At 38.0% G+C, this 71,369-nt stretch overlaps 1 protein-coding gene across 2 annotated transcripts; it reads right to left on the reverse strand.

Moving 5' to 3' along the window:
• Positions 1-14,069: 14,069 nt before the first annotated feature.
• EMC2 (ER membrane protein complex subunit 2) lies at positions 14,070-58,684 on the reverse strand. 2 transcript variants are annotated; one of them, XM_071553984.1, is made up of 12 exons: positions 58,444-58,494; positions 53,159-53,201; positions 51,714-51,827; positions 50,983-51,047; positions 46,676-46,761; positions 43,801-43,858; positions 33,204-33,289; positions 32,982-33,041; positions 30,510-30,591; positions 29,286-29,396; positions 28,313-28,417; positions 14,070-22,158 (listed from the first exon to the last, which is right to left on the reverse strand). In XM_071553984.1, exons 2-12 carry the CDS (start codon positions 53,163-53,165, stop codon positions 22,072-22,074), a joined length of 861 nt encoding a protein of 286 aa, XP_071410085.1. In that variant the 5' UTR covers positions 53,166-53,201; positions 58,444-58,494; the 3' UTR covers positions 14,070-22,071. The 2 variants fall into 2 exon arrangements, with proteins under 2 accessions (XP_071410085.1, XP_071410084.1); XM_071553983.1 differs by lacking the exon at positions 53,159-53,201 and having other exon boundaries at positions 58,444-58,684.
• Between the last annotated feature and the right edge of the window lie 12,685 nt (positions 58,685-71,369).

Raw genomic sequence — 71,369 nt, forward strand, 5'->3', positions numbered from 1 at the left:
TAAAGTAGAAACATTGGATCTGTGAGATGCTTTTGCTGTCTGTGAATACTGTATGTGATGTGATAGTTAATGATGCAAATGTGTCTAGGTGTGCCCTCTGGCACTGAGACACTCCTACCTGCCCCATAAAATTCCTGTGTCCTCATCCCAAACAGGCTGCATCTGTGTTGCACACTGTGGGGGGATATGCAGCCTGTGATATCTCCTGCATCAGCTGAAGGGGCGCTCCAAAATTTCCCAAGGCACCCAGAGCCCTGGCTACTGCTTGCTTCACTTGCATAGAAATACACATGATATGCTGCTCCAAAAATGTAGTGTGCTTCCCCTTTGCAGGTGATTGCGGTGAGCACACAGGCATTCGGTGCTGAGCAGCCAAACATCCTTGCTCACTTGTCAGCTCCCTCACAGACATACCTGGGATCAGGGCAAATGAAGGCAGGATTTAAGCCAGCATCACATCAGGACTCAGCATCACACCACAGTCTGGGTGCCTGCATGCTCCACCTAAGCCAACAAGTGTAATATGATTAAGATATGTAAAGATCATTTCAAACCATGAGTGTCAGAAGACTTGGGGTTAGCCAAGGAGCAACAGAAAGCAGGTGCATCACTCCCACTGCTCACTCCTCAGTTCCAAGCCCTGTCTCTAGTGGGACCCAATGGAGCAACACTCTCTACAGCTATTTGGGGAAATCAAGCCAGTCCAGGAACAAGGCTCCAGCTCCAGCAGGAAGTTGTCCATGCCATTTACTTGTTAGGCTGCTCCTATCCCATGTAGCACTTGCCCAGGCAATGCTGGATCACACTACATGGGTAACCTATGCCAAGGACTTGTCCCAGGAGGCAGAAGTCTGTGGGATGAAAAGGTTTGAGCCACAAAGGCACAACCTGGGCTGTGGTGCCTGCCCTAGGGTTGTTTGATTCATGGATGCCAGCCAAGGGCGTGAGCATGTTGTGAGCATGGGAGTGCAATGTGCAAGGCACTGTTACAGACCCAGAACCCTCCTGCCACTGGGCTCTGAGCCTCTTGTGAGTCCAACCCAAAGAAGAGAAAACACTCATCTCAACACTTACAAGGAAGCCAGCTAAGTATTTTCAACTTTTTAATGCACTTCAGCTTGGCTTTTTTAGTTATCTGGTGCTGACACAAGGCACATTTTAAAAAAGAATCTTTGTTTTAAAAAATAGCATTAACCTTATCCTAACTAGTCTTCTTACATTTATTAAAGCCACTTTCTGAATAAATTGTATTCTAAGCATGACAGAATGTCAGAGTTTGGGTGAAAAACTTTAACTGAGCCAAATACCTTGGAAAACTCAGTGATGGCTTTTATGAGTCTTAGGGAGTAAACATGACTAAAACCTTTTTTCCCCCTGTTATAAGCCAAAGTTCAAAAACTGGAGCAAGGTCACTTTTAAATAGACACATTCCACCCAATCATCATTTAGGTGAAACAAAATGTGAAAGTCATTGTAGATTTATGCAGTAGCCACCAATGAAATTCTATTCGATATAAATCAATGAAATTGGATCTATTCAGATTGATGGGGATAGGGGTCAGGGAAGCATGCCCGTTCCTCAGCAGTCAAAGTGACAGATTGTGTAGGTTTTCCACAAATCTGACGTGGTTTCTTAATTAGAAACATAAAGGAAGCGGATATACAAATCCCACTGGTATCCGGTGGAAATGAGAGGAGAATGCCAAATGATAACCCAGTATTTATAGGGGATTGTTTCCAAGAATTTATTACATTGTTTTTCCATTTAATTACCTTGAGCTGGTCCTATAGAAATACTATAAAAAATATAAATGTGCTCTTCTTTTAACAAAATACCAAAGTCCTGTTTAAAATGAGCTAATTAGTCTTACTAAATACATTTGAGATCTGCTGTGAAATCCCAAGGCTTAGTCTGCTCACAGCATAATCACCTCAGCTGACATCTCTCTGTGGAAAAGTCTAACCTTTATGGGGCACTGGGAAAGAAGATCTCATATATTATTCCCACATTTGCAAATCTCTAAGGCAGCTGGTTCCATTCTTAGCATAAAATCATATATGTTGCATGATTTGTGTCATTCATTATTTGCATCAAAGAAATTAGTTGTGTGTTTGTATAAGAGCAAAGCAAGTAGCAAGAAAACCATTTGCCACAAGAATCACCTTGGGTTGTTTTTTTTTTCTTTTGAGGAGACTGGCTTGAGATTTTTTTCCCTATCAGCATTCAGAAGTAAACAGCACCATTTCCTCTCAGTCATATCCTTGAACTAGATTCTGTTTTGATTTCAACTTTAAAAAAAAGCCATCTTGGGGAATTGCTGGAATCTACACCTACTTTGAAATCAGAAATAGTAGTCAGGTGCTACTATTCCAGACCAACAAAAGTGTAACAGTACATATGAAAACAGGCAAACACTATGAGGCAGCAGAAGATAGGGTATATTTCCTGCAGAATTATGTAGGAAGAGGTATTTTTCCAGGTACTATTATTTAAAAAAAAAAAGTCTGTTCTACAACAACACCTAAGAGTTTATTACTAGACCTGTCTCATTTAAATAACATACCAACCTTCCTCCAGAAGAATTTATACCCAAATTCAGAAAAAACATGAAGCTTCATAAGTCCTAGTAAAATTCATAGGTCTGACAAGCTTAAACATATTTGCAAACCTCATCTTTGCAATCAAATTTAAAGCAAAAGGCAATGACTAGGTATAGATTGGCAAGATAGTATATATATGAGGTATCAATAGTCAGTGACACTTCACATTTGTCTAGTCTTCCATAGGCAGCAGGTAAAATGTAGATCTGCATATGGCTGTAAGGAATGGGGATGTGGACAGAGCCCTGCCCATGCTGCAGGACAGCAAAGTAGTGAGCTAGGCTATGTCTGACTGAAAACCTACCATGTGGGTAATGGAAGCTGGAGTTGATCCTTTATACTGAACAATGGTGAGCATGAAGATTAAGATTGAAAAGGTTTTAAGAACTGAGAGAAAGGAGCTTATTTTTGAAGTTATAAAGAGGGACTAGGGAAGGATTGCAATAAGAAGTGTCATGGTCAAAGCAACAAGGCTGAAGAATAGTCCATGTAGCAATATGCTCTATGGAAGCAAAGGGCAAGGCTGCACGTATCATACCTAGAAAAAGTGTGCAAAGAAATCAAGACTTGAGCCAATGAAAACTACACGGCGAGCTTTAGCAGTGCAGACAGATAGTAAATGTCATGTCTTAGAGAGGATGTACAGTCTTCAACCCTTTTTTCTCTCTGACAACCCACTCCTCTTTCCAGGTGTGAAAACTTAGAAAGATGTGAAGAGGTCATTCGATGGTTAGGTGGGGTGACAGCCCACTGCCGTCTGCAGAACTGATGGTGCAGGGGAGTCTCAGAACCTGAGAGGCTGCTTCTTGGTAGAAAGGGTACAAGATATCCCAGCTACATACAAAGTCTCAGTGATCAGATCTGGGTTGCCACCAGAGGACAATTTTTTGTCCCCAGATGCACCTTTATCTGTTACCATTTTATTACATAAAATGTGCTGGAGTGTTCTCTGGCTTTGCACAGCACAGCTCGTGTCAACGCAGCTGTACCCTGCCCTTCTCCAAGATGGTGCTGTCATCTATGCTTGCCTTTGGAACAGTTCCTCAGCTATACTCTTCCCCAGCCTATTGAGGACATCCTTTTCATGGCCATCCTTTCATGGAAAAATGATGGTTGTCATGGCCCAAATCATGCTAGAAAATGTGCTACCAGTTACACAATATGACTGCACAGCATTGCTCTGTCTTGTTTAGTTTACTAGAAGTTGTTCAGACTAATTTAGTTTACCAGACTTGTGCTACTTTGCTAGAGCTAACCTGAAAGCTTCCCTGTTGCTGGGGAGAGTGGAGAGCATGGAAGGAAACATGTAGAGGGACAGCTTTGCAAAAGAAATATTCTGACCAAATCCCAAGCTTAACTAACTCACATAATCTCAAAAAAAGCCTTCCCTATGGTATATTTGCTAATAGTTGGAAATATTCTGCATTAATCTGTGGGCCTGGTTTTCCACACACTGCAGGCTGTGGGGCTGACCAGATCCTTTTAATGTGTCCTATAACACTTCATACATATTAATCAATCACCTTAGTACTTGGGAGATATATGCAAGCCCATGACCCATTTTGCCAGGCAAATTAGGGCCAGGTTGTTCCACAAAGCTGTATGCTCATTGCAGAAGTCCCACCTTAGAGCTCTCCTGATGATTAGTATTTATTATCTGCACCACAGTACAGCCTATGGAGTCTGAGCCTCAGTGTATGAGGTGCTACATACAAAGCCAGCACAAAAAGATGTTCTCATGCTCCAATGAGCTTATTCTGATCTGGCTGCTTAGCAATATTGAAATGTTTTGTTGAATATTAAGATTGAATAAACAGACAAGGTATGTGGCATGTACTCAAATATTTTTTAATGAAAATTTGTAACCCAAATGACCCTTGAAAGGTAGAAGCTGTCATTCCAAGAAATACATCGGGGCAGACGTCATCTTTTACGGTGAAGAATCTGACGCTTTCAAAAAGCTGGCACCAAAGAGAAACTTGGGGACAATTTTAGGTGTAAACATAAAGGAAGAGTGCCTAAACCCTGGAAAAAACAGAAAAGTTTACACCTTTTTGAGAATTTAAACTGTGATGCTTCAGGGTTTTTTCCTTTAGAATAAGTATTTATTCTGTCTTCTATGGTGCTCTTGAGTACGTACAGCAGGGAATACCACTTTTGAGAAGCAAAATAAGCCTCATGACACAAATCCTGCTCACCGCACTTAAGCAAACATTCTTCATACTGAATCCAATAAGACGACTTATTGAAAAGTAGAGAAGAGAATTTGGTCCATTATGTGGCTATCAGATTTAAATTACACCAATAACTGAGACTCATGGGGTATCAGTGACAGGAATACTGGACCCAGAGTGTATGATTACTCAATTACTCCAATGTCTCTTGGATGCTTAACGGCTAAAACAATTTTGGGTTCCTTCCAGTCAGTGCATATCACTGTCAGCTCTTCAGACAGTTTACCTTTCCCAAGAAGCTTTTGCTCACCTTATCACCTTCCCAGATCTGCTGCCTGCATTCTCCAATTACTGCACTTAACTGCAAGCCACGTTACATATACTTTACACTTCATCTTTATCTGTTCCATTTTGGTGATGTGATATTAAGCAAACATCTTAAACTTACAGCACTGGGCTTTAAGTCACTGACATCTTAGATTTATTTTCCCCAAAGCTTACAGTTTTAGCAGGAGCTCAAATGGAACACTGAGAAAGTGGAGCAGGGAGCCATAGCCACAAATGTGAAGGCGGTTTGGTAAATGAATGTATTCTTAAAGTGCAGGGCAAAAAGGGGCAATAGTCTTCAGTACTCTGTAGTTCTGGCTCATGAAGGAGATCACAAAATTGAAAGTTGAAAAGAAAGCTGAAACAAAATAATCTGAAACAAAAAGGAGAAACATGTGAAACAAGGGGTCTAATTAATGTAAGTTAAAAGATCTACAAAAGATACCACATTAGCTGGAAATATTTATTATTACTGGTTTTATTTATATTTAAAAATCTTAAAGGAAAGCAAGTATTCACAGAATGAGATAGAAATATCTTTTTATCTTTTAAAAAATCTTTTATCTGATTTAGGTTTGCCCTGCAATACTACTACTTGAAATGTAATGCATCATTCAGGGAAATAACCGCCATAGACTGATCATAAAAGGAATGTGCTTAATACTTAATATCAAAATCAAATGTGTTTGTTCATTCTAATTTGTCCCATGGGTCTTAAATCTGCTTCTGTGTGCTGATAAAATAAATCCATAACCAAGTGGTCTCCGTGTCCATCAATTACACATTTTGAGCATCTCACTAATATTTTCCCTGGTTTGTTGTTCCTCTGAACTCTTCTCTGCTACAAAACTAAAGGAGCAGTTTTGTAATACAAATAAAAAAAATAAGCAAAGATAAATGAGACAAATGAGTTGATATATGCAGAAAACTCATATACAAAAGGAGTGAAATACTAAGAAAATCAGCAATGACTACAAAATAACCAGAGTATTAAACTTCTTTTCTAATTTTTTTTCATATTAAAATGTAATATGAGATAATATGGATACATTGAAAATAACGTCTAAAGAAAATGGGACTCTCCGCATAACTTCAGAATATTTCTTATCCTTTTGCTTCCAGGGCAAGGACTGAGGCCTACAAAGCACACAGACTCCACAAAGGAGGACTAGAAACCTGAATATCTCTTCAGAGCCAGACTACAGTCAGAACCAGAGCTCTGAAAGAAACTTTACAGGCACTGAAGGTCCTGATTTAAAAGCATCTTTGGGTTACTGACGCCTTCTTCAGGGTGGATGCTTAAGTATCCACTTGATCACAAGCAAATGCTTAAACTGTGCTGACTCAAAAATCATGAGAACCTTTTATTCTTGAGAGGGTACCATTGGCACTGCTGCTTACTTAGCAGCTCTGTAAATCAGACTTTTGCTGAAGGTGACCCTATTTAAAATTAAAGGCATGAAATTTTAAAATATCATGTCCAAGGCATGCATACCTACCCAATCCATCTGTACATAAAACAAAGTCATATAAATTCATGAAGTGCCTTTCTCAGTAAGGTCATATAAACACACTCTATTATTCATAATTTAAGAAAAAAGCCCCTCTCTAGATAATTACATTAATCACTGATTTGAATTTTGCATAATTCAGAGCTAGTAACCCAAACCCTGCCTCAAATTAGAAAAAAAAATAGATGTGGTAGTAGTTAACATTAAGATGGAATTCTTCTGATTGAACTATATATCTGGTAGTGTTTCAGATAATTAAACTGAGCTCTAAGTAATATGAAAGGGTACAGTTATGGTCAGTTTTTTTATCTTTTAGCACTGCAGGGCTGTTGGGACTTGAAAATTATATGCAGGCACGTTTGGAATGGGTCCAAGGTAGACCACACCGGACTAAGTAACATCTGGTGTATACGGCTTAGGTTTTTTTAAAGTGTGTCTGGACAGCTGTAAAATAGAAATGACATATGTCTCTGACTACAGGCTGTATGTGAAGTTGGCAGTGACTTAACTGTATGTTACTTGCAAAGGCACTGTTCTCATCTCAAAGCTGGGTACAACCATCCTAGAACATGTGCAAAGACATTCCAGTTACTCTGTAAAGAATTTATTTTACATCAAGTGAATGAGAAATACTTGTAAAACCTTCCTCTTTGACTAACGTTTCTCCTACTTCTCTTTCATGTTTAGCAACTTGAAAATAAAACAAACACTTCTAAGACCTTGGTCCAGCCCCAGGACGTTACGAACACAGACAATATATAGATTACTTCAGAAACTGGTAACATGGTATAAAGAGCTCCACATAGCACCTCAGTGATCTGATCCAGTGCCTTGAATATTTCTGCAATGATACTGCATAGGCAAGAAAGAGCATCTTACTTAGCATAAGGAAAATTCCCTAAAAAGGCTTCTCCATTTAAAAAGAGGTAGAAGGAAGAAAAGAGATGCATCTAAGGAATTAAAGAATTAAAGTATTTGAGCACAAGTGAGGCTTTTTTTTTTAAAGAAACAACTAAATAGCATTTTGTGATATAACAAAAACACCAAGAACAATTTTCTATCAGTTGCCATGCATAATTTTGTTGGGGGGTAAAAAAAAGATTTGGGCAGAAAAAATGTAATTGATGTTTAGTGAAACAAGTAGAAGGCAGAAAAGCAGCCATATCACTAAACTCATAGGCTGTCTTTAAAATAACTTACATATTTGAGTCACTTCAGTTGTATGTACATCCTGAAGGATGGTTGTTTCTGGGAGCAAAACATATGCAGTGGTAAGGGATAGCCTACACGTCAGCTTTCCAAGATAATTTCCACCTTGCAGCTACATGTGCTGAAACCTCTAACTTCACAACCAAGTGGTAGGTTGGGTTTGTTTTTTAATTGAAGCCGTTTTGAAATTCCTGTTGATCAAATTTGCCTTGTCTGTACCAGGATGGGGACCCTCCCTGCTTTGCAGTAACTGTAAGAACTCTGCTGGTCTTTGATGCAGAAGCTTTCACTACACTAAATTTCAGTGTTTCAGTCATTTTGTTGCTTTGACTTGAAGAGTGAACACAGTGTGGGATCAGGCTCTCCAGAAGGGGGAGGTAAGGCAATGTGGCTCACACTGAGGGCTCTGCTTCTTCATTTGTAGGAAAAGAGAAAAATTCCCTCTCAATTAGAATCACCATGAAAAAGATACTTTTCCTTTATCATTAAGCTCATAGCATGACCCAAATGCATGCCTGAAACAGTAAGAATAATACATTGTTATATATAAACAAATAAAATTGTGTGAGATGATGATGCCCATGGGGAGCTCCTGCCGAGTGCAAGCCTCTTCTACTAGTTTGGGTGCCCAGCAAAGTTCCAGCTCTGGTAACAAAGTCCAGTCAATACTACAGTTAAGATTGGGTTACTTATCTGCAACATGCCAAGCCATTATTAGTCCTTGAGACTATAAGACCTGAATCTTTTTTCTTCTGCTTCGTATGCAATACCACAATTTTTTTTCCAAAAGCATGACTGCATGCTATCCCCTGCTGCACCTCGCACCTGGCAGGGCAAAATGCTGGGCTGGTCAGGCTGGTTACAGCCCACAAGGGCAGCTGCACACCAGCAACCTCAGCTGTCACTTCTGGCTGGCTGGAAGCCACTTTATGAAGGTTTGTGACCTTTTGTTTTCATAAAGACTCATACTGTAAAACTTCGAGAGACACCCCAACAAAAAGCACCTGCAAAATTCACTAACTCCAGAAATATTTTTTTTTCATTTAACAGCATCTGAAACCATTAAGTCAGAAAACAATAGTGTTCCTGAAAGTGAAAAAAAAGCCAAACCATCTTCCTTCCAAATTCTGAAACATAATTCCTAGACTGTGAGTACTGCCAATTTTTATCCTGCGATTACATTTTTGCTCATTTTAAATCTAAATTTGATGCAAACTGCAACTGAGATTTACAGTGTATCAGCTCCATATTTAAAACTCAGTCACTAATTCCAGTATGACAGATTTCTTACAATAGGCAAAATGGACTTTAAAAGCAATGGCTTATAATAAAAAAGTGCTTAAAGGGCTAAGGAACTCTTTACAATAGGAATGTTCATTGTAAAGGTAAAGCAGAGAGAAAAAACACAAGAGCTAGAAATAGTGTGATTTTGTCTTCAGAGCAGTAGATTGCCAGTGAAAAAACACCATGGGCCAGCAATGCATTTCAAGCGACCAGGGTAAAAAGGATGAGCAGAATTTGGCTATCAAGAAATGGTCTGGCAGATGCTGAAATAACAGCTGGGCAGCACCACCTTAGAACCCCTGTCTGCCTGAAAGAAGAAATGCAGAGAGGTGTAGGACTGAATGGATGAAAGACTGGGCACACAAAACTTCCTATGCAACAGTGTCACTTCAAGTTTTCCTCTCAAAACTCTGCCTCACTCACTTGAGGCAACGCTCCCACTTTATAAAATGGTTTGCAGCCATTTTGGTGTGGGAGATATTAACACCACAGCCACACAGCAGTGTATACTGCCTTGCTGAGCCACAAGTTCTTTGCTGGCATTATACTTTTGCTTCACCATCTTGCACTGTGCACTTACGCTGGGTATTCTAAGTTCAGTCTCAGATTCAAGGCTTTCATCAAAGACAGAAACCTCTGCCATGCTTCAGAGCTGCCCATCTGTCTGTTTCTGCAGTGCCAGTGCCATAAACTGCTTCCCTCCAAGCATCCTTGGTGATCGCAACTAATCTGAGGGGGAAAATTAATCCCATATACACCATCTAAAAGAAGGTCATGCTTTAAAATAATAACAGCTTATTTTTTCACCACTTTTCCACTTTATATGGAAAATACTTTTACTTGCAAAGTACTCACAGCTTTTCTTCTGCATTTGAAAATATTCTTTCTAATTTGAAATACAGGGAACATAGAAGAGGTCCAGCTACAGAGTGAAATTCAGACAAGCTTCTGAGTAACACCAGAGCCAAGGGTGGCTTCATACTGACCTGTAATTCTATAACAGATTTTCATAAGGCTCAAATACCTACAAGGTCAAGAAAAAGGCAAGCACACTTTCTATAATAAATTTTGGAAGGAGTAAAAGTAATGACGTAAACCCACATCCCTGGGCGACCAATCAGTAGATTCACTCAGGAGCTTTACAGTGCAGCTGTGGGCTACTGGAGGTAAAAGCATACCCCTGCAGTGCAGGTCCAAGGCAAGCCTGAATCCACTCACTCACCTGAACTTGCCTCACATCCATGCTGGGTGGACACAGGCTAGGAGGCAACATTAATTTTCTTTGTGACAGAACATCAGGAGTAAAGTCCTGGGCTCTCAGTAGCATCAATCAAAGTGTACACCACAAGTACGGACTGCACATGGAGAGAGGGTTACAGACAGGAGGTTGTCCTGCACTTCCAGGAGCCCTTTATTTGCTGTCTGTGGAAAGACCTGTTTTAGATCATATCTCTAATCAGCTTGCATGGAGTAAATATTTCTCTGTCTTAATGTTTTTCTAGTTTCTTCCTTGCAGTGCTTATCCCAGCACTGCCATTGCTCTGCCTGAGCACACCTTCGCTCTTCTCACCATCCCACAAAGAAGGCAGCCAAATGTGTCCCTCCTGGCTGGTATCCTGGCCAGAGCAGTACAGGGCAGGGTTCCTCCCATTACAAATTTGCTCCCCTTCCCAGGAATGGCTGTTGCTACTCCCTAGAAGAAGGACTGTACCTTTACCGCAGAAAGTTACACTTACACATAACATGTCACAGCTGAACAGCTACCGCTGCAGCACATACTTTCAGCCATACTATAAGCTTATCCAAAACCTGTTTCAAGTCAACATAAACTGAACTGAAACCCATGCAATAGTTTACCCAATGTTATTAGAGCAGATTAGGTTTAATTTTCCATTTAGCTTACCAAGCTGAGTGCTCAGCACCACCAATACAGTCCCCTCCACTCATGAACGAAGCATCTCGTGCTGATTGTTTTTCCAGATGTAGTTGGTGATTTCCTTGGCTGACCTGGCTGCTATATGACAATCTGACCAGATTACCAGGGTAGCTAATGTCATTGCTTCATCTCTTTCAACATCTGTACTGACAGTGTTTAATAATTGCATTTAAATAGAAGCCTTGCATATGAGTTTGCAAAAACCTTTTACTGCCTGCAAACCTGAATGCTATGTTTTCAAACTAGGCACATGGAAAAACCATGCAGCAGGTTACACAATGAGAACCCAGCAACATCTCTGACTTTTGCAGAAAGACTCTCATTAGAATCGAAGCTTGCTATTCAAATTCTGCTAAAACAATATTCCCAATAAAAAAGCACGGGACAGGAGGAGGAAGGTAATACAACACCAGAAATAACACATTGTAGTTTATGGTTGCAGCAATAACTACACAACGTTCACAAAGGTGATGAGGCTTAGCCCAATTTCTGCCTAAGAGCTATACTCCCGTTGAACCCCTCCAGTTCCCATGCAATCATCTGAAACACCATGGGCTGGCACAGAGAAACATCTCCAGCCCAGTGTGCAGTGTATGGGCCACCACATGTTCCACATACTCTGCCAAGCTCCTCTGGGGCATGTTCCCCACTAGGTTTGCTTTGGAGTGTAGCAGAGGGCTGGTAGTCAAAAGTATCCTGGGTCTCTGAGCTTCACGAGTGCATGTGGGATTTTTCCCCCAGACAAAAGTCTTCTATGCAGCCCCACTCTGGGGAGGGCTCTCTCACAACAAACAAGCACAGCAAGTTTGGTTATACTATACCTCATCAGGTAGATAGTTTATCATGACTTAAACCTGACTATACCTCATAAACATGTCCTTTCAAAGACTCACTCATAAACTGGAAAGAGCACATCCTGCAAAGGGGAAAGTGTGGCTTACAGTTAACTTATTTATTCCTACCTAACATACCACAGACGTCCTGATTTTTACAGCATTACATGTTTTGAACCTTTTCAGTAAAGGGGAGGTTTCTAATTTCACCCTAACTGTTGTTAATCTGTTCCAAATGTTAACATTGCAAATAAGGTCTGGTTACCATCTCTGCCCCAAGTCGATAATAGAAACAGAGCTGATCAGCATCTGGTTTAGTTCAGGTACAACTTGCTGCCTAATGCTGCAGAATCTGGGTTGGAAAATTGCTGCATTTCATGAACACCACAAAAAAAAATTAACTAACAACGCTCATATGCAGTCATGTGTCATTATTTATTGCTCTATAGGCTTACTAAAGATGGAATATCGCATTACTAATTTTGGCAAATTCCAGCACACATAAACAGGCCAAAACCTCTTAACATAAATTATACTAGAGCTGCCTAATGACAATTTTTTTTAAAAAGTCAGTCACTTACTTTCCAGACTTGTGATGGAAAAATAGTTTAAAAATATGAGAAATTTTTTTATCAGTTTCTTATTTTATCATGCACTTTTACCACTTGACTTGTTATGTGTCCCATTCATTGCAAGGTACTTGACAATGCAGCACTTTCAATAAAGAGAAAACTATGATTATAAATTCAAATGGTCTGATTTACTAAATATAAATTAGTATTTTAATGGAATATAATATTTGATCTAAAACTCACAACACCAAATTCACATGTTCAGATCAAAATAAAAACTCCTGCTGAGTTTCAGAGTTGAATTCAACTCTCAGTATACAGAATAAGTAATCTCAGGATTAGTTGTGACCCCTCTAACATTCAGAACCACTTCTCGTTTTTGCCTTCAAGCCCTTTTTATACTTCATTCCAAATTCCTTTGCTATGTGATCTGTCATTTTGCAGCAGATCATATAAAAATTCTGCATACAACATATTTGAAATACATTTCTCTTGTTAATCTAAATGGCAGATTACCTTTTATAAACTCAGGGAAGGTTACAGGATCAAAAGCTCTTGACATGTATAGAAAATAAACCACAGATAATTAATAAAACTTTTAGATTAGCAAGACATGCTAATTTATATCCAACTACTAAAGTTCAGTTTGAATAGAAAAATTAATAACCACCTCAACTATTAAAAGATCATTTTTAAAATGAGTGTGTAGAATGCTTAAAACATCTGGAGATGGTATAAAATGTACATGAATTGTGCCAAATTTACCCTACACTTTCCTGTCACTTGAAGCACTGACTGGAATGACCCACATGACATAAATTTCTTGTTACCTGTGAGAAATTACTAGACACAGAAATTACTTCTTTCCCCAGACAAATTTAGCTGGTTGATAAGACAACTAGTAATATAATATTTATGAAGTTAAGCAGAATAAAACTGATAAGGGCTGTTATTAATTTCATAGTAACACCTATGAGCAGTGGTTTTTTGGGCAGAAGAGATTCCATTGATTGTTACTTTACATTTGAGAAATCTGAAGCAGAAAAATTCTAAATTACTGGATTACATCATATTGCAGAGCCAAGTTGGTAACAAAACTCAGGGAGTGGGAGGCTGCTTCATGCCTCACAGAACTATACCATTGCCCACATTTTAGCAAGATTTTGTCATTACAGCAGATTGAGTAACTCCCCTTCAGTTGCACAAAGGAAAAATAACTAATCATAGATGATTTCCAGCAAATTTACCTATTTTCTGCATATAGATTTCAACTGAGAGATTTTAAACTACTTAGGGGGACAGGAAAAAAGGAATAATCCCACAGACTGACCCTGTAGATAAGATATGTTACTAATAAAAGAACAGCATTTACAGGTGTCTTTTACAGAAAGATCAGCATAATAAGGAAACTTACCTTCTCAATCCTGCTAAAATCATATAAAAACTCAAAACCCACCAACCTTAAGGAAGTAAGAAAAAAGAAGTTATGTTTTAAGATTCGTCTTTGCTGCAATGGCATGCACCTTCCCTACCAGCACCAGTTACATAATTTGACCTCTGAGCCAAGCAACATGCTAAGTTAATTGATCAAGAACTGAAGATGCATCTCTATGTCTGAAAGACAGTTCACTTTATTCAAACTCAATTAACACTTCAGTAGTTTGCTGATATATGAAGTCCACCATGAAAAAAGGCAAAGTGTCTAAGCATAGTTTCTTGTCCTTTTAAGCTGCCAAGAAAAGCTCTCTTCTGTTGAGTTCTGTTTTTCCAATCGACTGTGGGCCGGAGACTTGACTCTGCAGCATGATGGTTAGGTCACTTGCTGGGAACACAAAAACCTCAAGTTTAAAGTCTCTCTCAATCTGGTAGACAACATAAAACCCTACCTCCTACCACCCAGGGAAATGACTGTCATTAGGCTACTGGTAATCCAGTGTAGAGTAAACCTTGTGGGTATGGCTAAATCAGCAGTGAAAAGGTTTTTGTTTCTCCTTTCTATTGTGGTACAAAAGCAGCAGTCAAACCTCAATTTCATTGTATAACAAAATCCTTGTATTCTAGCCAGTCCTCAGTAATATCACTTCCCATTTAAATAGTCTTCTTCATTCAGGGTGTTTGTGCTCTCCTCCTTCCCACCCCCATGGTGGCACTGAAGTGTTGGTCCTCCAGATCCCTGGGGACCTGACAGTAGAAAGACATCCTCCTGATGTTTTCGATTCTTTTGGCTCATTTACCTGAAGTGATCAGGAGCAAGTGAACACAGCCAGTACATGGCAGTCTTCTGGTATTTCTCATTCACTGCCAAAGAACACACCCTCAGGTCTCACCCATCACTGAAAAGGCAACAGGACAAAACAACAGAAAACCCAACACCCAGATGTCATGCCTTCATCCTCATATGTGTCATGGTTGGCCACAGCACACAGGCAGGAACCATGACCCAAAGAACCACCACAAAAGATGTAACTGGTGGGAGGCAACAGGCAAGAGACTGTGGGAATGGACAAGGCATGACGAAAAGAGATCACATGGCTCCTCCAAGGCCCAGCAGAGCACAGGCTTTGTTACACCTTTTCTAATCCAAGCAGATCTTTAACCTCACTAACTCTTATTATTTCCAGTCTCTACAGCCTTTCTTGCATTGATTTTGTTTACAATTTTGATCTTCCTGCATTAGTCAGCAGTCACTTTTATTGCTTTCTTCCTATGACTTTAGGCATAGATGGCCATATATTAAAAGTCACTCTTCAGCTGCTAACACAGAGCCAGGGCAATTCAAACAATTATCTGTTCTGCTTCCACTTAGGAGTCTCACAAATAAAGAACACAAAATAAATTAAAAAAAAAAAAGGTGCCCAGATATAAGAATCAAATCCATGTCTAAGCACTTAAGCACTTAAATATGTGGTCTGATTTTCAAAAAAATTTGGAATCAAAAAGGTGCCAGCAAGGCCAACTGGGAGCTGATGACTTGGGTAATTCCGTCTCTTATTTTGTTGCCTAAATAGCAATTCAGGAATAGGGCCCAGGAGCTCATTTTGAACAAAATATTTGTATGTATGCTGCCTAGAGCTGAAAGGAATAACTTGGATCATTGATCCCATCTGAACTGGGAAATCACTGGAATATTTTTGAAAAGCACTGTTCATGTTATGCAGGCATTCAGAAGATTGAACAGTTGGGCAATGAAAAGACATGAGAAAGGCTGTTCTCATCCTGAAGACAAATGTTAAGAGTGGGTTACAAGGCCCTGTCACCTTGGCACAGAAGGCCCAGGTGCTCTCAACCTGGAACCAGTGTAAGATGCTGCTCCTTGCACTGACCTCACCCAGCCAACAGCCAGTCAGCCTCATACTCGACAAAATTCACATTCTGTTATGTAGTTAAGACAGCTGAAACACTGAACTTCCTTCACAGAGGGCTTTTTCTTCAGCAAACTTCAAATTTAAAAAAAAAAAGGTCTAAGGAAAAACAGACATACATTTCTTTGTAGGCTTCTCCATCTAATTCTCTCTCAAAGTGATGCTATCATATATTGATTTGATCTCAGTTGCTCCCAAATGGCCCCATCTACATCTCTGCTTTACTGAGAAGATGGTTTGAATATGGAAAAGCCTTGATGTTCCTTGAAACGATTCTGATAATAGGGGTAGCGGTTTCTTTCATATGGCTAATCAGGCTCAGAATTACCTGAATATTGGACCTTCCCAAAAGGAGCAAATTTTCTGTATTAGCAAAGGCTCCTTTCTAAGTCTGGGCAGTACCTACACTTAACTAAATCAAAGTTTACTTAAAAAGCTCAATACAGACATCACATTTCTGGGAAGTTTTGATCAAAAAGCTTGGCATGCCTACAATTACAATATTGTTACAAGTCACTAAATGTTATTGATATGCTTAGAACAGAAATTCTGTGTTCATTTTATATACAATTTATCTCAATTACAGTCAGCAAGACCAAGGTATTTATAGATTTCTCAGCGATTTCATCCTCCCTTTGAGTCTTTCCAAGATATTTCCAGCTTACAAAAAGCCTGCTAATAATGGCCAAGCACCCCATTGAACAAACATTCAATTAAAAAAAGTAAAGCAATAACATTAATTTCAGAATAAAACAGACACAGCAGCTATTGACTTTGAATAGACCTATTAATAATTTTTCATGGTTTTCATTCTTGATTCTAACTTGAACAGAATAAACTGCAGCAGCTGTCCAGGATAAGAGCTACCCCAGTTCTTCTGGGTAGTTTTCTTATACCACTACCCACCTCATGATCTATCCACACTGTTTTCAAAATCTAAATGGAAACAAATACTCTCAGATGGGCACTGACAGTTTTGAGTGTTGTATCTGTATTTAATGGAATAAAAAAGAGAGCAACTTGTCAGACACACCACTGTGTCAAGCTCAATTACCTAAATAAACAGAGGCAATGGTTAATTTTACTTGCTGCTCATTTTTTTTGAAACTGCTTCAGTGTTGATTTTTGCAGTCTGTTCCCGGGAGGATTACATCTGCCTGGTTTAAAGTTTCACTTCCAAACATCACATCCAAAACCTAAAAGCTTGCTACAGAAAAACTGTATAAATCTGGGAAAAGATCCCTCATTCTTTGGGGAAAATTAGCATTGATCCTAAGAGGAACCTTATTTAAGGAAGCTCCGTCTGCGGGACAAGCCGTGCTACTATTGCCAATGCAAACAGGTCGTGACCTGCCATGATGGAAGCTCATCAAGAACTTTTCCCAAGTGAGCAGTCCCCCTAAATGTGTCTTTCTCCACTGGCAGCCTTGAGGTAGATGCCTACATGCCACCCAATTGGTCTGAGAAACTCTAACATCAACAAGGTCGCATTGAAAGCAGTTAAAATACACAGGCATGAGGAGAGAAACATTTTTGCACTACATTTTATTTTTTAGCACAACCTTAGACTTCTTATTATTTAGGCAATGCATAAGCGCAGTATATTTCCCCACCTTCTACACTGGACCTCTGCTGACTCAGGCTGAAAAGTAGGTTCTTCCTCCCTCCAGCCATCCCTTTGACCTTGGGTAACAGGCCTCCCATCTGGAAGTGTTTTCCTGGAGTTATTCACTTCATGCTGTTTCTCACACACACACACACACACACACACACACACACACACACACACACACACAGGCCCAGTGACTGTGGGACTGAAAATGCAGTCACGATGTCACACAATTACAGGTCATTCAGCACAGATCACATTCTTTGTCAAGCCTCCACGAAGGAGCTGAGCAGACTCCAGATATTTGACAGATCTGAGATCCTTTCAGTTCGAGGCAAAGGCTTACATGCTGACCTTTAGGTGTGCACTGAAGCCAATAATGTGCAAAACGTTTGGAGCCAGGATCAATCCAGCAAACTGATCCCTCACAAATCTGCACCTAAACCCACAATGAAAATGAGAGAGTATCACGTGAGCATGGATCTTCCACAAGACTCCAGCTGTGACGAGGCCAAGAGGAGAGAAGTAAAACAGAGGACAGGACTGTCTTTAGAAGGAGGAAAAACCTGCAGACAATGTGCAGCCCTACTGGTGGCTGGATGGAGCTCAGGTACTCTGTGGGTCTCCGAGCACGGGCACCTGAGCTCCTACTCTGTAGGCTCTGGCTGTGCTGGTCCAGTGTTTAGTTCTTATCACCTTCAGTGCTCACCTCTGGGATCCCAAGTGCAGGTGAATGGCTTTACAACTTGCCAGAAGCTCTACTATTGCATGTGGGTTAAACAGGCCTGTATGCTGCTCTCCAGCCTTCCTTCCTTCCTGATAAGCACTGGAAGGATTGCACTGCTTTGTACAGGGGATTTCCTCATCACAGAGCACAATAAATTCCCCTATGAAGTGCAATGACAAAGGTTTTCCCATTTCACATCCAGCATCTGAAAAAACAACTTTACCAAACATGACTTCCAGGGGGTTGTTTTTGAGTTTGGTGTTTTATTTTTGGCTTGCTGTTTATTTTTAGAGGCAGGTAGACTACTAAACCATTTATTTCTGCAAAAACAGTCTCTGGCAGAATCTAACCTCCAATTGGTGCCTATCAAAAGGATACAGATCTCTAATGGTCCACAGTCATTCCAGAGAAGACTTATGACTATTTCGAGTAACTTACTCTCCACGTAGACTCAAGTCATCTGTAGTTAAGCAATAGTTAGTCCTAAAATTCTATTCATGTGCTGAACAATAGAAGTACTAAGCAATATTTTAAGACATATTAAGCAGTATTAATTTCTAGACAAAACTATATTCCGGAATTGTTCTAATGCTCCTCTACTCTGACACTAACTTCAGGGAGGGTGGGAATAGTCCTTTCCCGCATACAGGGCTACGTGCACATCACATAGCACCGTTTCACTGGAATCTGTATGGTTTACGTTTTAATGGAGTGTTGGTTTTAGAGATGAATATATAGAAGCTCTTGAGTTACAAGAAGAATTATTATTGCAAACCTGACTGCAGCTATAGTTGGTGTTCTTGGAAGATGAGAGTGTAAGTAACAAGAAGCTAACAAATTCATGCCAGTAAGTCAAGTTTAATTTGCATTCCTTTTCCCCTCCCTTCTAAAGCTGGCTGAAATACAAGTTCCACTGTAAATGCAGTGAGTAGCAAAGATGGATGCCATTACAAATACAGCACTGCCAAGAGGAAGTCCTCCGTTGACTAATAACAGAGTTTCCAATAGCAACTGCAAGATATTCTGGGCACTGAACTGAAGAGATTTAGGGATATGTTCTATGCAAGATGTGCTTTTTGCAGCTACATAATATGAATTGTATAACATTTGGTCAAAATAGTTTTAAGAATCCACCAGTCACTTGTATCACAAAGGCAGAATTTGAGGTTTTGGTGACTCTTCAGTGACCTTTACTTCACTGGGTAACACTAAGCTCTCGCTATCAAGCCATTATCAAAGTATGGTTGAAAAAAATAAGAGAGACAAGTCCTTGTTAAACAGTCTGGCATTACAGAGGTACCAAGTTTTTGCTGTCAACTGAAACAATATGAAAACATAGCCTTTTATTTTGGAATGAGACTGCATGCTTGATAATATTTTTTTTGTGTGTAGAATTTGTCACTGTCAGAGCACAATACAAAGCATAATCAAGTTCATTTGTTAATTATGTAACCCATTCTTTGAAAATCTACTTTTTAATGCAACACAGTGTCAGTGACATTACAAAATCATTTACTAGAACTGGAAAATTACTTTTATGAAGATCATATTATCTCACAACTTCCCTTCTCGGCAAGCTCCTTGCTTGCTTAGAGTGCAGGGCATTTCATACAGTTACTTCCTGTGCAGACAGGATATTTACCTTTTTTATTATTTATTTTTTAATTTGATTATGGAAAAGACCCTCAATTTCCCTTGCTCCAATTCAATAGTTCTATCAGAGACTACCCATGCATTTTCATAGAAGTAATTTATTTTACCTTTGAAGTAAACGTGAATTTGTCCAAAATATTTGCAAGGTCAACTTGTAAGCTCTACTATATGGAAATTATGTCAAAACTACAAGCATAAATCAGAGTGCTAAAGAGTAATTTCAAAAAGATGATAAGCAGCAAGTGAAATGAAAAGGTACTAAGCAGCCAAATGACATGAATTTTTTCATCAAATCACTGAAAATAGGAAACACAACAAATTTTCTTACAGAGAAACTGATATACTATATAATCAAGTCATTATGTTAAAAGTTGCCTCTGAATAAAGAATATACAACACATTTCAGCTGCATAGATGACTGCTACAAAAAAATACTGCACTGCTGGTTTTTAATACCTTGGAGGTTAAATGTTATGCACTGCTAAGTAATTTTAGTCTTCAGTACAGCTCCACACCACTTTTAATTTATAATGCAACCAAGTTATATGAGAGGTAGGCAAAAGAGAAAAAAAAACACCAGTGAGGGTCTAAAACTCTAGATGGCACACTCCTACAGTCAAAGACTACAAGTCTGAACAGAAATACACCAGCTCACCTGTGATACTTTCCTGGTTTTCCACCCAAAACATATACAATCTAGCCACAGTGTTCTGAGGCCGGTTTGTGAATTATTATTATAGAAGGATCAGCACTATTCCCCCAAGTTAGAATTGGATGACTTAATATAATACTATGGAGTATTTGCAGTTTTGTATTTCAACAATACTGAAATAAGTTAAAATTCCACATACAATTCTCATGGTGTAGCACCCATCTTGTCACACTATCACACTCCAACCTACTTCATAGGTAACAGGAGCGAGATCATACACATTTCCTAAAAGCCCAGTCCGTGCAACAACCAGCTCAGTTATACACATTTTCAAGTTTTCAACTTACAAAGGAAGTTTTTGTTCCTGTATTGTTTCACTACATCAAGTCCAGGATCATAAAAAGGACACTTTGGTATATGGCCTTTAACCTACTCATTATGTAGAGTAGGCAGTATAAAATCTAAAAGTCAAATCCTGATGATAACAGTCATAAAAACATCGCAATAGTTTTATTAGAATTTGCCAAGGGTCTGTTGCTGCTGTTATGCAATCTTACTGAAGCTGTAATAAATGAAATGATAGCTGTGCAACTGAATTGCCACAGTACACACCTGAACAACATCCAGAATGATCAGAACTGCTAAAAACACGATATAGGGTGTTTGACTAAACAAGTTGTAGTAACTTTGAGTAAGTAAGTGCCCAAAGACAAATACAGTACAGATTTACTGCATGCTAGATGCTTCATGCTGATGGTGAAACAAACATTATCCTCCAGTCAGTACAAGGCAGTTCAACAAGCTGTCTCATCTTATCCTTACAGAGCAGTAACCCTTGGTTATCATGGAGAAGATAACGCACTAGTCACACCACAGTGAAGGGGTGCCCAGACCACAGGCACAGAATCAGTACAGACCAGCACAGGCAGCCTTGCATTCAGGTGGCTTTCAAAGTCATGATGTGGAACACATGTGCAACAAAGGACACAGAGAAGGATTAAAAAAAGTGAATATGCATATACTGATTGGAGAATTATGTGGACATGGAAGCATTTGCCCACAAAGCCACAAAGAAGAATGCCTTTGGCCATAAGCCAGTACACAAGCACCTCTGAAGTCAAGTACACAAGCAAGTTTTCTCCATTTCTACAGTACTGAATATCAACTCATTGTCATATTTTTTCTCTAATATAGTGTATTCATAATCCCTCCGTGCTGTATGGTAAACATTTTCTAGAAAATGTACATCTGGAGCATGTTTTTACATATATAAATTCATCATTTCCATTTGCAAGTCCAATAAATCACTATTTTTTAAACTCATTTAACAAGTTTATTTCTACAAATTATGGCTTAGAAGCAGGTACTGTAAATACAAAAATCTGAAGAAAATGAAGTGCAGCAAGTCATTTCCTTATGTTGTCTATGTGGATAAGTTATTAATTTCAGGGGGTATTCATCACATTTCTTATAGCAGCAATAAATAGGCAATTTACTTTTCATAAAATATTTTATATAGCACATTAATCAATACAAAATTAACTTTTAACAGCACTAGAGTAACATAACCCACAGGTTGAGCATGGTATTGAAAACTTTCATATTGGATCTTTGTGCCAAACTAAGACTGAGTGATTTGCAGGGTCTCCAACATGTCTTCCACTGCCTTCAAAGAGTATTTAGTTTCTTTCTTACTGCGACCTGCAAACTAAACAAGAAAGATTGTTATTTGTCAAATATCAGAAATTCTGCACATAGATCCTGTGAAAATAACAGTTCTAAACATAACATATCAAAAATGAACTCTACTTGCTACAAACTTAAAAGTACAGCACTAAAACTAAGAATTTTTACCAGAATACAAGCTGTATCACCCTTCTTTTATGAAGCAATGAAAAATTACTTAATAGTAGAACTCCTTAATTTCACAAATTTGCTCTGAATTTGAATATTCTGCACTAGTACTCCACTTTGAAATTTAACATTTAACTGAACAGAGATATTCCTGTTGTTTTGTTTGCTTTGTGAACTTTAACTTAAATTTTATTTCAGACTTATTTTTTATGCAATCCAAATTAGGTTATATTCATAATTTAAACAGCAGCAAGACTTAGACTTGTTATTAAAGTTAGTCTTTTTTCTACTTTTGTTATAGCTAGTCAGAGAAAATTCTACATACCAAAATCTACTACAAAATAATCCAGACAACATGTAATCATATTTTATGGTTTAACTGTAAATGATGACCTTGTAGTTGATTGTAGCCTAAGAGAACAATAGCAGCTTCAGAGAACATTTGAAATAAAGTCTGTCCTGGTAAGAAAGATACAGCTTAAAAAATACTACAAATGGCTTTAGATTCCTTAAGACACTTGCGGCCAAGTTTGGGAAAGGAAAGGGTAGAAGGATAGGAGATGCTGACCACCCCATGTTGACCTCAAAAGGGTTTGTCTGAAAGTACTGACAATTCCCATCATTCCTCAGCCATATCTAACACAGTAGATTTATTGACAAGGTTGGTCTTCAGTCAAATGAAACTCCTGACCATTTTTAATACACTTGCACTAAAAAGTTATGCATTTGGGATTGGGGGTGTTGGTGAAGAAATTACAGCAGCAGTAACTACAACTTGCTCATAGTAAAACAGCCTATTCTCTACGTAAATGGTAACATCTAAACACCCAATAAATTTTCAATTTGATGTTTTTTATTTCAAATACCACTGGTGTCTCGCATAGCTAGTCCTTGATTTATAACGTGTCCCTTCTGTCTTGTAATTAACTTAATTTAGCAAACTCTTGATGACCTGTTAAGAAAGATTAAGTCATCAAACCCAGGTAATATCACACCAGCAACAAGCTGCAGGACCTGTTAACCTGCTTTTGACCCCCAGACTACAATCTAGCATTGAGGTTACCAATCAGCACTGAATTTTTAAAAAAAATTGTTTTGGCACAGTAAATTATAAGCTATTTCAAATTAAATAATTAGATAAAAGGAATTTTGTTACTGTGACAACACTTCATAGTTAAGAGATGTGCTGCAAACACCATATTTTCATATTTTATATTTTCTAGGTGATTAAGTGATGTGCCATGTTTTGATTCTAGTAGTATGCATACACCTACTCTTCAGGTTGTGCAGTTTCCATAGTGATCTGCAACAGTCAACTTCAGGGAAAAATCCTAGATTTTCTAACAGACTCTGAAGTGAGAGAAGCAACTTTTGCTTAGATTTGACTGAATACAATATCCTCTTTCTATAAAAGTAAACAGATACTTGAGGATTCCAAATCCTTTCACAAAAACAAGTAAGTTAAAAAACAGAACTCAAAACCTTCGACTGAAATATTTTTTCAATTCAAAGCATTCAGAAATTTCAATAAAAAGTACAGAAGCCTAAATATACTGTGATCAAAAAGCGCATTTGGCAAGACACACAGAAAGCATGCAGGGAAAAACTTCAAAATAAGAAAATCTTTTCTTATTCTCTTTATGAACACTGAAAGCAAAACTGACATAAGGTAATAGTTTAAAAAATGCTACTTGCTAATTTCAAGAATGGTTGCCTTCATGATACTGACAGTTAGTTTAAGGTGAACAAATAAAACCAAACTCTGTGTCCTAACAAACAGAAGCACCCTTGGAAATGTAATCACTTCAAATTTGCCCTGACAATTATTTTGTCTATTCTGCCATTACACAGCAATTTGACTGATTGAGCTCGAATTCATTTCTTAAAATCATGACTTAATTTTCTGTTTCCCCAACGGTTAGTAACAAACTCACCCTCCTCCAGCCATAAATAACACGTAGATTGCTAACACAGAAGCATTCAGCAATGTACCCAAGAAGCATGTATCTGGAAAATTACCCTGAGTAGGATCACAGTAAAGATTCTTGTGACCATTAATCAAACTTGCCTGCCTCTGCTGAAACACTTCTGCCTGAGGACATGCTAAACCAATTACCTAATTGAAGAGCACCAGGTAGCCACATTTTGTTTCTATGTTAAAGTAACTGTGACTTATGTTCTCAGTCAGAACAGCAAAGTTCTTTGCAGTGTCTGCACAGGCAGAATGATCCCGTTTCTCAGTGGTAAGGCAAAACTAAGATGATGATGATAATAATAATGAGGATAGTAATAGTAGTAGTAGAAACAACAATAGTAAGAACAATGACGATGATGATAATAATAATAAAGTAATTCTTTAAATAACGAATCCTCCACTAAGTCCTGAAACAAAAGATGAAAACTAAATTTGGTTGGGGTTTCGTCCACCCACCCAGTCAATTAAATTTAAGAGGCCTGAAGAATAATGACTTTTTTCAGAGGATGTGTTAGCAGCCAGGAATTCCAGCTCCATACAGCAGCTCTAGCTACAAAACCTTTCTCTCTTCCTGCAGTTTACATTTCTCCTAGATTAGACACAGATGAGAAGTACTAATGAGCATGGATGGTTACATGTTTAAGATCAAAATAAGTATATTAACCAGATGGAGTGTCAAATACCTGTGCTTTTCAGAAAATTATTTAACTCTTCTTTATCATCTTGTTTTCCTGTAAAGACGCTGCTGCACAGTCTAACCAACATTGGTGAAATCAGGTTTCCTTTTCATACTTAAGCATTTCTTTCTTTAAGTAACAATAAATTAAAAAGTTTTTCTGATTTCATTTAGGAATACACAGGAAAAGCAAAAATCCAATGCCAAAGCAAACTGCCTGAATGACAGAATAAATTGAAAGAAGGGGACCAGTAGAAATATTTCAAGTAAAGTGCATATAAAATAATAATTATTTAAAAAGCAGTAAGTATAGCCAGTACTTTGAAGAAATAAAGGCTGTTTTGCAAAATTACTGAGCAAACTGCTGGTAATTCAAGTTCAAATCCAGACTGGAAACAGGGAAAGATCTCACTGCAAAACAATTGCTTGAAAGTAACTTCTTGAATTAATAACACAAAAATTTAAAGTGACAAATTCATATAATTTTTCTAGGCATCCAGATCAGGATTCTCAATGCATCTTATTCACTAGAATATGACCACCAGAAAAATTTCATTTAGCAGTATGAGAAGGTCCAACCAATAAAACAAGCCAAGGCCAAATACAACAAACCCTTAAGGCTCTTACTGAACTTTACAGGTGGATAATGCAGGGAAATTTGAAGGATTTATAGAGATAACATAAATATCTAGCTTAAAACCTGACTACACATGCCCTTCATTAAGGGAGGAACACTGAAAGGATTTCCCTTGGCACAAATGACCAAGGTTTCATCCTCAGGTCCAAATGATGACATTTTCCAACCACTCAGCTCACTGAGGGAGCAACAAATCAACACTGACTCACAGGGGAAACTGACACCTACTACATCACCAAACACTATTTGCTGTAGCCACTGGATGTTATAAGTCTGACATAAAGACTGGAGCAGCCAAATGCTTCTACAGCCATGTAACAAGGTCAGGAGGGTTGGGATGGGGCCGCCCAGCCCAGCTGGAGTCACCAGAGCTTCTTGAGGTACTTCTGGGAGGAGGAAGGGGGTGTTCACCCCATTTCCTTGCCAGATCTTAGCTTGAGCACTTATGTTTTCTCAGTAGCTAAATTTCCCCTACGATTCCAGTCACACATAGTGTTCTTCACTTTATATCCCAAACAGCTAACAAGAGCAGCTGAAGTATGCAACATATCACAAAAGTACAAAGTCACAAAGAAGTTATGACGTTTTATACGTATCTATCTATCTATCTATCTATCCATCCATCCATCCACCCATCCATGTTAGCTGTGTTAAAGAGGACTGTTTGGGAAAGCATCAACCAAAAATGATTAATGTAGGATGCAAAAGAACTCCACAGAAACAGTAAAAAACAAACCAACAGGAAAAAAAATCAAACAAAAAGAACAAACCAAACCAAACCAAAAACCACACACCCAGAAACTTCCTCAGTACCACCACCATTCCCAATAAAATTCATGTTTTATTACAGAAATTGTGATGTTAACGCACAGCCATGTGGAGACCAAAAAAAAAACCCCAAGGAAAAAAACCCAGGCGTGCTTATCTGGCTGTGAGTCAATTCAATACAAACTGTCATAATTAAACATCCATTATATTTAGAACCAGGAGTTGCCTATTTCTAGGTCTTCTAGGCCATTCCACAGCCAATGCTGGTTTCCGCCCAGACACAGCTGAAAGGGGCAGTTTCCCAGAATTGCTAACAGGTCTCTACTGGTGCCTTGAACTTCAGTCACAATATTTACTTAGAACATGTGCAAATCCACTCTAAGCAGTTCATTTCACTAAAATGTAAATCATGGAATAGTAGTTTTCACTAAAAGTTCACACATCTTTTAAAACGTGTTTTGTTCTATCAGTGGTGAATCCACAGTGTATTCCATTTTCAAGGGTCCTTTTGTATGTATTCAGTTGTTTTGGTTGGGGGCCAGGTTGTGGTTTGTTTTGTTTTGTTTTTTTTAATCCTGCAGTAGTTATGTTTTCTGTCAGCACTATGCTTACAGAAATATCAGATGATATTCAAAAGAAGTCCCAGTTATTTTTGGGCCATCAGACAAAGTAGTTAATCCATACACATCATACCATCATGAGCAGGTAAATGGTTTACTAATCAAAACCAAAGTCATTTAAAGAGCAGAAGAGAGAAATAAACTTTAGGCACACAAGTATAAAAATGCTTAATTATATACTCAGGAATACAATATTCTTAAACTGTAAAGTACAGTCAGAGGCTACATAGCCAACCTAGAAAAATGGAAAATACCTCTAAGTCGGAGTACATCGAAAACACATTGGTCACAAGAAGCTGCACTCTTGGCAAGGAATTGACACACAGTGTGCACTAAGAAAACTGCATTGATCAGAAAAGGAAATCTAATTTAGTTCCGTAATAAATGGAGCTCGTAAAAAGGCCATTTGGTAGTCTTAACCATGAAACAATAGCAACAAGAGAAAAATTAAATATTGGGTTCTGATACTGAGATATTGCAGAGAGAAAGGAATGTTACATTATTGATATAAAGTCTTTGCATTTAATATCAACATTTTTGCTCAGAAAAAGTTCTGGGGAGAACTGGACAGCATGATGGTGTTCAGGATTACATATATATAAACTTTGATTGGCAGATCATTAAGAATAGCTGTAAGGGAGTCAAATAGACATACTGTATTTGGGATGCACGGACAGCAAAACCCAAGAGCTAAAGTGTGTTTTCATTCATAGTTATAGAAAGAAATAAAGGCTTATGACAAAATAGCAAATACACAAGTTTAAGCATAATTTTTAAAATAGTTAAAAATGCTTTTAATGACTTCAGCATGCTTTGACTATGGCCTACAAAGTTAATGTTTTCACAATTCAAACTACATAAAACCAACTTCAGTCACAATTTCTAAAGTAATTATTAGAAATACCATTAATTATGATTTTGAAAGGTCAGAGTAATAAATACAAGGAAAATAAAATTCGAGAATTTTTATTTATTTTTTAGTTAAATAGAAGTGTACAACAAAGTCTCTCTAAGAACTAAGACATACCATGTTCTATTACATAGCTGTAGAACCAAGTCTTGGAAGTCAATATTGAGTCCAGGCTAGCAGAAAAAAGTCTATCAGGTAAAAAATACTAACTACTAAATGTAAAATATCACCCTTATACTGATTACAGCTTTCAGGAAATCAAACAGAAGTAGAATGCAAAAAATACAAACAATGTATGCTGATTTACATGTAAATTATGCTGATTTACAAGTCATATCTAACCTCTTGAACAGCACCTGAAAAAAGTGCAGAAAAGAACTATGGAGCATGTTAAGAGTATCATAAAGCAATGATATACTAACCTGGTATGCTCTGTTTATTTGGTTTGCTGCCCAGCTGGCATATTTCATATTATCTTTTTTCATTTTTGCACTTGCTTTTGGATTGGAAGCAATATGACTGGCAGACTAGGAAAACGATAAAATAAGAACAAAACCCAGAGTAACTGTAAAATTTATGAGCATTGAACAAACAGAACATTCGCCACCTTTGCAGTCTGAAACCCACAGTGACAACTGGAAAAAGACAAAAAAATAACAAGTTGCTGGCAAACAGCATCCAGATAAGAACTAGCTAAACCTTTTTAACAATTGTTTGTTCTAATTAAAGCTACACTACACTTCAGTTAAGTTGTGCACTGAGTTAAGAACCAAACTGAACATGATCAGCTAACCCAATTTGCTTTTCCTAAGGTGTCAGTTATGAATTAGTTTTCCCCATTCATTACCAGCAACAGTACAAAACACATCACTTGTGTGTCCAAACTGCTATTAAAAATGAAACACTACACTCTTCCCTGTGGCATCAGAAAACACATTTTACAAGCAGGTAAGACTCTGCATAAACTATGCCCACCTTCACCTGAAAGAGTAAAAAGTATTACTTAAGAACCAAACTCATTTCAGAGACTTTTTCACTTACATAAATAAATCTATTATGCAAGGAATCACTACTACTGTGCTGGTTCTCTTCAGCAGTTCACCATCCTTTAGAGAGGAGTATGTCTTTAAATCCTTGTTCAAGAAGTTACTTTTATGTGCCAATAATTATAATTTTTTGGAAAACACAGGCAAGACTTAAAGGTTAAGACCACTTCAAGTAAGGAGTACTTGCTGGCACAAAATTGTCCATATCCAGTACTAAAATAGTGTTAATAATATGAGCTATTAAGTTAAACCAACAGGAGACAAAAAACCCCCAGCAAATGGTTAAGGATAATATATATGCTTAAACATATTCAAAATAGTAACATGGAAAATAAATAATGATGCTTACCATGTAAAGTCCAAATAGAGCTCTCATATTTCTGTTGTTAAGCTTCAGTGCTTGTGCAAAATACTTTCTTGCTAGCTCAAGATTTTCAAGACCTCCTTGAGTGTATTTAACCTGTAAACATGAGAAGCTCCTGAAACCTGCATATCATTCATACCTCAGGCATTCATTCTGAAGCAAAGATATGAAAATTCACTTCAGGTTTGTTTCTCATGATACTTCAAATCAGGGAGTCCGACCAAAGGCCAAATACTGGCTTGGGAGAAATCCAAGATTTTCTCATTGTAAGAATTTTAAACTATTTAACTACAGAAGAAAAAAACCACCCAGCATTAATTTAATTAATTTATTTCTACAAGAATGAGAAGTGATTATTTTACACCTAAAGACTTAAAACCTTGGGATAGTCTCTTATGAAAAGCAGCACAAACTTTAAAGCTAAATTCTGACTACTAGAACTCCGTATTGACTCTGTGTTCCCTCAGCACGCATGACACCAGTACACAAAACAACACAATGCCTTTCATTATGTGTTCAACTGCAAAACAGCACAAAAAGACTAGAGGACTCCTCCACTGATTTTCTATTCATTTTGCCAGTTATTAGATCAACAAAGAGAGGGATAAGTACTAGAAGATATGCTTCATAGTCTTTAAACCCAAATGCTATTCAGACTTTCAAGTTTTAAAGTTAACCAAATTTTATCCACATTAACAAAACAAATTAAATCCATTTTAAGGAGTTAATGGTATAGTTTAGGAAAAAATAATATAATTTGGAAAAGAAAAAAAGACTGCAAAACCTTGAGATAAAACTTTCAAGTCTACCTACAGTTTTTACCTCTCTTCCACCAGTGCTCCTACAGCAAAATTTCATATGCGGATTCCAAGATCTGACTCCACAGTAACAGGCAGTTTATCATAACCTCCCAGTTGTAAAGTTTAACTTCTTATGCACTTAATTTGAAAAGTGCATAAACACTTCAACAAGAAAAGTTCATTTAAAACGAGTTTTTAGCTACAATAATCCCTACCCTAACTCTTACACTTAGCTTAGTCACAGTGAGTAAGAAAAGTTCTCTTTACATATTCAGTTCTATGACATGTCAACATTCTCCGTACTCTTTTAAATCTCCTAGGGAAAAAATTAAAGAAACCATTTTCATCACTTCTGTAACATAAAAACAGAAAATGTGTCAAACATAATTGATGTTCTAAAAATACCTACTTCAGCATATTGCTGACAATATAAGTGGTTGTGTGGATTAGTCATCATAAGCTCCTCTAAGCAGAAGGCTGCCTTTGCATAGCTGAGGAATATAAAAAACAGTGACAAAATGAAACAAGTACGCAGGTCTTTGCTTCAGTTTTTTTACAGCACAATAAAAGTCTTACTTTTCCCTCATAACATCATGTGATTCAAAATTAATAAAAATGTTTCATTTTTAAATGATGTTGGGAACCAAGTTACTCTTTTTACATAATAGAAATAGTCTAGGTATATATGTAACAGCTCATGGAAAGCATTTAATAGCTAATCTCTTATTAACAAGTGCCATTTCTTATCAACAAGAGTGATGAATAGAAACAAGTGTTAGGTACTATAAGACACTTAACTGACACTACAAATTAATTCATATTTTTCCCTACAAGAAAATTCTGAGGATTCACAAACCAAACTACAGACCAGAGCATTTACACTGTCAGTTAATTTTACCTGCCAACAGTCAACCACAGAAGTGAGATCAAAGAAAACATAAGAACAGTTCTAAAAACCAAACAGTTCAAATTTATGTATGAAAACAGCATCAGACCAGTCCAAATGGGCAAAAACTATCATTTGAAAAGAAAAGGCTAGCCCTTGGGTTTTTTAGTGACAACTTTCAGAAAGAATTGAAAACCCAAGCTCAAAATGTAGGTTTATTTACAATAAACTTAGTTTCATAATCTTTCAACTAGTAGACTTTTTTGCAGAATTTGCATTGTCTACAGATATGTCATAGCATTATTGTGCAATTTACATGATAGGATTCCAATATTCAGAGATGCAATGTTTATAATGGCAGTGTGGGTAGATATTAAATATTGCAATAAAAGCAATTTAGTCATTATGAGACAATATTAAAACATATAATCTGTAAAATCTTTTATCTTAAAATATATTGTGGTTTTCTCCTGTGCATGTTATGATAGTCATGTATCTACTTTAAACTGGAGATAAAATAACAGCCACCTCATTCTCCAAAAGCAGAAGCCACAGTCCTCATTACAGAACAGTGCGGAACTGAGCGTGTATAAATCTTGTATATCTAAGTGTGCTTATGAACAGCAAGAGCATGGTGATTTCACACACCAGACTACATTTGTGACCTCGAAAAAAGAAATAAGCTGATGAATTGTCTTCTTTTTTAAAAATTAACTTCTAGTTGCTTTTTAGCCAAAAGCCCAATTTTTTCCTCATTTAATCATCGAAATAATAATAATGATGCTGATAGAAGCACAGTAAGCACAATGAATTCTTTCAATGAACTGAGGAGAGATTTACATATTATTTTTTATTGGAATTACAGACCAAGACTAATACAAGCATGTGCAATTTCTTTGTCATGTTTTATTGCACAATTTTGTAATAAAGATTATAGCAAAAAACCCCAAACTCAATAATGGAATATGCATGTTTGCACCACTCTATCACTCACTTTCGTACCGACAGATTTGACAAGCTTAAATATCTTTCAAGTCAATTTTTTTTCAATAGCTATTTTCTTGGAAAACTGGCTGGTAAATTTCCTCAAACAAACTGAAATCTGGATATCAAAATTCTAGATTATTCCTTAAGTCAGCATTTAAAAGAGTTGAGTAATTATTTTCTTTGAGAACAGAGTGGAAATAGAGGTGACAGGGGAACATTCTTCCTTGACAATTTGATTCTTTTGTTACCCGCTGGAAAGGAAGGAAGGAAACAATGTGATATAATTCAGACTGGGCTGAAGAACTAAAGAAAGAGAGGTTGAAAAAAAGATACGCCTTTGGGTGGAGGTTAGAATTAATGCCGTGATATTAAACTTGCACTAAGGCTTTCAGCTAATCCTCTCACACTGGGATTTCCTCCTGTCACTACAGCAATAAAAAAAGCTAACAAAAACATTAAATATCCAATAAGCAAGTTACTACAACATTCAGCATTCCTGATTGCATTGGGTTTTGTACCCAGGCGACCAGATGCCTCTAACTCTGGATCCACGTTTTGCTTTGTCTTTTTTTTTTAAAGGTTACTAAAAGTTCTTGGAGAGGTAAGCTAAAAAAAAATCAGAGTATCACTTGCTGTGATCAACTGATTTTAAAAGGAAGAATTTAACATCTCCACACAGTAAAATACATCATCTGAATAAAAAATGAAGGACAGTAAGTGCTGTTCCCTGCTACACTCAAACTTCTTTTAAAATATCAGATTTTAAAATTTACTGAAATATAAAGGTTATTAAGTAAACTGCTTCTGTTTGAAAATCAAATGCCTTCTTAAAGCTTTTGGTAGTCAAATAAGGTTGGCAGTTATTTCCCATTGATGTCCGATATATTGGAAATGACATAGCATACTTTGTAACACTAGTCCTTCAAAAAAAAAATCACTGAGGTTTACGATTTACACAGAGTGAATTTCAAATTAACAGTTTTTATGTGGACTTAGCAAACAACTTACTCATGTTCATTGATGTAAAGCTCTGCAAGTTCATGCCAAGCTTCTTGGTCTCCAACAAATCTGTACAGAGAAGACAAGAGGGGAAAAAAGGAAAGAATGTGCAAGGGATTCTGTAAATGATCAGCACGGAAGCAAGAGCGTAAATTAAATGCAAATTCCATTTTAATTAAAAAGATTTATCAGAATAGCAAAACACAATCCGTATTCTTGTAAGACACTCACTGTTCCAGATACTCATTCAGCTCTCGGATGGCCTCCAGATTTTTCCCCTGGGCTTTTCGAATGGCAATCTTACGCTTTCTTGCTGCCTATGGGTTGACATTAATAAAGAATTAGGCCTCATAATTCCCTGGGGTTTTGTAAGGAAAGCAATTTGACTGTGCAAATTATTATCTCAATACCAGTGGAATTCCACTGCAGAGAAACTGCTAGGTTGAAGTTTATAAACATACCCTATGACATCCCACTGAGAGATTGAAAACCTCTCCTTACAATCACATTATGGATGCTTTTCTTTGGAGGCACAAACTGTATGCATTACTTCATTCAAATAAATGACTGTCCAGATTCTGATAATTACAAAACAGCAGGGGATGCTAATCTTCAGCCATTCCAAAGACTCCCACCTTGTCATTCACAAGATCCAAGATTACAGAGGAGAAATGGCGACTGAGTCTTAGAGAATCACATGGATGCATCTTGGTTGCCACTGTATAACTATGGCTTTCAGCCATTTAAAAATATTCTTATTGAAGTGCTGAATACCATCTTTAATTAATGTTAAATACACACCAATTTCCTAAACAAGTCTCTCATCATACTCGGAGCACAAAGTTGGCTCTGCAATGTAAAGGGAGTATGAAATCGCCATTTCAATGGCAAAAACTGAGCAGTGCTTTGATATGTGAGTAGAAAATGCATTTTAATTTAAAAAATATAAAAGCAAGATATAAGAATTGTAACGTATTTAAATTTTGAAGTTTATAAAAGTTGTTACAGACCACCAGAAGAAAAGATGCACTTAATTCTAATTGTTGATCATTCTGTACTTCAATACAATACTCCAGCTTCTGAAGGATGTTGGTTACAGTTTTTGGGCCTTCAGGCATCGTGAATCTTACAGATTATTCTGAGTTGGAAGCAACCCACAAGGATCATACAGTCCAACTCTTAAGTGAACATCCCATACAGGGATCGGACCCAGGACCTTAGTGTTAACAGCATCATGCTCTAACCAACTGAGAATCAAGATACACTTGAAGTGTGATTCAAAACAACAGAAATCTTCACAGTTTGGAGCAAACAGCACCACATCTCAGCCAGCCTGAAAGTTATCAGACCAGGAACCTGACAGAATGAAAATAAAATCAAATTCCAGCATAACCTGCCTCAAAGAATGAATGCCATCAGCCTCCTGCCTCACTTATATTCCCTGCTCTCTTGGGGGATCACAACCACTGCAGTCAGACATGAGATGACTGATGGTTTGGTGTTCATGGTATGTACACTTCCCCTTGTTTGCCATTTCTCCATGAGATAAAATTAATGACAAAAAATATGAAGGACACTGTTCTGGTAACTAAGTCCCATTGCTTATTCCCTTCATAGCTCTCATCCTATTTCATCTCCTATAAAAAGTTTATACAGTCGGATATCACCTTACAGAAGGCTTGACAGCACGGGAACAGGCAACTCTTCAACAAAATCTTAAACAATTTTAATATTTAAATTTCAGATATCTCTGAAATCAACTTCTTCATGATGTACCTTAAGGTCACAGTCATATATACCACAATTTTTTTTTGTATTTTTACAGTATTTTAATGACTCCCTTAAATAATTTCTTATCCTTTATCATCATTTGAACAAAACAATTGCTCCCAAAAGACAAGAGTGGTAACCTAGTTCAAGCACAAAAATAGCTCAGCTAGAAACACTTTTAACACCAGCTCTAGATTTATTCTTCCCTCGGAATTCAGCCCCTTTACCTCTCCTATGAATATACATTCAATAAAAATTCTGTAAAAAACAACTCAAGTAAGAAAAAAGTATTTCATTTCTCTGCTTAAACGGAACATACAGGCAGGGACAAGACTCATCAGTATAAGCAGGGGACAAATTAGGACACATGCAGTATGGTGGGTTTACCCGTGGTCAGTTTTTTTCCATTGCTTCTTTGTCAAACTGGAACTTGTGAAGCTACATACATCATCCTACTTTTACTGGGAGACATTTGGCTAAAAGCCATAAATGGAAATTTTAACTGCTGACACATTTATCACTCTAACAATAACACACACTGTTTATTTTATTTTTGCTTTTTTTAAAAATAAAGATAATAGCCTAATTAAACTTAGTTTCTTCAAATACAAAAAGAATTATCCCACATGCTTATCATACTGCTATTACTAAACAAAATCACAAAGTAACAACAAAAAAACCCCAAACAAACCCATTGTTCTCTATCAGATTTTATGAAGAGTTCTCACAGTGTTTCGTAAAGCAGGTCACCCCCTTGCTGTGGTGGGAACACCAGGGCAGTGTTACCTCACTGCCCAAAGCTGATATTATGGACAGCCCAGTGACCTGTTCACTGAGCCCAAAGCATGAGAGAAGGGAAAGTGGGGCTAAAGCGTGCACAGTCGAAGGAGTGTATCCTGCAGCTACAGCCTATGGAGTTGGAAGTTCTGCAAGTGACAGACTATCAACTTTAAAATGTAGCTCTCAGATTAACAATTCTGTTGCTATTTTCAAGATTTAGATTTAAAGAAAAAGAATTCAAGAGACTGATCAAAAGTAAACTCTTGAGAACTGAAATCATCTATTAAATATTAAGATCAATCAATGCATATGACAACTCAATTTGCAATGGCAAGCATGAACAGTCACTCTCCTCTTTGTTTCTACGCAATTCCTTCAATCACATCCAAGTTAGTTCTTCAAAAGAGTCTGGCAACAGATTTTTCTCCATGGCTGATTTATTTCTTAACCACAGCACTCCCAAGTAATGTTAAGTCACTGGAGCCTCAAGACATTAATTTATGAAAAGCTACAACTATTTCTAGTCACAAAAATTATTTTTACCTCTAGCAAGCATGTCATCTAATGCAATCAAATAAGAACGAAAGCATTAAACATAATTAACATGTTCTAGTGGTAGTACTTAGGAGTTAAAGGAATTGAATATACATTTGACAGAATTTCCCTGCTTCACCAAATCCTACGAAATTTTTTTCCATATTATACTCTTGTTTCTTACTAGAGGAAAAACAGTATTTAAGCTGCCTTTTTTCATCCACCTTCCTTATCACCCAAAATAAAGCAGCATCTGGATTTGAAATCTGCATTCATCATCCTCAAAAATGCTGGGATAATTTTATTTACAGAGGATTCTGAAATTACAAAAGAGAGGCTCAGCCACTCACAACAGTGCTGACATCCAGAGGATGAACAAAATGTTGTATAGTAGCATAGAATTTTTGAAATTCTGTTTAAACACACTGAAAAGAAGTCAGTGAGGATGTAGAGGTTTTTTTAAAGCAATTTCTAACATTTTTCTATCATATACGTACAACCATAAAGCCAAGAGACATACAGACAGGTCCAGCAGATCTGAAGTATTCAGATCTGTGATTCATAGGAGGGATACGACAGGTGAAAAAATAAAGACATGAAAATAAACTACTATTGGTTTCATTTGCATTCACAAACTACTCTCCTATCTGACTTCCTAGTTTTTCTTTGAATCATAAAGTCTATCAGGTTTTTCAAAAATAAAAACCAAAATTCAATTACTCCAGTAGTCAACACTTGAAGAAAAATATATACAATCAAAAATATACTACAACCAAAACATAGGCTGTTTTGTGTGCTGCAACTTCTAATTCTTGTTCTATGTCCCTGAGGCTCCCTGTGCATATCAGCTTGAGTGCTGCTCTGTGAGCTCAGGCTCACACACAGAATGCTTGCTGAGCATGCTGAGGATGGCAGCATAATCAATTGGAATTTACACACATAGCATCAATTTTTCTTTATTTACATACAAATTAAAAAAAAATATGCTTTACTGTGCAAAGCCACTGCCAACACTAATAACCATCCTATCAGACAAAAACAGTTATTTGATAAGAGACTCCTACCAATTCTACAGAAGCTTTACCTAGCATTTATTTCGTATATCCTGTTTATTATCTGCCTTACAATCAGTTGATATAAGAAAAACAATTTCAAGGTTTATGTTTATTTATGTTTAATTATTATTAATATACTTAAGGTCTTTTTTACCAAACTCCTCACATTTTAAAATACAAACTCACTATTAGGGTACCTATTGCAAGATACTAAAAAACTGCAGAATGCAAACTACAAATCTGTTCAATCATTAATTTCAAGTCCACCAATAAGAAATTTAACTATAGGGATTTGAGATTATTTTGAAATCTAAGAACCCCACTAAAATAGTCACAACAATTACACTGATAAAGACAAGAAAATAACATTCAAGAGGTATATTTCAGTTCTTCACAACAGTAAAATTTTCAAGAACAAGCCTCACACGAAAATGAACTCAATCTTTTCTCTCCTTCCACCTAACATCAAAAGGAAAAGACAAAACTTTCAGTGCTCTAACATGATCTGCAGCGTTTGACCATGCAGATTCTATAACATGGATTTCCCCCATCAGTTTTCCAGAGCTTAAAATAGAACACTAGAATGGTTATTGGCCAATTCTGTAAATCCAGAATTCTTAATTGAAAGATATAGGCATCTTAAAGAAATACTTACACTGTAATCAGTATCACATGAACCAAGGTACTTCAGTATGTACATACTTATTAAGCAGGGAACCTTTCTAAGCCATTTCTTTTAAAGAAAATAATCCCCAATCTGGCACAAGAACTAATCCTCCATTTGTCATGATTCTTTTTAATTATCATTAAGTAGACTCAAAAGGAAGGGAGGACTTGAACATTTATCAACTTCTGTCTTTTATTAGTAAAACATACCAAGAAAAAAATCTAAGGTTGTTCCAAATTTCACAGTTGCAAAGAAAGTATTAGTAGGAAAATTTTCAGGGGCTCGTAAGTCTAGGAAAGAAACAATTTCCTATCTGTATAACTACTAGAGCATTAAACAAATTATACTTTTCATCTCGAAAAGAAATTTTTCTTTTTTTTAACATTTTAGAAAATGTGCATATGGTCTAAGAATTTGATACATCGAAGTATTTTCCTTCAAATTGCAATATGCAAATCAAAACAGAAGTGCAAACAGCTACAAGACAGAGGGAAAGAATTACAAAGATGTCAAAAAAACACTACATAATCTTAATACAACCACAATAGCAAATGTGCTCTTTCCAGTCTCCAGTTTTTCAAAGTTAGTCATGGAACACAGTTATATCAGGGTAAATCTTGCAAAGCTATGCAGGCACAAGCTGCTGACTTGAAGCTGCTCCTTTAGGGATATCGTCAAAGCGAAACACAAGTTTTTACAGAATTGTAGGGGGAATACAATAAACAGCCTGAGACCAGCATAAAGAAAATTGGTAGAAGCTGCAAAGGCTAAAAAGCTGAAGCCTCAAACTGGAAAACACAATAAATACTATATACCAAAAAAAGTAACAATTTATACAGAGGAAAGTAAGGCTTCCTTAATCTACTAGAGTTCTTCAAGGAGAAAACAACTAAGAGTGAAGAAGCACACTAAGAGTGAGGATGAATAAAGATCCATTTAAAAGTCAACTCTGACTTTAAAATTTCAACAAGAAATCCCTCCCTCTGAAGCTGAAAGCTCTGAAGGAAATGAAGCTGCTACAGTCTAAGAGGGGAAAGTCTTCAAGTGGATAAACAAATTAGTCAAAAGACATAAATTAGAGAAGAGAGTTCTCTGTACAGAGAACCCCAGAATCGACTGCACTAAAAAGTATTGCTCAGCATCTTATAACTGATATGGGAATTAATAGGGATGAAAAGATAAATGATGATAAGAAGTTATTTCAGTATAAAGAACAAAAGCCAACAGCAAAGAATGGCATTAAAAATAATGAATGTCAGCATGATAAAACAATCTCTGAAATTTCATATAGATTAAGGGTTGTATGTAGGGTAAAACAATACTAATTTCACATACACAGAAAACCTGTCTGAATTTTTCCAGTTAGGAGGAAGATGCTGGAGTTGCAACAAACAGGTCTACAAAATATCAGTTCAATAAAAACATCCAAAAACACTGCCCCAAAACCCAAAGCAAAAATACTGGGATACTGGAATTACCTGAAAAGAATACAGAAGTGAACACACCAGTGACACCATTATCTTACTTGTAACTCCTGAATACTCTTGTATTTCTAATACTGACTGCCATTCTGTCCTCTCATTTCTCACCCAAATACAGGAAAAAACATGACACTCAGAAGAGCAGCAGGGTTTCAAGGCACAGAATGACAACAAGAACTGCTAGACCTTAGGATTTCTTAAACTTATAGGGAAGAAAAGTGTAGAAGATCCCTAAAGTCTTGAGCATTGCCAGAGCATAAAACAACAACCAACAGTAACATAAGAATGTAGAGGCATTAAATATTTTCAACCTCACTTCAAGGGACAAAATCTCTATCAACATTTAAAAGAGCTATGCTTACAAAACACACGAAAAATGATGGAATGCACTCTGCTCTCACTTCACCGATCATCACTGAAGAAGAAAAAAAACCCTGCAAACAAAAATGATGCTCCAACTGTCAAAAGCAAAGAACATTTCTTTAGGAACTACATACTTCATTCCCAACTTGACCATCAGTTCTCACTGGGAACTAATCAAAATGGCAGCTACAGTTCTTCATGCCCCTCACCAACCCTATCCTGTATCAGACACAGTGCCAAGCTCTTGATTCCCTTTAAAACTACCACGATACACATTCAAGTTTAGGACTACTTGTGTTTTTCCTGGCAGTGCTGCCAATATATTTAATGAAACTCACACATCACTTGAGAAAATTCCCCCTATTAGTAGATATTTCATTTCCTGAGCTATTTTCCTTTTTGCAACTTAGAACATCCTGTAGATAAATGCACAAAGCTGCGAGTTCTTCCCAGGATGTCTCTGTTCAAAATGAACACACAGCTACTCCAGCAGTTTTAAGGAATTATCACCGCTGAGATGACAAAACAGATATCCAATGCTCAAATTTAGTGCTCATTATTCTCATCTTACTTAGTAGAGATAAGGAGCTGAGGAAAAAAGTTACCAATGGTAGTTATCAATGGTAGTCATGCACAAACTCAGATATTCATGAAATAAAATTGCTGACTATTTACATGATATTAAGATCTTGCTCTGAATCTTTCTACTACTCTGGATTCCCACAGGTCTTCAGCCACCTCCTGTGCTTCTTCTGAAAGATGGACAGCTTGTCTACAAAAAGAATCTGAAAATAGTATGGGAAAGTGTAACTTCATTTGACCCTATGCATACACGTTTTCCTGCCCACTCCCATAAACAACAGAGTTGTTAGCCAAGTATTTCATAAACAGTAGAAAACAACAGCTTCACTCAGAACACTGTTTTATTATGAAAATTTTAATTTCTAATTCTTTGTTCACACAATTATATTACTAATCCCATGAAGTTAATGAGATTATCCACATACCCTAAGCTAAGCAAGCATACAGAGTGTCTTGTTATATTAAAAGCTTAGTTGAAAAAGTGGCAAGAAAAACAGCAAAAGAATTATCCTAATAAAGATATCACATCTTCTGTGGATTAGAATTAAGACAGAACTTTGTGTCTTATCTCACTTTCCCCTGGTGTTCACCAAGTGCTCTTCAATCTTCTTGATGGCTAAGCTGAATAATCAGGAAAAACTGCAGATGCATCAGGATGTCAGTGGAGTGGGTTAGATGCTAACCTAAGACTTGACCACATGAACTCAATTTCCTTCCTCATCAAGAATCTTCCTTGCACTCCTGGACAGGCCCCGTCAAGAAGGGCCCGACTGACACAAGTATTTCAATGTCTAACACTCCTTCTTTCACAGCAGTGCAAGATAAGGATTTGTCAATGCAATACATTAACAGCAAAAACAAACAAAAAAGTCTGCTATACCAACACTATTAAAAAACCAATGACCCTATTTTTTCTGTTCAGAAACAGAATAAGCATTTTATCTGAAAATCTACAAATAACTTGGTCACTGTGTGGCATCAGTATAAAGATTTTCAACCAGATACTAAATGAAATTTTAATTAATAAAAAAGGCCCTGCAATAGAAAATATTCTTCACACTTCATAACACAGTAATGTTCCAGTTTGAGCTTCATTTCAACTAAAATGGACAAGAATAGAAAAGGTTCCAGATCTTACGCTATTGAAATCTGTGCAAGTTGTGCATTTCACAGGACTCACATTTCATTCATTAATGTTAAAGTCTTTAGAAAAGAGACAGACCATTACTCAACGCCTACGTGAAACAAAATCTCTGAAGTTACATTAGCATTGTTTCACTGTGAAATGAGTCATCTTTTTCAGCAAGTAAACTCAGAGTGAGATAAAACATTGAGAGATGATCATCTTTTAAAAACAAGGACTACTTTGAATTCTAGCCTAAGGGATTAAATAAAATTATTACTGTTACCTTAATTTCAGCATTTTGCATGCAACAAAACCTCAACCCGAAGTCCATTACATAATTTCAGTTGAAAGTTCACTTGTCGTAATGGAAAAGTCTGCTATGTGTGTAGAAGAAATAATTTTTTGGAAAAGCTTTTTCCATGCTTCTATTTGATCAGTCAATGCAAAGTATGATTTTTACATTATTTGCGTGAACAAATGTCTGTGTTTCACTTTAAGGACTTGCCAAAATGCCTAATGTATATAAGCAATGTGTCAGCAGACTAGAAGAAATTTCTGTAAGGTAAGGCGAGTGCCAAGGCAAACTCAGCAGCAGTTGTTTTTTTCAGAACCTTGAAATACTTATCTTCCTACAGCAACCACATGTCTACATGGAAACAATTAACAGGTAAAAAACACAGAGAAATGTGCACGACAATTTATCAAAACTTTCTATTTAACCTTCACTTTTCACACCAAGGCTTACTCAACCTATTCTACAGTTCTACAGCAAGGAACTTTCACTTCGCATTCAACACTCTCCAACTCTATTCTCAGATCTTAAGAAATCCAACCATGCAGCTTTTCTAGTATTTACAACTTATACTTCTAAATATTACAACTTTATGAATCTTTATGATTTTGTTACAGAGCAAATTGAAATTAGGGAGTCATCTGGCTTTTTACTTATTTCAACATATCATTTTATTTTACAAAACCATCCAACAAACCATTCAGATGACGTTAGCTATGTTGCGACAGCTGAAGAGTAACATTGCCAACAATGCACACTTCAAAGATCTGTGGTTCACAGAAGTCATTGTACTATGGTCCTCCATCTTCCACTGGCGTCAGCAAAAGGTCATAAAGTGCACCTAGATGACCTGTTCTTGTGACTTTGCTTTAAATGGGTCCATACTGGTCTAAAATGACACTTAAGTCTCTGAAACTCTTTGGGCCACACACCGATAAAAATCCACCATTTACTGAGGCCAGCTACGTATCTTGTACTCACAACTTCTTGAGCTCAAATTTCTACTGCTCCAGGGAGAGTGAAAAATAAAAATGAAGAATTGAAATAGTTCTTTTTACTCTTGCACAAGACATCTCAGTTCTATCACTGCTCACAGACAAACTTTATCCTAGCTGTTGTCAAAGTGTGTAACTTGGTACTAATGTTTTTCAATGTATTACCTTGAAAATAACTTTGCAGTGGTTTGGGGGTGTTTTTTACTGTTTTTCTTTGTTTTTTATTTTGTTTTGTGGGCTTTTTTAGTGGTTTACTTACTTTAAGTGATTGCTCTTGATCTATATCCAGCTCTGGCATACCATATATAATCCCAGTTATCTGTGGTTCTGTGGGTTTTCCCCTCCTGAACCGCAGACCACATCAAATAAGCTGACCAAAGAAAGGCAGGGGTTCAACACACACCTAGGAAGGTTGACCTGAGGCTGCCAAAACATCTGCAATAGCCCAAGTATTACATTTACACAGACGTTTACCCAATAAACAGTTCCTCAAAATCAAGTAAACAAACATATACCCTCAATGATTAATAATAATCAACTGACCCTCCAACATGTCATACAAAATTTTGAAACTCCAGTTTCATTACATTTCTAGTTCTATTGTTGCATGAAAATATATTGCTACAAGTTTCTGTAGACTTTTATTTTGGCATCTAATAGCTCACTGTGGCTTCTACCACCAGTTATTGAAAAAATGCTTAAAAGAACAGTACAGTCTGTCTCAGATTTTGTTTTATATGATTGGCATGCTTTATGCATTTTGATTCAAGAGCTAGTAAAATATCCCAGACAATAAACCAAAATAACTGCTATTCAAGCACTACCTGAGTGTATTCATAGCTAATCATTAAGTGAGATTAAGCATTAGGAATACAGAAGACACATGGCAGACCATATTATTCTTGTAATGTCAAATATTGAGGGAAATGAAAGAGCTGAAAGACCCAATTTAAACGCCACTAGGACTGCTGGGAAATGGTTAGTTATAATCCTATCTTCTAAAACCAGTGCTTAAGCAGATATTATATCACATCTTATAATGAAACAAAGGTAATATAGGTTATTATACTAGGAAACTAAAGGAAACAAATACACTAATACAGACATGCATAGTGAAACAGAAAACATAGTCACAATTTCTAACAACAAATCATTGCAGTTTAGAAGTATCTTTTAAACTTACTGTATTCGTTGAATCTTCTTGTAAAATTCTATCATATAACTGGATAGCATCATCATACCTGTTCAAAGAAATCATTTGCATTTATTTATGCTAAGACAAAATTCCTAATTTTTGACTGCCTTTGCAGTAGTTAATAACGCTCCTGCACTTTCTATAGTGAAAAATAATATACATATACTAAGCAAATTTTATTAATAAGAAATTCATTTGAGTGCTAAATATCAACAACAGTATTCTATGTCACCAAGTTAAAAAAACCCATGGTAATTACTTCATGGAATACTGTTTCAGCAGCAAACTTTTACACTCAGTATCTTACTCTCCTGTCCTCTTTTTCTATACCAAACAGGTCCAACCACCATAACCACACTCTCCTCCTATCTCCCAAGAAACAGAAATCCCAAAATTTTAAAAGCCATCCAAATTCATGACATTTCACTTCATTGTTGTAATTAAAAACTTCATGTAAGATTCTTTTTTGTGACTTTAAAAAGTAAAAGCAGCTCCATACAGTAAACTGAAAGGATTCACAAAAGCATCTATCCCAGACTACAACATAAATCCTGAAAGAAAATATTTTCCACCATCAGTTTTTATTAATTAATTCTGCTATTTGAAGTATGCTGAAAACAGGTTACTTCAGGTGCTATGGGCACTTCAAACCTACTGGGAAACAGATCTGTGCATTCAGTCAACTGTGAACATGACCCAAACTGGACAAATGAAATAATTCAATTCAAAACACATTCGAGTATACAGCTGTTGTGCTATTACCATACAACTAGGGTATATACTGTGTCTTCGTGTATAGTTTGACAAGTATAGTGTAGTTTGACAAATCTGCTGGCAGATTTTTGATGCTACATGTTCCTTCTCACTTTGGACACTCATTTACATACTCTCACTGTTCCCTAAGGACTGCTGACATAAGCACAGCTCAGCTGTCTAGTCCAGTTACCATAAGGTATGAGAGCAAATGTGAAAGGAAGTGTAAAGCAGAAACCTGAAGAAGGTGACTGCTACAGACTAGAGCAGATGTGCTGTAAAATGCTGTATTTCTGTTCTCTGTTAGTTGCTACCTTATCAGATGGATTTTCGAAGACTGAACATGATAGCCATAATCCCAGCTTTACATGGTGAAGTTCCAGGATATTATTTTGATTAGCAAATGTCTGCAAGGATGTCTCAGTCTACAGGGATGTTCTTCATTTTTTTCTCTTTCTTTTGGGGAAAGCAGGATCCTTCTTAGATCCTGCAAGTCACTTAGAATTTAACAAAAGTTTCACCTCTGCAATTGAAAATGTAATCTAAGTTTTCCTAGACTTTCTGGACTCCCTTTACAAATAGTGGAGACAGACAGGCTTCTCCAAGGCATGGCTTAGAGCACTTACAAATAGGTTCTTGTTCAAGACAACCCAAAGCTGAAGCCTCTTTCTTTGACTTCTAGAGAAAAATCTATGAAGATGAAACCTCAGCTTTTTTTAATGCCTCTGCTCCCTGATACTCCGATCTCAAAGATCTAACCTGACAGACACATTTTGATGAGCACTTTCAGAAAGCTGTGGTTCACTAGCACTTCACTGATGAAGCCACACATAATGTTTGTGCAGCAGTCATCTCCCACAAAGATCTACTCCCATGCAATAACATCTCCAGTGTAGTCATATAAACCTGAACTGAATTATGATCTATTGTACTTTTGAATAGGTTTCAGGAAGGGTGAAAATCTGCTGCCATTTTCTCACTGTCCTCCTACCCTACATAAAATGAAGACAAGAGCGCTAAGTTTAATGGAAATTTTTCACTAACGTGTATTTGATATAAAGTGTGTGCAAAATATGGACCATCTGTCTCCCTGAGATGGCTCCTGTGGCTGGAGTCCAGTTACTCCTTCTTTTTGATCCACGCAATGGACAATCATTGGTGGCTCATATCAAATGCCATTTTCAAAGTTAATTTTCCAACAATATAATGAAAGAAGAACCTTTGATAAATAAGTATCTTTATAAAAAGCATTTTTGATGTACTTCCAATTTCTTGTATCAAGATGGCCCAAAGACTCCAAACCTCACCAACTCTGTATGCAAAATGAGGCAGAGAACAGATTTGATAGCACTCAAAGGCACCGAAAGATGGAGTCCTCCTCAACACCGATGACAAGTGCTTTAGAACAGAATGTTGACATCAAAGATGTATCCAAGGAGAAAGGTGGACAATAAAGTTCATCCTCAAGTCTTGAGGTCATTCATCTTGGAAAGACAAAGTTTTAATCTATTCACTGTTACAGTAATTCCTTTTAAACTTAGCATGCTATAACCATCCTATAGGATATTTCAAAACGTCAGTCTAATTTTTAGGTTCTGCCATTCTATTCCATATGTTTCGTTGAGTCATTTTTATAGCAAACTCTATAAATTTAACCTCTATTAAGCTCATTTACCCACACTCAGAAAACAATGATAAAGAGCTGCATCCTGCTGTAATTAGGAGCATAGAAGAACAATTAAGGCAAAAAAATGCTGGCACTGATTTTCACATTCTGCTCTAGCTCTGTGAGATAAAACATACACCTCACAGAATTTGCCAAAAAAAGTGCACAGTGTTTTACTGCATAAGGACTTATTCTTACAAGTAAGAGATCTCTCTGATCTATGAAATCTGATGGCAAGATTGAAAAAATGAAACACTGCATAGTACCTGAAAAAACACAATACAGATGTCTTAAAATTATAATATGATCATGCACACTGTTATTTCCTATGAAGAAACTGCCTAGCATTGTTTTGCCATGACTTTGTAATGCCTGAATGCTTTTTTAAGAAAAAGCAAGCACTTTTCCAGACAGAAAGTACATTTTTTAAAATTCATGTTTTACCTTTCCATAGCTTCAAATCTCATTCCAGTTAATCGTTTAACTCTGTGACTTCCAGGAAACTGCCGCCGTAGTTCCTGAAGACAAAACTATACAAAGAACCAAAAACACTATTGTGAATATGATCAACTACACAGAAGCCAGGAGCTAAAATTAAAAAACAAAACCAAAAAAACTTGGCTGGTAATTCAACAACTTGGAATGACAGTTTTGAGTAAAAGTAAATACCAACTTTTGAAATGAGCAATGAAATGCATTGATAAAGAGAAGGTCAGAAACAACTCTCTCTATTAGAAGACTAATTTTAAGAAATATCTTCCATACAGGTCATTAAGATTGTCAGGCGCCCTTGGAAACAGCTGTTTGCCTAGAAAATGAAACTTATCTACTAAAACACCCCTGATACTATTAAAACTTTAAGTCTACTCAGTTGCTGCATAATCATAACACAAGACAGTAAAAAAAATAAAGACAGTAAGAGCTTATGTGGTACTTCTTTAATAAATGGGTATCTCACAATGGAACAAACTATGCTAATACAATGCGCCATATTTATTTTTAAAATAAAACTTTGAAATCCAAAGAAAATGTTTGTCACTGGCTTGGGTACAGCCTGTTGGCAGAAGAGGCATAGTTTTTAACTCCTGAAATCAGAGAGACACCTGGGAAGGATAAAAAGGATTCATCACAGGCAGATTGCTCTGGATTAGCGAAAAAGGATATTTGATAGAGGGACTGAGTCACAACTTCCCCAAAGCAAACTAGCTTGTAACCATACCATGAACATGGCTAGACAGCATTGCAAAGTTTGTAGCTGGCTCATTATGGTGGGAGGCAGGAAAATCCACAGCTGTCAAACAGACCAGTGGTTTGAATCTTGTTAAAAGCTTCACACTGAATCCTCCTCTGCTGGATGGTTATTTATACAACTCAGCTTAGAAACTTGTTCTTCAGACCTAAGATTTTAGCAGAGGTCTATCTACATAATCTGTTCCATCTCATCACATCCACTGGTCAAAAGAAAAAGTACAGAAGTAACAACTAGTTTTTGTAGATAAACAGGTTGCTAGAGCATATCCAAGAGGAATATTCATATCTCTCCAAGATGCTAAAAACCAGAAAAGGATGAGAGAAAGGAAACAGTAACCAAAGTAGTAATGCTTAGCCTCAAGTATGCACAGAGACGATTTTCATCACAATCAACTTAGCTTGCAATGGACCAAGACTCTAACAGTAAAATTTCACATAGAAAAGCTCAGATCTAGTACAGAAATGGTTTACTGGCACTTCGAGTGAGGTTTAAGTGAACTGCTGCTGCTCTAGTCATAAAAAGCTACATGTACTTAGCAGTGTATTACATGATGCCTGAACTAACCTGTGAACATAAAATTCCAGAAAACTAGTTTCACTCCAGCTTTTAAAACCCAAACAACCTTGTAGACTTTAAAAAGAACTTTTGTGGGCAATAAATCCACACTGTGGTCCAGTGACCAGGGAATCAAGGATGGTGATTTTTTTGCATAAATATATGTGCTACTTTTCTCCAATAGAATGTTCAATTAACAAAAATTGTAAAATTTACAATAATACTAAACTCCACAATCTGAAGAAGGACATTGACACCTAAAATACCTCACTGACAATATGAAAGAACCAGTATCCAAGTGCAGGAGTAATACACAATCAGAATTGTTCACATTAGATCTGACTACACAATCATTAGTTAACCAAACACTACAGCCAAAAGGCCAAAATAAAATCCTGTAGGTTACACTATCAGGCACAATAAAGTGACAGAAAAAGTTGTGAGAAAGTAACAAACAAGTGCATGAATTAACTACACTAGGTATATCTTCAAAATATTCTGGACTCAGCTACACTGAATTTCCGCTTTTTAAATTTAAACTTGCAATCCTCAAAATGGTTTATGTTATTCAGGACTGGCTGTGCACCATGTCAATAACCTACTTTTAAGATTCTCTCAGAAACTCAGCAGTTACAATGGCAAACATAATTTCAATGTGAACTTTCATTTGTGCTTAATTTGCTTTCTGATTTCTTTTTAATCATGGGTTTTAATTTTAAAGGTCTGACAAAGGCAAAGAAATATAAACTTGGACTTCAACAGGTAAAACACTGGTAGTTCAAGTGCTGCCAAGGTGATTGCACTAAAACATGTGCATAAAACAGGCTGGTTGCAGCAGGAACACACCTTACATAGTCATTTTGTGCAGGACAGAAAGAACAACAGTAATAAACAGAGGAAAGACAAATAAAAAAGTCAGATAAATTACTCTGAAAACCACCTTAGCCTTTGCATATGGAGCAGATGAGATCTATCCCCCTAAGCAAAATGCATCACAGCTGTCAAGAGCTCATTGCTAAAAAAACAGAAGTTCCAAAGCTGTTTGTCTACTTTGGAGCTGTAGTAAAATGCCACATATGATGCTGACTTGTTTGAATTAACTACTTCTTTATTATAAATCAGTCAAATTAAAAAAATAAAAATCAGGACTAAGGCTTCCTTCTAAGTTTTTAACCTTCTTTCTGAGCTGCATATAAAATGTTGTGTTCCCTTCATGTCAAGCAATACTCCTTCAAGGGCACAGAAACTGAAATTTAAAATCCCTGCCAGGGTTAGTAAAAACAAAAAGTGTTTCACAACTGATCTTTCAACACTGGCTCGCTCAAGAACTTTGTGGAAGTCTTCCTTAAAAGACCCTGAAAACAAAGACCAAAACTCTTTTACATATAAATCAGGAGACAGAAATGTATTTATTTAAACAGTAAGTCTATTTGTTTTTCTTTAAACAGACAGCTATACTGCAGCAGTATTTTCTTCTGAGGAACAAAAGAGAGGGAAATTCAGTGGGTTCACAACAAGTTCAAAGTCTTGTGCTGTATTTTCCAGCATACTCCATTTTACCACATACATATGGGATGCAAGATAAACTTGCCTAGTTCTGCCTACTTTCAAACTGTCCTTCTCCCAACTACAGCCTCTACTCTGATCCTTTGCTTTGAGTTTCACCCAAATGACATCACATGAAGCTCAAAGACTTTATGAAGTATTTTGCCATCTGACAGAGACCAAGGCACTGGAGGAGTAATCCCCATGAAAGACCTGGAGCCCTGAAAATGTCTTTTCACTTAGAATAAGCTCAAGCTCAATGGCTTTCAGGGCACAAGAAAAGCCTCTGGTTTTTTTCATTGTTTTGTGAAGGAGGGGTAAAAAGATTATTAGATTTTTTTGAGTAAAATACAATTGTCCCTTTTCCCGTTGTTGCCTTGAAAGTATCAGCCAAGCTTACTTGTTTGGTGGATTTTTTTGTTTCAGTGGTTTTTTTCTATTTTTAATCTAATGAACAGATGTCACAGTTAAAAACAAACTACTTTTATCTAAATTGGTATTTTTATCACTCAAATAAATTTGCATAAAAATTGACAAAACTCAGACACTCATTAACAATATTTTTATCAACACTCACTAAATAATTTGGATTGCATGGAACCTTTGCAGTTCACCTGCTCCAAATTCCTATTCAAAACAAAGCTAGTTTACAAGGAAGTGCAGAGCCATATCCCAACCTATTTTTAAACATTTCCAATGGAGATTCTACAGTTTCTCTGTACCATTTGTCATAAAGTGTTTACTAAGTTTTTCCTAATATCTAGTTGGAATTTCCTTTGTTGCAGCTTACATCTAAACACTTGTCTTCTGTTGCATAATTATGAAAATATGTGTCCATCTTCTTTATTCCTTCCCATTAGCATATATTCAAAGATAACAGTAAAATCCCTTCTTGGCTTTTTCAAGATTTAAACTAAGATCTCTCAGTTTTTCCCTATCCATTATGCAGTTCAGCTCCTCATTCATCTTGAAGACCTGCTCCAACATGTCAATGACTTTCTTTGATGGCAGCCAACATGACATATAATATGATACGTATAATGGGACATTTTACCTCAAAACATTCAAAAAAACAATATAATTTGAGAGGTTTTCAATAAACACTGTCTGTACAATATGGCAACTTCAATATTATTCTTGACATTTAGCCCATACCAGAGTAGCTCTAAATATTTTCATGGCTACTGGAGGACATGTGATCTGTCTAAACAAAAGTTACACATTAGAGAAGGTAGGTGGGGGCGGTTTCTTCCCAGCAGTGTATTTCTTGATAGACATTCTTTCTACCAGGCCAAGCTGTGGAGTTCAGAATATCCTATAACTGTTCAAAAAACTATCTGGAAGAGACATCCAGAACAAAAACTTACAGTATGAAGGAAAAGTCAACTTGAAAACTTACCAATGCCAAATCATCTCGACTGCAGTCCAGGGCAGCAATCATCACCTGTTCATAAATTATCCAAACTAGACAGAAAAGAGACAATAAATGCAGATAACTGGGGGGAGGGGGTGGTGTCAGACAATAAGAAGCACTTATGCTGTAAATAGGACAAACTAATTCTGTCTGTACATTTTCCCCCTTTCTACTCCCATGGATCACTGCTGAAACAGGGACAAATTAAGAAACTGCTGGAATTAATTAAAAACATATTTAAGCAATTTAGTGCTCTTAGTACTTAAGTACCTTCTGACATTTTGAAAGGCAAAAAAAGCTCTAATTGTCTATTTTTCCCAACACTGTAACTGCAGTCTTCTAAACAGATCCCCATTAGGACTTGCTGTCTGATCAGACACTTTTCAGTTTTTACCACAGTGCTGAAGAACAGAAAATTAGTCAAATAATGGCTAAGTAACAGTTTCATACAAAGTTTTCACATAATGGTGTAACTACTAATATAGCAAGCTAACAGTTCTACCAGGTAATTCCTACACCTGTTCCCTGCTGCTTCTATTTGAGAAAAAAATAAAACTCTTGAGATTACAGCAGCCTATTAGCCTATGAAAGTAATTTATATTTCATCACTATCACATACAGAAAAACAACAAAAAGGCTGTTAAATAAAACAGAGACTGAAAAGAGAAAACCAAATCAGACAATGTAAACTTTAAAAATAATGATTGTTTACTCACTGTCATCTCCAAGTTTAGATGCATATTCATTAATTAACTCTTCTCCAACATCCACTATTTGTTCACTGTTTCTGTAGTTTTCTTCCCTCCATTTCCTCATTTTATCACGCATATCTGTGTGCAAGTGGAAGAAAAAAAAATGGTATTTACAGCTAGTAATACAATTTTAATGTAATTTCTGGAAGCTATGCCTAGGAAGAATGGGTTTAGAGAGCAATAGAACTAAAAAAAGTGAGTTCAACTAATATTAAAACACTACCAGAGAACAGATAGAGGTACCAGACCTCTGGAACCCTATTACAGAAACTGTGCTCATGCTCATACAATTAATTCAGCTTCTAAGTTTGCAGTCTCTCAGGCCAGCAACATATGCACTAAAGAAAGGTATACCTAGTTATCCAATAAATAAAATTATCCAAGATTAGATAAAATAGGCTACAAGAGATTTCTTCCAAGTAGTTGCACATATTTAAAACCAATACTAATTGTGCTTCTGTTACAGGTAAATAAATCTTCTCTTGAAGTATGTGAAAAACTACTATAACTTCCACTCTAAAAAGAATCTACGCATTCCTAGAGCAAGGAGCTTCAAGAAAGGCAGACTTGGAATTGAAGGCTTTCTACACCAGGGAAGTACACAAAGGTATAAAAAAGTATCACTGTTTATCTAGGCAAGATAGAAAAGATGGTTTATTTTAACATTGGGACTTCTGTTTCAAGCGTATATTTACTGTGCATCAGATCTCCAAGAGAGAAGGCATATTCATGAAGTCAGCTAGAGAGTGCCACCGAGCCCAGGCTTTACTTATCCTCTGATCAGGAGATCACTAAGAATGTGATGTTATATACACAGACATTTATGTACATGTAGATGATCTATATACAAGAAAAAATTTTGAGAAAACTTTAGGAAAATAGTTTTCATTACCAGATAGTGGCTTTACTAATAAGAAGGTACCAGGATAAATGTTGCCAGTATTTTTTAAAAACTTTACAACAGCTGGAAAAACAAATACAATGACAGACCTAAACACTGTCAGTTTTTCTTGCACATCAAAACACACTTAATGTAAATGACAGTTAAAAATTAAGCACTGAATGTTGTTCCATCTACCTGAAGTGATCTCAGATCACTCATAAGAGCGTTATTGTGCTACATTTTGTCTTTTGAAATTCAACCAAAACCACCACAGGGTTACATTTCATATGCCTGGGCAAAGTTAAATAATTCTAGACACATGATGGTCCCTGGAAATTCAACATTAGACAGCAAGAATGTGAGAAAACACAAACATTCAGAAAAACTGACAAGCTAAATGCTTAAAAATAAATAAGCTGTCTAATTTCCACACACTCATTTACTTGGAAATTACCAATGCCTTCATTCCAGTGTGATTCCAAGTGGAATAGTGTCTCAATTATGTATTAACAGAATGCACATTTACCATTCATCACGCAAGTACAGCATTTACAGCAATAAAGAAAAACCTGTAGGACAGAGAATAGAACATCAGCTGATGACTGAAAAATAAGGTGAAAAAAGGTTCTTATTAATGTTAATCAATTAAAAGACTAGTTTTAGAAATACTGACTTTTATGTGAAAGGCAGAAGAAAGAAAACACTAAAAACTACAGTAAAACTTACACATGGCTTTTTACACTATTGTCAAATAATAATTTTTTACATAGAAAGCTATCCAAAGAGCCAGACAATAACTTAAGTCTTGGAGACACACAATACAAAGGCTGTATGAGAGCAATCAGGGATTTTAGGAAAACAAACAAAGAAAAAAAAGTATGGTAAAGAAATGTCTAGTTTTAATTATGATTTCTCCTGTCACATATACAGGCTGAGCAATTGATCCATTTGGTTTAGACCTGGGTTTTCCTAGACTGGCAAGCTTTACACATATAAATCAAAACCTTACGAGTTCAAACGAGCAGACATGCTTGCCACAATGTTTGCCTAAAACCATGCAAGCATCTACTGCAAAGCCAAGAGACACAACCTGGTTTTTATTTTTGCATCTGTTAAGCTGTCAGTTCATTTGGCTTGAGCAACCAGATATGCAGTAATCCTATAAATACTTATACTTTCATTGATGAGTTGGATCATAGTTTTCAAGTCCTCAACTAAAGTAAACAGTAAATACATGGAGGAATAAGGACACCACGCACCAGACCAATGTGATTAAGTGAATGCCCTTTATTACACACTGCACATGGTTTATAGAGGGTTAAGGCTACATTCAATTTGCTAAATTGAATTTCACACCATCTAACTGCAAACTCTAATTGGTTATAATCCATATCTCACAAGTCCAGTGGGGTTTGGTGAAATCATGTTTTCAGGAACATCTCCGGTATCCTGTGGGAAACCTGAGGAGTTCTCATGAGAAACTTCTGGGGAGTTGCTAAGAACTCCTAGGGAGTGATTTCTCCTTTAGTGGACAACAGCAGCTGTGGCCTTGCTTCTTCTCAACTGATATCTGCCTCCAGTCTCACAGGATCTATATAGATCTGAATTGCTCACCTTTGTACCAACACTCAACATCTAAAAGCACACAATGAACTGAAGGCAATGACCACCACTGGCAGACTCCAAAGTGTCACCTTGACATAGAGCTGCTGGCACTGCAGTAGCTCAGGGACCCCACAGCCATTATACAAATGAGCTCTGTAAGTACATTGTTCCTCTTACAGCCACCAAATCTCCTACCACAGCTCACCTCTGTCCACTCTCATGTGGCAAGTGCAGGCAGAGGCACAGGGGGCTCAGCTGGGCCCTGCAGGTGCTGCCTCTAACCTTGAAACTCAGCTGTCAATAGGGCCTCAACATAAAAAAAAAATTCCACCGTCTCATCTTTGCCTGATATAACCCTATAAATTTATATATAAAACCCAGAGTAAACTCATCTGTCACTTTGATTACAACTGAAAATTAGGAAAGCAAAGAGAGCACATAACACAACAAAACCACTTCAATAACACTTAATTTCACATGGATAATGATGGAGATAAAATGATTTCCTAGTCTTTCCATACAAACAAAATATGAATTCAGTTCCTAAGTCATAGGAAGGAAAAAATTTTATGTTTTAAAGTGGGCTCTAATGACTAGAGACAATAAAGACAGAAGTGTTGAAGTTCTTAAATTTTTTAGGAATTTTCTCTTTTTGTATATAACATGTTCCCTGGATACATACATTTGCAAAAAAATGGCCTCACATAAACACACCATTAAGAATTCCTTGAAAAAAAGTCTCTCTCACATGAACATGCAACAAAAACTTTTAAAGTGCCACTACTTAAGTAGTGGGATTTTTAATATAGAAAACAGCAATACTAATTTAACAATACAGAGACTAGGCATTATGACCTAATAAACATCTTAAAAAATATTGTTTTCACTTGTTTTCAATTTATTTCAAAAGAAATCTAGTTTAGAGAATACACCATCCCTTTCTCTTTTTGGTTTTGATATCCAGGGAAGAGAATTATTGGCTGAAATGAGAGTTGCTGTGACAGCACTCAGACATGTTCAGAAAGATCAGTTATCACCAGCTGAAAGTCAGAGCTTCATTTTAGCAAGGTTTGAGATGTTAATGCCATTATGCTTCTGTGCAAGGTAAAGAAAAGAAACCCTGGTTTATTCTGTCCAATTCTGACAATATGTCAGATGCATTTTCCGTGAAAGCCACTTGTTATTTTGGTAGTTCTTGATTGTCACAACTGCTGCTTGCTTGCGGATTGTGCTAATTCTACGCACAGAGGTGAATTTGGGTGCTCCAAAACCTGCTCCTAAAATGAAGTTACACAGGTGTTTGAGTTTTTTAACGTTTTCACTTAGGGCACAAATTCATCTTCAAGGTACCACTGAAAATATGGTAAATATTTACTCTAAGAAGTTCTATATGGCTTAAGAAACTCCTAGTAAGAGGCTGCACATCACCAGTTGCCATCTGATGTGCTCACCTATTCCATCATGCTCCCGTGCCAGAGCTGCAGTTCTTGGCTCCCTGTCACTCCAAACAGTCTCTTTTATACTTTAAGGAAGCAGGAAATACCCCATTTTCTATAGGAAAATTAGCAACGGTGACCACACAAAAAGGAGCAACATATCACTTCTGTCTCAAGTAAATAAGCTGTAAACTATATGATGCATAACCACATATAAGCTTCTCTTTTAATACCATAGCACCCTGAATCCATGTTTGGATCATTTAAGTCCATTTATCAAGACACTTAAGTTAAATGAGAGGTTTCCGTGCTCCAAATACACTTTAAAGCTTGAGACACAAAGTAAAGAAAGAAAAAAAGACAACAACTCCAAGAGTGGAAAACACAGTTATTTTCAGTCATCTTTCCTAACCACCTGTAAAACGTTTTTACTTAAAATTTAATCATGGTTGAACTCCCATCTCTGTCTCAAAGAGCCTGAGTGAAGAGCAAAGCAAGGTACAAACTATTTAATTTGTCATGTTATTCTGCTTCTGTAACCTCAAATCATATGCATCTTTAAGCAATATGTAAGTCTAAAACGTTTTGTTTAGAAAGGAGTATGTAAGTATATAATGGCCATTTTTAGATAAATATCAACCATACACTTGGTTTCACAGAAACTGAGCATTGTAGAAAGAGTCAAAAAGAGCTATGTTAAATTCCTAGAACTGTGTTCCAGTTCTTTTCTAGGGACTAAGTCACAATACTGCAGGGATCACCCCACCCATGAAAAGCCTTGTTGCACCAGGGATCTGCAAAGGTTCACAAAGAGAAAGAACAAAAGCCTTCTTCTTTAAGAAGAATCTTTTCATGACCCGTTGCAGGAGAAAAAAACCCAGAATTTTTCAGATGTGTTCTTCTAAAACAAGAGACAGCCCCTTGTACTAACACAGATTTTCCCCTACACACCAGCTTTTTCATTTGGATAGAAGATACCAACTGAGAAGTTGATATGATAGAACTCATTAACTGGTCCTCCAAAATTCCTCCTTCAACAGACCCATATGCAAAACTATGCACACAATGCCACAAATGTTAATCAGAACTCTTGGAAAAAGAACATGGATGTTATTTCTAGGATGCTCACCTCGGCATGAATTAGCCAAGTCCAAAAGCAGCAAGCTTGAACATCCTACACCTGGCCTCTACATAAGAGGATAATAAAGATACACTCCACAATGCTCTTGACCAAAAACTCCAGGGTGCTAAATGTACAGAGACAAGTCCACAGTGCACGTTCCCCATCCTGTGAAAAAATCTAATTTTTCTTTCCAATCCCTGATATCTGAGAACAACAGGAAGGAAAAAAAAAAACTCTACACCTAAATCTCTGGGGTTTGTAACAATGTCTGTTAAAGCAAAATAAAAACTGAAGTTTTTTACACAAGTTTTTTTTTAGAGAACTGAAAAAGTCTAACAATAACACTAACAATGTTACAACCTCTCCTTCCTTACAGCAGCCTGCCCACTCTCTAACACAGCTGAGCTTCACACCTCTTACACCGGCTCACTGGAGATACTAAAGAACAGGCAACCAAGCTTATCCCAATTAGTCAATGACATCATGGTGATGCAAGCAAATACCAGAGCAAAGCTACCTATAAACTGACCACTAGACAGAGTGACAAGCAAGTCCACTTCTTCATCTTTATTCATTCTGTTACAGGACTATTTTCTTCAATATTTTCTAAGATTAATGCAATTTGAACTGAAAACTGAATGTTTCGAATTCCATTTTGTTTTGCCTCCGAGTCCTTCTGAAAAAAGGTGCAGGAAAGACAGCATGTGCACTATTTCAATGGGTAAGTTACAGGCATCTGCTAAAATACAATCCCTGCAATATTCCTTCTCTTACCCACAAACCAAACTAAGCAACAATTCATGACTGGGCAATTGTTCTATGGCTCAATTATTTCTTCACAGATTGGCAGTAAATAAATAAAACCCAAAGATCACACAACTTCTTCCTGTATTACCTTCTCTACTATACAATGTTTGTAGCATATGATACACAGCTAAGTTTCCCCTTTATGGCCAAAATTATGGAGAAGCATTTATTTATTCCTGATAGCAGACAGCCATTTGCCAGAGTGCTGTCTTGAGCTCACATGTGAAGAACTGGTTATGACAGAACTGAGAAAGTCAAGTAAACTTCAAACAGTACTGCTATATGAAAAATAAATCACCAACACAATAAAACAGACATGAAAGCTACAAAGACGTGGAGAGCGGGATTTTCAAAAACTTTTTTGTCACTTTAGAGCTTTTTGGAGTTCCCCCAGAAATGCTTATCATCGTATTCTACGAAAATATGAGGTAATTTTCAGTTTATCAAGAGACGAACTATGACACAAACTGCTGGCCTAGCCCAGAGGGCATTTTCTCTTGGAGGCGGTGTGTTCTTGGGGGGAGGCCGCGCAGCGGGAGGAGCGCCCACGGCCGGGGGACGGGGGTCCGAGCCCGGGGAAGCGAGCTGCAGAGCCTGGGGGGCGCTCCGGGCGAGGTGCGCCTTCACCGCCGGAGCTGCCGACACCGAAGGCCGGGCACTGGCGGCCGTTCAAGAGGGCGAGCCGCCCACAGCCCGAGGAGCCGCACCCGCCGCCCCTCTCCCCAGCCCCCGGGCCCACCAGGGCACCGGCGCCGGCCCTGCCGCGCCGCGGGGACAGGCCGGTCCAGGGACAGGCACGGCCCCAGTCCCGGGCGAGCTCCGCCGGTTGCGCGGCGTTACCTTCCCAAGTCACGTCGTACATCTCCGACACCTTCGCCATCTTGGCGGCCGCCCCGTGACGCGCCGCGCTGACGGGCCCGGCCGTCATTGGCGGGACGCAGCGGGGCGGGAGCGGGCCCGGCCCGGCCCGGCCGTGTCCGGGCCCGCCCGACGCCCGGGCCGCGCGCGCAGTCCCGCCGGGGCCGCTGCGGCGCCGCCTCTGCTCCCGCGGGGCCGCGTCTGTTCCGCGATCGCCGTCGCGGCCGGGCGGGGAGAGCGGAGCCCTGTGGCAGCGCAGCTTCCGGAGGGCCGGAGCTGGTGGGGCCGGACGCGGGGCAGTCGGCGCTTGTCCGGCCGGGCCCGGGCTGCTCTGGCCCGTGTTCGCTCCGACAGCGCAGTCACGGGGGGCACGGCGATCCCCGGGCCGGCGCGCCTCGGGCCGATCCTGTCCCGTTCCGCCCGCGGGCCCAGAGGCCTGCCCGAGATTAAAACCTCCGAGCCCAGACTTAAGGGCTGCAGGTTAATTTCCTATTTTATAGTCCACATAAACTGGCCACGTCCAGACACGAGGTTGTACTCGGGCGCGGGCCCGCGATGAGGCATCTGGTGTGGTTCGGGTTCGGCGTCAGAAGTGCCCGTGCGTTCCCTGCCCGGGATCCGGGAGGGCACGGCCCGGCAAGGACCATACATCGGTTTCTGTGCAGGAGCCCCAGAGCCGCCAAGGGCACTGAAACACCACTGCGATGGGTTCCTGGCCACGGGCCGGGGAAGCCCCGAGCGGGTCACAGCCTGGAGTGGGGCCGTGTCCAGCCCTGCCCACCTCTGTGGCTCTCCACTATATCTTCCGACATCATGGCTTCTGCTCACCACTAGCCACACAGATGAAGAGTTTCTTAGTAAATAAGGCGCCTAATTTCAATCCCAATTTCAGTATTGAAGATTTTAAGTAAACAAAAAAAAAAAAAGGGAAAAGGTGATGGATTTTTTAGTTCCTGTATGGTCTATTTGGTATGGTAGTGTTCAGTCAGAGGCTGGACTCAATGATCTCAGAGATCTTTTCCAGCGGAGTTGATTCTGTAATTCTGCACACTAGAGGAGCTGGGTTTTGGGAAATATCACCAGAACCTTAATTGTCTGACATTTAACTTTGCCAGGATCTGTTTCGGGAAATGCTTCAGACTCCATACTCAAAATCAATCCCCTAGCTCCATCAACAAATGAACACTAGTATCATGAAAACCATTTCTGTATATGTCATGTTCCTTCCTCTGACTAGAATAAACTACTAATACTTAATACTGTCTGCAGTATTGTGTCACAACATGTCACAACTTTGACAGCTAAAAGGCCTCAACTAGAATTCAAATGGTGATCTAGAAATGCTGTGTGTGCCTAATTTTTCTTACCTCTAAAGTGGTTCTTGATCTAAGTGACTGGATTGTTTAGGCTTTGTGTAGCACAGCTGTACTTCCAGCTAATTTTAAAATGCCAGTGGCTGTATTATCTGAACACTTCCAAAAACATCTCATATGAGTAGGGAACTGGTATTCCTGTTTTACCAGTAAAAGAATGAATATAGAGTGGTTACAGGCCAGGTCCATAAAGGTTTTAGCACACACCTGCTCTGCACATTATATGCTCTGCACGTTCAGTAACAGTGAAATGGCTGAGGTAAAATGAAAAATTAACTTAAAGAGTTCAGTGCTGCTGGATTGCTGAGCTAGCCATAATGCCTAATGTGGGACAGACAGAACTTTTAGGAATATAAATCCAAAATTTTGAAGCTTTTAGAGGCCCTGTCAGCTGTCACCTAATGCTGAAGGAGCTGAAATTTCAGAAATGTGTGTTTGAAGTGTTTGGGAGGGGTTTGGACTGGCTGTTCCCTGGATATCTAACTCTGTGCTTCTGCACCTGCCCACAACTTTGTCTCGGTGAGAGGCAGGAGACGGTACACCACAGGGGCTCAGTCTCGTTACTGTTCTCAGCAATAACTCTGATCTCTCTCCTAGCAAGATTTAGACAATTCCCCAGTTATTCTGGATTCCTTCCCAAGACGTGCAGCACTCCACCTGCACTGTAAGACGAGACCAGGTCTTGAAGTTATGCACTGTAAGTGCTGCCTGCTGTCTTTCTTGGAGATAGTCTCGAGCGACTTGCCTAAAATCACATACACCATGTTCTGTCGAGCTCAAGGCTCACCCTTCCACTGCATACCTCTGCTATTACTGTGAAGTAGAAAACCATCCACACTCACCAAGAGACGGGAATTATTGTTACAATATCCCGTTATGCCAGATACTGTTATAGTTGGAAACAGAAATGTTTTTGGTATTAAGCTTTTTCTTCTTGGAAACTAAAACAGTGGTTTTGAAAACTGTTTTTTAATGCCAAGGAGCTTCATCACTCAATTAAAAGTTTAAAGTGTTTTGTTAATAAAGCTTAAAATGCTCTAAAAAGGTAATAGTCATGTGAAATCTCTTTTCTGGATCTGTCATTTTCTGCTCTTGTGCCACTTCTGCAGGAACCAAGTGGAAAGGCAATGATCCCAATCTCACATAATGAGTTGTAATGCACAGCTTTTTTGAGGGGATTATTTAAAAGTGCAGAAAACTCACCACCTACTTTTGTGGGTACCACAGCTAGTTCTACACATCACCAAATGATTTTTTTTTGCTCAGTGTGCTATTAAAAAACTTTTTGTTTTTTTATGAAACCAATCAGTCAGTGCAGTAATGATACAGTCAGGATTATGGTTCACAGAAGTAATAACAGCCAAGGAGTAAAACCATAGTAATTTCATTTGCAGCTTACCAATATAGCAAAACATGGAAGTCTGTGTCCTGTGCATGATATATGGGGCATATATAGCCATTTGGGCTCATCACCTAATAAATAGTATCTAGAACCTATTTTAGTTCAGTAATGTGTGTGTGTGTGTGTATGTGTGTGTGTGTTTAATTTAATAATATAACAATGGTGGCATCCTTCAAGTAGGTAGGACATAGGAGAAAATAACTCCAGGACAGTCACAGTGCAAGGAAGAATGTACATGCATAGGATCTGTGTATGTTACGAATTAATCAAGTGGTAATTCATCTTCTGTGTGAATCACTGATTCGTTTGCATGTCAAGATGTACTTTCTCATTGTGCAAGATATGAACAAACTTTGTTTTATGTATGGACCATTTAAAGATACTATTATTTTGTTTAGTGATGCTGAAGATCAGTCCCAGAAGTTAAATTAGCAGATGAAATTGATAAGGACTTCTAAAAATTTGAATCATTAGTCAACTTAAGGACTTTGTACTTTAACAGAAGTTCCTTTGAGTCTGACTCTACTTGGCATTCATCCATTAGTGTTAGAACTTCAGATATTTTCTTCCATCAAATTTAAAACTTATCAAAGTGAAAAAAATAGGTAGGAAAATAAATTAATACATTTGCTTTAAAGACATTACTATTACTATGGCAGATAATTCATAGGGGAAAACATTTTAATATTCCTTTAAGTTTCATCACAGCATCACCACAATTAGAAATGCTAAGTAAAAATTGAAAAATATGAGGTATTTTCTTAAAATTTTGATCAGCATAAAGTATTACATATTGGAACATACATAGCTAAGCAGTATGATTTTGAATTTTTAATTCTGTATTATTATTTACAGTCAATTTAAAATTAATTCCCTCTTTCTGACTCCTAAGCTAAAGAACAAGAGGAGACCATAGCCAGAGGATTCTTTTATCCTGAGGCTATAAATCTTCCCGCCACTGACAATGACAACAAGAACATGCCAGAATCACATCATTCATTCAGCATGCCATGAAAAAAAGGAAAAGAGAAGATGCTTTCAGAAAGCTAGGGAAAACAAGAAATATAAATCAACTTGATGAATTGACAGTGTTAACAATCCTGAAGCAAGTGAAAAACACTTCCTCCTCCATGGCTTGATACTCTAAACCATACACTGAGAGCCTTCTCAGACTGATTTTAAAATGGGAGTGAGACGAAGAAACACCACAGATTCAAGTTTTTGAGTTCATATGGTAAGGTAGTATGGGCTTCAAGCTTACTAGCTGAATATATACAAGCTTAAAACTGCTGTCCTACAGACACCTCTCTGTGTGCTTAATAAGGAATTTCTGCAAATGTTTAGCTGTGCCTGTGGGCATTAAATAAGTGTAAGAATACATTAATTGTAATATGTCACAGAGGCTTAAATTTGGTGCTGGAAGCTGCTGTTTCCTGTAGCTAATGTGAACAAATTTGCAGTGAGGAGCAGCCTTTGCTGAGGTCAGGTGAGAGGTGAGGAAGAGACATCAGGCCAGGGCAGCTTCATTTCTGCTGGCCACCTTCTGCTCCTGATGGACACCAGGAATGGCCTAGCCCTGCTGGGAGTGGAGATGGGCCCTGCCAGCCCAGCGCTCCATGCCAGCTGTGCCAGGTGTGGGAGGGAGCAGCCCCTGCACATCACTGGCTGACCTAATGCTGCAGTCCTTATCCAATTGCTTTCCCAGTTCCTGGGCAGATGCCCCATTCTCCTTAGGAGGCTTGAAGGGCTCGGCAGTCTCATATTTGCTGTAGCAGGCAACAATACCCTTCTCAGGGCAGAGCAGAAGAAATAAATATCTTGCCTGTGTGGCTGCAGGGGTGAGAACTTTTCTCTTGCACAAGAAAAGAGTACAGGAAGCGGCAGGATTGGAAAAAGCCCCTCGCCTGGAACAGCAGACATGCCAGTGCTCCTGAGCCATCAGCTGTCAGGGAAGCAGATGGGAAGAGCCACAGGGAGGGCTCGGGGCTGGGGATCTGCAGATGAGGAGGTTCCATGGATTTCCTTCAAGGATGGTGGGGTCATGGCAGGCAGCTGTGTGCCTGTGTGCCTGCACTCAGGGAGGGTCAGATGTTGCCTCCTCCACTCACCTCTCCAGCTCCCAGCCCAGTTACTCATCTCCTCATAGCTGCAGTAGTGTGTCATATACATTTGGGGTCTTTTTTTGACTGACTTGAAATAAATTGTACTGAAGTTAAGGGAATTACAGCATTCTCTCTGGACTGAAGTCTGTTCTCGGAATGTTTCTTTAACGCCCTCCTGACATCCTGACCATTTAAAAATCTTCTCATTTCTGAACTACGTGTTTGTCTCACAAAGAATTCTCATGAGCTTTCCTCCAATCCTTATTTATTAACTTTGTTCCCTTTCCCAAGTTCTCTCCTTGTGTTCAGCTACATCTCATTATTTTTGTGGTATTTCTGAAATGATTTTGTCTGGACAACCACCGGACTTGGAGAGGAAATGATTCCTTTGTAGGGCAGCATGTTTTATTCATGGATACAGTGATTTGTGTTTCTACCCTTAAAAAGAAAGATAAAACATAGTGGGCACTGGGACTGGTTGTCCTACCTGCCAAGGCAAAATAATAGTGACAGCTTGTCAGTGGTAGCTGATCCATTCTTGCTTCAGCAGATGCAGAAATGTCTTCCATACTGTTCCTTGAGCAAGGCATCACCTCATACTGAGGAAAATCACCAGTTTCTGTATATATGTTTCTCATCTTGGTGTTGGAGAAGAAAGGGCAGTTAAATGCCACCCTGATGGCTGATCCCATCAGATCTCAGAAGCTAAGCAGAGTCAGCCCCGATTAGTACTTGGATGGGAGACCTCCTGGCAATACCGGGGGCTGTAGGTTCTAGTCGCCATCCAAGCTCACTCGGCTGTGGCAGATGAATGTTAGGAATTAAAGGCTGGGGCCAGTTCCACGCACGCTGTGCCTCACCTAAAAAATCTGCTGCACAGGCTCAAAGGACACACCCACATGGGTAGAACCCTTCCCAAATCTTCACTCGCAAAGCCTGGCCGTGATTAGAGATGAGAAAATCAAAATGGAGGGAGCTCATATAACTTAACTCCTAAAGCAAAACAAAGGACTTACTCCCCATTTATACATAACCTCCAAATTGAAAATTCTTATTCTTGGTTTTAATCATACTGCTATTTGGTATTCACACACATTAGTTTTACATGCTGCTCATAATGTACACTGCCAGGTCCTGCTGCGATTTGGATAAGTTTGTGAAGTGTCAAACTTTAACATTAATTTTTCTAAGTATTCCAGCCTGTCTCCTGCCTCAGCTTCTTAGAAACTTAGGGGCAATGTATACTTTGTTATTTGTCATTTAAATCCTCATTTTCCTTACGAATTGTCTGAGGCTCCTTGGCCAACTTTTACGAGTTTCCACACTGTCAGCTAGCTGCTGATTTACTAGTCCAACCAATTGCTCTCATACTCAAGTCACTGGTTAGAAAAGTAGAGTCTGTGCCCAAAGAATGGGGCATGTCTGGAGGGAGCTACAGGGAACAAAACCATTGCAGTAGTAAAGCACATCAGTATTAGCAGCAGCGTTCTGAGCTGTGTTTTTGTTTTACCACAGCCACAAGCACAACAAACATATGAAACAGCTCAACTGGGAATCAAAAGAAAGTCATGAAGGGCCAAGAATGACCTGACTACATACCCTGCTACATAATCCTGAACTTAGACACTTGTTGGTTCTCTCAGTACTAATCTACTGTTTGCTTCACCCAAATCTTCAGCCTGGAGCTTCTTTGTGGAGGCAGAAAGACTAGAAGAGCAGTAATAGAACATGGACACTACAATAGCAGGTATCCCTCAGCAAGTGCAGAGCTGCGTGCTCTGAACCTGCTCCATGAGATGGCCTGGGGAGTTTCTCAGCAGATGCTTTCAGTAGCACAGCCTCAGTCACACCCTGAGTTACCAGGCAGTCACATTTCTGTCCTCTTTGCTTGACCTTGGAAGAAAACTTTCAGAGGGGAGGAAGTTTTCTCATGGATTGATAATGAACACAGAGGACTCTGACTTTCCTGGGGTGTCACTAGCTCTCATTTGGGATACAAACTTGAGCAAATCATTCACACATCTCCCCACATCCTTGGTAATGTGGCTGCCAAATGAAAATAACATTTTCAAAGCATGAGCCATGCAGAAAATGCCTCATAATGGTCAAAACTGTGATTCTAATCACCATGACATTGTTTCACACTAGAGTTGGTACATAAAATTTAAAAAGAATATACATCATTACAATCTGCATGAGTGACTGTTGATAGACTGCAGCTTCAGAAAAAAAGAAGTTAATCAAAACAAGGCTGTGATTTTGCCTGCAAATAATAAGACTCCTTCCATGGAAACTGTTCCTGTTAAAAGTTAGCTGCAGAAGGGTTCCTCTCACTTCACTTTAAATGCAAGCAGTCTACATGTCTGTACACAAGACATTTATCTCAGGTTAAGTTAATGGTCAGTGAAGCAAATTACAATTTGTGGGATGCACCTCATTCTATAGAAGGTGTCCCAGGCATAAGCTTAATCACAACCAAAAGCAAATCTTTCTTTTCATTAAATGTAAAGACAATCAAGAGGACTAACTCAGCTGCAGATATCTTCATTGACAATATTTATATTTAGTTAGAGGAACTCTCCATAGAGGAGTATATCCTGTCCTTGCTTAAGTCTTGCTACAGCCACTGAAAATGGGACAGAGGAAACTGCTTTTAGGAAATACCTCTCTCTTAGGGAATGGGCTATAAAATTCTCAACAAAAAGCTCCTGAGCATCTTCTTTCTTTACCTGGATGATGTTCTTCTTTCACCATTTTAAAGAAGTGACATTTGCAGTTTTATACATTTAATAATTGATGATTTAAGGAAATGATCATGACCCCTTTGTTCATGTAAATATTTTGCAGTTACCAGACTTGTAAGAGTGTCTTTGAACAAAGTTCTTCAGTGGCATGAAGTGCAACCATGCCTTTCCAGTCAGGAACCTCTGAAATACAAATGTTCTAAACAAGATGATGAGCTTAAAAGAAAACAGCAGAGCCCTGACTAGTGAAAGAGATCTTCTATATTGGCCATAACCATGTCACACTTTCAGGAAAATTGCAATCCACCAAGGAAAAAAAGATGGTGGAGGTAATTAAATGTTGTAACAGACCGCTTGGGCGAGTTATGGAGCCTTTGTCACTGGAGGGTATTAAAAACAGGCAAATTAGGATTGATTGCATTAGGAGATTGATTGCGTGTTTCTATTACTTCCTATATTACTTGACTGAAAAAGAAGACAGTAACTTACCTTCTAATATGACTGCAGTTGCTTTGCCTTTCAATGTTCTCCTCTGCATTACCCATCTTGGATAGTCATGATAAAACCATAAAATGCAAACTGAAGCTTTGTAATACTCAAGACAGAATAAAAGAGGAAATGAGGAGAAACTATATGTACTTAATTTAAAACAAAACACCAAATGAACTATTTTTATTTCACACTGAAAGCACCTGGGGATTTGTGGGGTGAGTTGCCTGCTGGTCAACATGAATGTGGCAGTGCTGCTGCAGATGGCCAGAGGATGAATCCAGATGGTCATTCCATGGGTGCTGAAGAAGCTCAGCAACTGCAAGGCCAAGGCTGTCCCCCCTTTATACACACTTGTTCATGGGAGAAAAGATGGGAAGAGAAAGTAGAAAGCAAAGGGAAAAAATTGCAGAGGGCATCATTCCTAGGGGGACCATACTTATACCATATGTAAGACTAGGCAGCAAGACTGGAATAAACAGTTGCCTGTCTTGTCCAGCCAAACCTGTTGTCTCATTCCTGACAACACAGGTATGTGCTCAGTTGTGCTGGTACAACTGTTCTCTTATTCTCTACCAGTAAATACAGACAGGGGAAGATTAACTCTAAAAAAGCTTTAAGAAGGAGAATCTTTGCTCCAGCTCAAGGACAGGGCTCTGTCCCTCAGTTGAGTTACCATGAGCAATATGCTGTGGCTATGGATAGGAGAAAATGGCTAAAGATTTCCTTACATATGGAATGATGAATCCCTTCTGTAGTGGAACTGCAGCTGGATAGTGTAACTATTCTTCTCTTGAACTTTAATTTTATACACACTTCAGTTTTGGAATTATTCTGCATTTTTGTTTTGTGGAGTCTCGTTTGCATATTATTTTAGCATTTAAAAGAAAACATTTGTTTATTTTTGGCATAGCTGACTGTGGGCTTGTTTAGCTTTCTTTATCACATATTTTGCCAGTTTAATAAAATTCAGTGTTTGTTGAGCAATTTATTGCTGTAAATGCGTTTGCAATGAAACAGAAAGCCTCAAGACATTACTGAAATATTGCAAACCACCAAGCAATATGTACAAGCCTTAAAAATAGTATTCCATGATCTCAAAATTGGAGGCAGAAAAAGCTCCAATTAAATCAATACTTAATTCAGCAGAAAAATCAATGTTTTATACACTACCAGACTTAGAATTTATCAGGGATAACATCTGTCCTACAGATCAACATCTTCTACAGTCCAGCATTGCAGCAGTAGAAGCTCTTCCAAGTTTGCAGAATAGCACAAGTTGGCAGGTGACTTCTTGAAAGGATAACTATGTGTGGCATGAACGTGAGCACATACATACTCAGAGTGCCATATGGGCTATATTTATTTGGTGTATATATGCAGAGGAGAAAGAAGTATATGTGTTACATTTCATATAATAAAACAGGTGGTGTTGCTTTTTGTAAAACACGTTTTGTCCTTCTCATGCTTTTCTGTGAAACAAGAAACAGTAAGCAAGAAAAAAATTTAAAGAATTTCAATAACAAAAGGTGCTATAAAAATGCTGTTGACCATAAAGTTGTCCTGAAAAATTTGTAATTATTGTACACTAAAGTTCCAGTGTGACTTTCCTAATTTCCCTAGTCTCTTCGACCTGCATTGCCTTTGGGAGTCCTTTCCAGATTTTCAGATCAGTTAATGAGTTCATCAGTATCCAGCTATTACTCCAATAATAAATAAAATTACCTCCAGTTTCCCATGTGTTGTACAAAGGTAAAGCAGGTCGTCATCACATGTATAGTATTTATGATACTGGCATTCAAGTGACTTTGGAAACCATGCTTTCTTGCCTCCAACTTTCCCAGTGAATTATCCACCACCATTCTGCAACTGTTACAGGTTTTAACAGTATGCCCTGGGTGGACGCACTTTGTGCATATTTGGCTTCTTAAGTCCTGGCAGGAGAAGCTAGATGGAATTCCTCAAAATAACAGGAGGCACCTGCACCCTATTGGGAATGTTATTAGTAGGGGGAATAAGGGTCTCAGCTTGTCCAAGGATCTGTGTGTCTTATCTGTTCCAAACACATGTTGCATATCTTGCCAATGCCTCCCAGGATGATGGTCATAAGCTTTCTCCATGGTCCTCAGGGCCCTTAAGGAACTTCTTATGGTTCACTTACACACTGACTTCTTTGGTGAAAGAACAAATAATGAGTACATCTGTACCATGTATGACCTCACTGCAGTTTGTAAGCCCCATTCTCTAAATGCCAGAATTGATGCAGTATTTACCAGTCAGACATTAAAAACTTTTAAACAAGTGACACAAATCTCTACTAATGTATGCAAGGGTTTTTCAAGAACACTTGATTGGCTTTCAGATCCTGATCTTCTGTTGGCATAAGCTCTCTGATTTGTGTGCCCAATAGTAGAGTTATGGGTAAACTTTTTAGGTTGACTGAGGGATAGGAGATCATCTCAGGCAATGGCTTTTCCAAATCTTTCCTGTTTTGTCACTGTGCTGCAGATCTCTGGCTTGAACATCTTGGAAAATTCACCAAAGTTATTCAGCTCTCTGACCATCTGCCTGCCTAACAAACATTTGGTCCACATTCTAAGAAATTATTCTGATGGATATGTGGTTGTTGCTTCATACCACATGACTAGTTTTTGTCCTTTTATTTACAGCACTTCTGTGAATATGTTCTTTAAGTTGATACAATCATTTCACATCTATTGTAACAGGAACATTGCCATAGCACTGCCAAAGTGATGAATGGGTTGGAGACTTTTTGTGGTCCCTTAAGGATCCTTTTGCCTGCTGGCCTACTCTTCTGAGGCTTGAAACTAACATCACACTCATCTTTCAGTCCTACTCTTCTGTTGTTTGCCGTTGCACATCTATTAATCTTTAGCAAGGACTCCTCTGTAGGGCAGACCTGCCTTCTCTTAGCCTGGATCTGGTTCCACTTTTTTTCTTCTTACAGCTTTCTAAGTATCATTCTACACTTTGTTCTTTCAGACAGTCTTCTAAATACCCTGATGACTTCTACTTAAGCTGTGACTATTGACTATCCCCACTGCATTTCTTCTCTGCATCCTTGTATGGAATCTCCTTTCTCTTCCATCTTTTGTTTTTCCTTTTCATTTTGCCATGAAAGAAATACACTAGTAAGTGTGTTGTCCTCCTGGTCTGATGATGGCTTTACTGTTACCACTCACAGATCAGTCTTTTGGATCTTCTCATCAGTACTTGTCCACAAATTTCTTTTTGTCCTCTCCCCTTTTCCATTGTGTGCCTCTCTCAACTTCCTTATGGACACATTTCTGAATATTCTCTTCCTTGAGGCCTCCCAGATGACTGGATATGCACAAACTTCTGTTGAATGCCCAGTGGTGACATTCAACCTACAACCGTCAGATAATCTCATTTTCTCTGCAATTTTCCAGTTCTCTTCCACTTTTCTAGCAGCTACTGTCTTTGTCTTACCAGTAAAAAAATCTGCCACAATAACCACAAAAACCAGACCACCTGCAACTTTTCCCCTCTTTCTCTTGTCCACCTACTCTTGTCCTTAATTAAAGGACTCAGGTATTGGCAGTTTTTTAAGTTTCCTTATACAAAAGAAATGTAAATAAAATATTTGAACATGCAAATCTAAAAGTTACAGAGCTTTTCTTTCACAAAAACATTAACAGAGATGACCATACTGGTTGACAATTTAAATGGACAACTAATAATCTGAATTACCTGCTTGTCCTATAACAAGTCTCTGTTATTAAAAGTAAGGGACTTCCATCTATCTAGGTCCACTCAAGTGTCCAACAGAGAGTTTTTCTGCATTAAATCCTGAGGGCAGTTAATGAATCCTCTATGCCCCAATGGAGGTGATCCTATAGGCATCCCAAATGTGGCCTGATAAACTCCTTCATTGCTTATTATATATGCACAGCCAAAAATCAGAGGTGTATCTGCCTTCTTTATACGTCACACTACACTTAAGTAACCCCAGCTGTATAACAGACAAGTTGAAATAGTAATAAATTGTATGCTGTGCTCATATAATGCATTTTAGGATATACTTCTTCAGAAGCTAATATCAAAAGGATGTATATTATTTCATTTTCTGTGTAGAGATCAGGCAGTTAAAATGCCACCCTGACACCCGATCCTGTCAGATCTCAGAAGCTAAGCAGGGTCAGCGCCAGTTAGTACTTGGATGGAAGACTTCCTGGGAATACTGGGGCCTGTAGGTTCTAGTCCTGAGGACTTCACTGTCACTGTCAAATCTCGCTCAGCCGTGGCAGATGAACCTTAGGCGTTAAAGGGTGGGGCCAATTCCACGCATGCTGTGCCTCACCTCACTGTGCAGGCTTGAAGGACACACCCACACAGGTACAGCCCTTCCCGAATCTTTGCGAAGCATAGCCGTCATCATCATCATGTACAAATGTTGATAAGCATGAGAAAATTTTTCTAATTTCTGTAACAAGCTCCTTTTTATGCTAAAATATATCTGCAATCGCTTCTTTGGTCTTTTTCCGCATCCCACTAGTTTTCAGAAAGGATAGTAGCACAGTGTTGAAGTAGATAGTATGCCTTTCTAAGACTGTGTAAACATCCTGTACATCCACCTTCCCAGGAAATTCAAGGGCATAGTCTGACCAGATATTTTCAAACACCCACTACTTTTGTTTTGTGTCCTAAGTAATAAAAATTACTAACATTAATAATTGTGAGAAGATCAAGCAAATACATAACCAAGACCTAACTAGGTGTTAATGAGATTGTGCTAGAAGTATGAGTTAAAAATGCA

The sequence above is a fragment of the Pithys albifrons genome, chromosome 4, assembly GCF_047495875.1.
Source record: "Pithys albifrons albifrons isolate INPA30051 chromosome 4, PitAlb_v1, whole genome shotgun sequence".
NCBI classification, from domain to species: Eukaryota; Metazoa; Chordata; class Aves; order Passeriformes; family Thamnophilidae; genus Pithys; species Pithys albifrons.

What these genes read in the sequence shown, in the direction of transcription:
- EMC2 (XM_071553983.1), bottom strand. Translation starts at nt 58,531, where the DNA reads ATGACGGCCGGGCCCGTCAGCGCGGCGCGTCACGGGGCGGCCGCCAAG. An exon ending in ATCTAAACTTGGAGATGACA is followed by an intron (nt 51,048 to 51,713) that starts GTGAGTAAACAA and finishes TTTTCTGTCTAG; the next exon opens with TTTGGATAATTTATGAACAG. An exon ending in AGATTTGAAGCTATGGAAAG is followed by an intron (nt 43,859 to 46,675) that starts GTAAAACATGAA and finishes TTCTTTGAACAG; the next exon opens with GTATGATGATGCTATCCAGT.